This window comes from Periplaneta americana, chromosome 7 (genome assembly GCF_040183065.1).
Source record: "Periplaneta americana isolate PAMFEO1 chromosome 7, P.americana_PAMFEO1_priV1, whole genome shotgun sequence".
In the NCBI taxonomy this organism is placed as follows: domain Eukaryota; kingdom Metazoa; phylum Arthropoda; class Insecta; order Blattodea; family Blattidae; genus Periplaneta; species Periplaneta americana.
Window position 1 is genome coordinate 7,288,284 of NC_091123.1, and position 59,487 is coordinate 7,347,770.

Sequence of the window (59,487 nt, forward strand, 5' to 3'; positions counted from 1 at the left end):
GTATCAACATCTAGGTTATTTAGTATCTGAATGAAATGAAGGTGATAATGCCGTGAAATGAGTCCGGGGTCCAGCACCGAAAGTTACCCAGCATTTGCTTGTATTGGGTTGAGGGAAAACCCCGGAAAAACCTTAACCAAGTAACTTGCCCCGACCGGGATTCAAACCCGGGCCACCTGGTTTCACGGCCAGACGCGCTGACCGTTACTTCACAGGTGTGTACTCGTAGTTGATACAACGTCGTTAAATAACCAAGTAAAAAAAAACCTAATGCTAATGTTATTAATAGTTAAGATATGAACCAACGTAACTTGTGAGACCACCCAATGACGCCATCTCCCTCGCTGCGGGTATGAGGGCGCCGAAGTTGCGTATGAAATTAGCAATGCCGCGAGGTTTCTCTTAGTAATATCTCAGCATCGAGAGCAGCTACAGACTTGTACTACCACTTGTTTGATTTGTAATCGCGAGTTCTGTACTATTAAAGTGACTGTTACACTTTTACTACGCCACACTACTTTTGACCAATAAAACGGTACGAAAGAACGTCTTTCAACCAATCATGGCTGCTTATCGCACAATTTTATCGCGTCCCTAGCATTTGTTTAATTTTATCGCGTCCCTAGCATTTGTTTATTTTTATCACTACCCTAGCATTTGTTTCTTTGTTTGCCAACATTTCAAACTGCACTGGTCTGGACGTCAAAAAACAGAAAATTACAAACCACTCCAGTCGATGCACAGCAGTTTCAAATATGACTCGCATTGGCATTCAAGAACAAGAATTAATAAAGATCACTGGTCATATATGAAGAGCACCATTCGGAAATCCTGAATAAGTTGAGGGATACACCATGTACATCAACGAGTTCACTTCTTTTACGCACACGTCCAATATAACATCAACTGAACCACCAACCATTAAAACATTCAAATTTGAAAATTGTACTTTCAATAATTGTTTCTTTTAAAATTATTCATATTTATTTTTTATTTCATCATCGTTAATTAAAACGTTTCTTGCTTATTTCATCATCCCTAATTAAAACTTTTCTAACACTTGTTTATATTATTTAGGTTATGTTTGTTATAGCTTCTGCTGTATCATATTATGGATAGTCACGTATCAGAGATTATTTAATACTAAGATTTATTGAAAATCATCTGTCAAGTGACGTTGATTACTGGGATCCGGATGATTGAAGTGGAATGCAAATGTTTTAATAAAAATGAAACTGAATCAACAAAGACTTCTTGACTAGTAACCGTCCACAGAGTTCAATGAAGATTCCATAGTTGGCACAACTGATAACAAGAAAACATAATCATAAAACACTACTGCCATCTAGCGTAATGTTGAGATGGTACAATAATACATTTTAAGACAGTTGTATTTTCGTAAACCAATTAATATTTTATTGTATTGGAGTACTTTGTTACTTCTAATCTTTATATACTTTCTTCTAATCTTGTAATAGTCAATTAAATCCCACTCGAGTTTTGATTTTCTCTAGATAAAATCAAAACCTCTAGTGAGATTACTGTTGGTAATAGACACGTACAATATACTTTGAGTGAACCATAGTGAAAAATTTGATGTGGACTGGGACTAATTTCGAAATATTGCTTCTTACGAACAGAAAATTATTTTGTTCTCTTATCATCGACTTATGCTCTTCATTTGTAAATAGAAACAAAAAGCATTCAAACTAACACCGCTGTAAATTCATTCCCGAAACTGGGTGACGTATTTTACGTGCGGGTGTATCCCTGATAGAGCGCAGAGGTTTCCTTCACTTTTTATTTTAGTACGCTAATTACTTTTAATGAATTTACTCTCACTCTGAGAGAGGAACATAGGTTCAGGGTGTTTGAGAATAAGGTGCTAAGGAAAATATTTGGGGCTAAGCGGGATGAAGTTACAGGAGAATGGAGAAAGTTACACAACACAGAACTGCACGCATTGTATTCTTCACCTGACATAATTAGGAACATAAAATCGAGACGTTTGAGATGGGCAGGGCATGTAGCACGTATGGGCGAATCCAGAAATGCATATAGAGTGTTAGTTGGGAGACCGGAGGGAAAAAGACCTTTAGGGAGGCCGAGACGTAGATGGGAGGATAATATTAAAATGGATTTGAGGGAGGTGGGGTATGATGATAGAGACTGGATTAATCTTGCACAGGATAGGGACCGATGGCGGGCTTATGTGAGGGCGGCAATGAACCTTCGGGTTCCTTAAAAGCCATTTGTAAGTAAGTAAGTAAGTAATTACTTTTAATGAAGGATATGCGTACTCCAGTTTGAGAAACAATAGCTTTTGTGGCGTGCATTACACTAATCCAGCCCAAAACACCTTCGATGCAAATTTCCATAAAACTACTGTTTAGAAGTTACTTTGTACAATGCATAATGAGATAGTGTTTTCTCTTTGCACGACACTGTTTATTTCTTGCCACTAGTCGGAACTAGGGCAATCTTCCAACATTACAGCAACAGAACAAGGAAACGAGTCTTGTAGGATTTTCCCTCCCCATCTTGTTTCTTCCTGTTACAAATATAGCAGCAACAGACAGGTTTTCCTTTACTGTGTTAAATTTTTTTTCCCTAATAGAATCTTCAGAGCCCTCTTCGCACGCAGCTGCAGGTCTGAAACATAATCGACGCCTGTAGAATGTAGAATAGAGGAAAGTAGTCCCTCAGGGGAGGAAAGTTCGTAATCCTTCAATTACAACCCCTGCTCAGGGGAGTAGAGGAAAAGTAGAGATATAACACTGGGCTTACCTTCCAACGATGTAGCTCACCTCACGGTTACCATAGTTACGCAGCTTTGTGCTCTATAAACGACAAAGAAGATATTATTTCTCCACACTTATCCAGTAACATTCAGAGTTATTTTTTAATGATCCGTTCCTCACACTTCAACGTAACATTTGTTTGTTGTTAAACTTTTAAGAGAAGAAGGTTGTTAAGGTGTATGAAAAAATAGAAAAAAAAAATGGCTTGAAATCAGATTGCCATAGATTTGGTTCCGATGACAGTAGTTTTCTTTATTGTGCTAAACAAGGGAACATTTGAATTATAAATTAGAAATTAATTTTCAAATTAAATATAATATGTTTATGCTAACCTGGATACAGTGTGATGACATGGAAGAATTAGTTAATAGGCATAAGTGAACCTATAATTAAACATAAATATGTAAGTTATAGAATAAATTTAGATGTTTAAAGTAAAAAAAAAAAAGAAAAAAAAGAAGAAAACATTAATTTAAAAATGTTCATGGTAGAAACACAGTCTAGTATATACAGTCACGAAGCTCAATACGTAGTAAATATGCAAACATTAGGTAGTTGCTCACCACTAGGATCGCTAATATCGCCTCATTACAGACAATGCGAAATAGTACCGGGACAGTCTATTGTTTCTAACACCCTCAAAACTAAAGCTTCGTAATGTAGGCTTAAACATTTCATTAAAAGTAGTCCTGTGAAACAGTAACATTTTAAGTTAAACGTTTACAGAAAAGACTCTATATATTCTTTTGTAATGCACAACACAGTCCTACTTTTGAAATAATTATTTTATGTGTGTTTGTTGTCCTTGATGCGGTAATCGCCTGTTTTCATCGTACAGCAGCACTCGCCAGTACTCAAGTAGATTTTAGGTCATTTACACAAACTCCGTAATCATTTAATTTCAAAGAGTAGTGGCTAAGATCCAAAGGGTTGGGAGATACACTTTCATTGGCCTGTTTGTTGCTTCTTTCCCGACATCAATATTACACAAGATGAAATTTTCCCGCTGCTTATTCAAGAACGAATTATTCCTCAGTTTCATGTTCTTCATCAAATACTTGGACGTGGTATGAAAATCAGACTTTAGGTCATCATATTATGTAATCAGATTTGTCTGTTGAAAGCCATCGGAATCTTGTCCTTTGCCGCCAGCGTGAAGACCTTCGGGTCTAGAATAAGAGGAATGGGTGTATCCTTGCAGGGCGCCACCTCGTATTTGGATAAGATGTGGACCAATCCCGTCTTCACCTGCATAGAGCCAAACCGCTTCCCTGTGGAGATCATAAAAGATTGTGTTATGTGTATAATGTAATAATTGTGATGTAAATCTAGGATTGCCATCATGAGTTTAGAAACATTTTTATCAGCGGTTTCCAAAGCTTCAGTCACGACACAAGTCAAATGATATTAACCTACTGTGTTAAGTATGAAAACTTAGCTGGTTTACAAATAGTGCTTATTCTGTTTGAATATTAAATGAATTAATATCTGCCGATATATGAGTGCTTGTTCGTCGACATGATAGGAGATTTCAATTAAACAATCATTCAGTACATAATATAAAATGTGTTAGGAAATTCTTATGTAAAGTATATAAGAAACTATGTGTAACATGCTTTTATTTACCTATGCATATTCTGGGGCCTTCTCCAAATGGAATATGAAGCAAATTGGACCGGATCCTTTTGTTTTCTACTGAAAATCGTTCCGGGTCAAAGTTTTCTGGATTCGGGAAGTATTTTGGATTGTTCTGAATTCCAATGATTGGAATGTAGACAGCTGTTCCTGCAGGAAGGATGACAGTTCCACTGCCGTGTGGGTCAGGTATCTCATAGTCTCTCTCGCACCTCCGGTCCAGAAACGGCAGTATTGGGTACTTCCTTTGAGTCTCTGTGGACAAGATGGGTCCAGACTAAGAAGCAATTTCTGACTATATTAATCAGTTAATCTGGTATATATTATACAAATAGGTAGAACACAGTTGAATTATTATAAAAGTAATATTTAACTATGAGCGAGCGTTTTTAATATTATCATTAACGTGAGCCCTTACAGAAGAAGAGATTTTCTGATCAAATAGCGGCCAGTATATGAAAAAACAAAGAGAACAAAGGGAAGAGGAGTAGAAGACGAGGATAACAAGGAAATACAAGGAGAATTAGAGGAATACAAGAGCATGAGGAATACGAGGAATACAAGGAAAGCAAAGGGAATGAAGCTACAAGGGGAATATGAGGAGATCAAGGGAAATTCGAGGGTAACAACGGAATACAAGTGTAACAAAAAGAATGCGAGGATAACAAGGAAAAGACATGGAGAATTAGAGAATACAAGTACAAGAGGAATATAAGGTGAAAAACGGGAATACACGGAAAACAAACGTAATGGAAAGAGAACATTGTGAATACAAGAACAAAGGGAATACAAGGACAACAAGGGGAATACAAAGAAAACAAAGGCAATAGAAAGAGAAAACAGAATACAAGATAAACAAGGGAATACAAGGATAACAAGGGAATGCAAAGAAGACGAGGGGAATGCAAGGAGAACAAATAAATACAGGTGTAACAATAGAAATGGAAGGAGAACTGGAGAAATGCAAGAAGAACTAGAGGAATATAAGGAGAAGACCGGAATACAAGAATAACAAGGGAAATGTAAGCAGACAATGGGAATATATGGAGAACAAGGGACTACAAGCATAACAGAGAAAATAACGAGGATAACAAGGGGAATGCAAGAAGAGCATACGTTTAGTACAAGAAGAAAGTTAAATACAATGAAAACAAAGGAAATAGAAGGAGAACAAGAGGAATACAAGCAGAAGAAGGAGAATACAAGAGAATAAGGGGTATATATGGAAGGAAAGAAGATCATAAGAGGAACAAGGGGAAGGCAAGAAAGAAAGATGATTACAATGAGAATAAGAGAAAAACAAAGAAGGCAGAGAAGACAGGAGAACAAGCCAGAATGGAATAATATGTAGAGGAATACAAGGAGAACAAGGGAAAAACAAGGAGAAGAGGAGCGGTGACTTGCTGGCATGAACTGGGAACTATTGGGATTCCGAATATTTCGCCAATGACATAGTACTAATTGTGCAATTGAAAACTAATTTCTGCTAAACATAGTGGTCTGGAGACATATTGGACTGATCATTTCATTCATCTCTTTGTGTTATGCAAGAAACAATGAAAAGAAAAGAAAATCACTTTCGAAGTCATCGCCAATTTATGTCTTTGATTTCAAACTAAGATCTATTAAATATTTATTAAAATTGTTATATAATTCTTGGATAAAGTGACTTATAAATTGTGAATGCGAATAGAATTCGCCTGATTAGAGTAGAAAGAAATTATTATAGCTATTTCCTTGAAAATCTGCACATCATTGTTCGTACCTGCCACCACCATGTCCAGGTAATGCAGTTCCTGTAAGCTGTCATAGGTGAGTTTATTCTGGTGAGGGGCCAATACTCGGGCTATCTCCTCCCTCACTCTCTGCTGAATGTCGGGGTGCAAAGCCAGCTCGTATAGGGAGAAGCACAGAGTAGTGGAGGAAGTCTCGAACCCGGCAAGTAGGAAGAAGAAAACCTGTGCTACGTAGTCATCACTGTCCATGGCTGTCGGAGAAGTCATACGGTAGAGATAATTAGCAGAATAAACGAGTGATGAGCAAATAAAGATATTATATAGATTAGTATTTACCTTAATGTCTAGTGTTAGAGAATGTTATAGTACAGATCTGGAGGATAAATCAGTATGTGTAAGGAAATAACTTACTGGTTTTCGTGCCGTTACTAGCGTCCATCTTTTCCTGGTTCATGAGCTCAATCAAACGGTCCAAGAAGTCGTTGCGCTCTGAGCCGTGTTTTTGTCTGTAATTAATAGTAATTAGGCATGGTTTATTATTATTATTATTATTATTATTATTATTATTATTATTATTATTATTATTATTATTATTATTACTATTACTAAGTTGTACGTGTAAGGGAGAAAGAAGAATCTTATCAGGCTGAACCAAATCAACTTTACAGAGAGTTATACCTGAAATCTTGATTTGCATAATACACGTCACTGTTCGTTAACAGAAAACCACAATTTAAGTCAAACAGAGTTAGTGTGCACTCAATGTTGGTTGCTTGACGGTTGTCAGCCCACTTTGAGGTCTGTGGATATAGAGGGAAAAATGGATCGGTGTCGGTTAGAGTTCCCGAGTAGCTCAGTTGGGAGAGCGTTGGTACGTTTAACCAAAGATCCCGGGTTCGATGCCCGGCCCCGGAACAATTTTTCTCTTGAAATTATTCAAATCAATTTTACAGGGAGTTATACCTGAAAGCTTGATTTGCATAATACACGTCACTGTTCGTTAACAGAAAACCACAATTTAAGTCACACAGAGTCAGTGTGCACTCAGTGTTGGTTGCTTGACGGTTGTCAGCCCACTTTGAGGTCTGTGGATATAGAGGGAAAAATGGGATCGGTGTCTGGTAGAGTTCCCGGATAGCTCAGTTGGGAGAGCGTTGGTACGTTTAACCAAAGGTCCCAGGTTCGATGCCCGGCTCCGGAACAATTTTTCTCTTGAAATTATTCAAATCAACTTTACAGGGAGTTATACCTGAAAGCTTGATTTGCATAATACACGTCACTGTTCGTTAACAGAAAACCACAATTTAAGTCACACAGAGTTATTGTGCACTCAATGTTGGTTGTTTGACGGTTGTCAACCCACTTTGAGGTCTGTGGATATAGAGGGAAAAATTGGATCGGTGTCTGGTAGAGTTCCCGGGTAGCTCAGTTGGGAGAGCGTTGGTACGTTTAACCAAAGGTCCCAGGTTCGATGCCCGGCTCCGGAACAATTTTTCTCTTGAAATTATTCAAATCAACTTTACAGGGAGTTATACCTGAAAGCTTGATTTGCATAATACACGTCACTGTTCGTTAACAGAAAACCACAATTTAAGTCACACAGAGTTATTGTGCACTCAATGTTGGTTGTTTGACGGTTGTCAACCCACTTTGAGGTCTGTGGATATAGAGGGAAAAATTGGATCGGTGTCTGGTAGAGTTCCCGGGTAGCTCAGTTGGGAGAGCGTTGGTACGTTTAACCAAAGGTCCCAGGTTCGATGCCCGGCTCCGGAACAATTTTTCTCTTGAAATTATTCAAATCAACTTTACAGGGAGTTATACCTGAAAGCTTGATTTGCATAATACACGTCACTGTTCGTTAACAGAAAACCACAATTTAAGTCACACAGAGTTATTGTGCACTCAATGTTGGTTGTTTGACGGTTGTCAGCCCACTTTGAGGTCTGTTGATATAGAGGGAAAAATTGGATCGGTGTCTGGTAGAGTTGCCGGGTAGCTCAGTTGGGAGAGCGTTGGTACGTTTAACCAAAGGTCCCAGGTTCGATGCCCGGCTCCGGAACAATTTTTCTCTTGAAATTATTCAAATCAACTTTACAGGGAGTTATACCTGAAATCTTGATTTGAACCAATGATGTTTCTTTTACATTACTTTCCCCCCCCCCCGAACATTTTCCTGCTGCTTGTCCCACTGTTGCACTGTACCATATGATGTTTTTCTGTAGCACGGCTGTCCCACAAACACAAAAAACAACAATAATCCCCTTGCATACCAAGCTGCAAACCATTTACTTTTAAAGTCAGCACTTATCTTCCAAAAATGAGCTTCATATTTTAAAGCACGCAAATCTTAGCCATTCAATTGAATTGAATTTAATGGAGGGGGACACTATGGCCCAGCACTGCGACCTTGTTCGGATCTATTGCGCTAGCCCTCTGGTGACGCATTCCCAAAGCTACATCGTCCAGGTTTCAAGCAGGCAACCCTACTCGTCCCTAGGCCAACCCCCTTCATACGTCGCCGGCCGGCGTTATGGAAACGCTACGGAATGATAATGAAATGTAGAAATGGTGACGGAATGGTGTAAATGCCTAATTTGGGAAAAACGGCAGAACCCCGGGAAAAACCCCAACTGCGACCTTGTCCGCCACAAGTGTCACTATGGATTTTTTCAATCAAGACCTGACCGGGAATCGAACCCTGGCCACCTGCGTGACAGCCTGAAGGTCTGACCATTCAGCCACCGCAGAGGTTAATCTTAGCCATACTTTCATAACTTTCTTTAAGGGGAGAGAATGGTATTTTTGGTGAAAAATGAGTAAATTAAAAAAAAAAAATTCTTTAAAATACCCTGTGATATGTGTGGATCGCCATTTTTAAACTTCCTGCATTATGGATTTTTAAATCACTCGCCCACTTTTATTGTTGTTTCCGAAAAATTAAATTTTCAAAATTTTTTTCTTTAAAATAAGCTTTGATATGTGTGGAATGCATTGCATAAAATTTTGTATTTGTGCCCTTATCGGATGTTGAGACGTCATTTTTAAACTTCCTGCGCTATGGGTTTTTAAATCACACGCCAGGTTTTTCGGTTTCCAGTAACTTCGTTTTTTTTTTTTTTTTTGTTACATTGCCAGACAAAATGGATATAATTTCTGAACTATTAAAGATACATGCATGGAATTTAGAACACACATTCTTTAGACTATTAGGAAACTTTTGTCTTTAACAGAATTTTGTTAATTGATTTCATTTTAAAAATACGTCCGTTTGTTTGCGAGAAAGGAAATCAGAAAATTGTTACTAAATTTTAATTGTTTATTTTACAAACGCAAGGACTAATATCAAAATTCTGTTACAGACAGTTTGTAGGACATACTTTTGCGAATACATTGCAAAAACTGTTTGAATCTATCTTTAAAAACGGTTTAGATATATCGGTTTTAGTACAATCCTGCATTGGGTATATTTTTTTCAAATTTGGGCCCCCAAATAATTTTTTTTTTTTTCAAATTTTTTTTATTTGGTTGAGTTGCCACAGCTATGAGCTCTCTACATACAAAAAATTAATAATTTATACCAAATAGGATAAAAGTTAAAAAAAAATACCATCCTCTCCCCTTAAGACCTATAGAATGAAAAACCGGAACAGATGGAAATTAATTATAATTATGAAGTAACACTGCTTTTAAGCTACGCTTAGATGAATCTATGAACAATCGCCAAACATCTAGATTATGCTGAACCCTTAGTTCACTCATTAAACCATTAACGTCTGCACAGAAACATACATTCGCACATAAGTTACACCACGTTTTATGCAGGAAATTATATTACTTTACAACCCCATTAGAAGTGTCAGACCGGTCTCTACCTGGGTTTATCTCTTTGCAGTGTCTACTTCTAGAAGAAAAGACAGATTTATTACCGGTATCCTGATAACTGACAAAGGCTTGGTTAGATGGTATAACAAATAACACATTTTAATCTTTATATTTTGTAAGAACATATTTATGTAAATAATCATGTAGGACAGGGGTAGCCAACATATGACACGAATGTTACCAGATGGCACGCAAACTCGTTTTCTGTGTAAGATATCTAAAATATCTAAAAGTTGTGATGTGATGTGACATTTTAAGCATTGTTTTCAGAATCTACGCTTGAAAACAGACTTAAAAACATGTATTATATTCACGAAGGTAAATTTCATGTTGGGTAGTATTATTAGTGGAGCCTTTTTTCGAGATGATCATTGTAGTATAGGTGGTGCTCGAATATTTGAATTTCAACAAAGAAATGAAATTTGATTTATGTATTAGTTACATATTTTTATTTACTTATTTTTAGAACTTATTTTTTTTTCATTTTACTTTATTATAAACAAATTATTATTAGATACTCATGGTTGTATATATGGTATTCGAATATTTAAATTTCAAGAATTTACTGAAATGATTTCCACTTTATGTTACAGTATTGTGACTCTCACTGCTTGTAAATGTGTTTTCCACCATGTCAAAACTTATATCATTCAGTTTGTCTTGTGTTGAAAGGGAGGTACATTTAAATGTATACTTCGTATATATACATATCTGAAGTTAATTGATTTTGGTATACGTTTTCAACAAAATGAAACAGGCCTTTTGAATCACCTTGCATTTTTTATAAATAAGATGATTATTTCATATTATTTACATTTTTTGGAAGCCTGTAGTCAATAATACATAGATCGGTATATGATTTTTATTTGGTAATTGTATTACCCCTCTTGCTAGTAGTAAGTTGCTAAAAACCTTGGTAGCAGAAGGGTTAAATCGAAATAACGTAATTTCTGTCAATCCATTCAGAGAATATTTTACTGTAAATTCACACTCAGTTTGACAAAGAGACAACAACACTAGACGTACTTCCGAAATAGGTTGTAGGCCTACATCTGTTCGCATAGAGAAACGGGGATAAGTGACTGATTGAAAAGGCTGTAGAAGGGGTCCTTAAATTATTGCAATACAGTAGCTTGTCTGAAGACGAGTCTAACTGAAATTCCACTCTTTGCATTGTAGGACCAAGAACAAAGTCAGCTATAACGATTGGGGTGGGGGGGAACCATTGTGCTAAACACACGATATCTCCATTCTGGTTGGATGATCATCTACCTCTGCTTCGGCATGTGGACGTGAGGCCAGCAGCCGGCTGGTCGGCGTGAGCCCTTCAAGTGCTGTGGCACCACGGATTATTATTATTATTATTATTATTATTATTATTATTATTATTATTATTATTATTAAAACAGTTATATTACCGGTTGTTCTATATGGTTGTGAAACTTGGACTCTCACTCTGAGAGAGGAACATAGGTTAAGGGTGTTTGAGAATAAGGTGCTTAGGAAAATATTTGGGGCTAAGCGGGATGAAGTTACAGGAGAATGGAGAAAGTTACACAACACAGAACTGCACGCATTGTATTCTTCACCTGACATAATTAGGAACTTAAAATCCAGACGTTTGAGATGGGCAGGGCATGTAGCACGTATGGGCGAATCCAGAAATGCATATAGAGTGTTAGTTGGGAGACCGGAGGGGAAAAGACCTTTAGGGAGGCCGAGACGTAGATGGGAGGATAATATTAAAATGGATTTGAGGGAGGTGGGGTATGATGATAGAGACTGGATTAATCTTGCATAGGATAGGGACCGCAAGCGGGCTTATGTGAGGGCGGCAGTGAACCTTCGGGTTCCTTAAAAGCCATTTGTAAGTAAGTAAGTATTATTATTATTATTATTATTATTATTATTATTATTATTATTATTACCACGATTTAGAATATCGAATGATTTTTTAAAATGAGAATCACATTGAACAAATCTGTGATGTTGATGAACAAGTAATTAGATTTCGGAAGGTTTTACATGTTTAGACTTTGTTTCCTTGTTTGATTAATATTGCCTCCTCTCAAATTATTCAATGATTTTTTGACATCCTGTATTTAGTGAGACTATTCTGACTTCTGTCACGTTAACAAAGTAAACAGTGTGAGTTAACCTGTACTCCACGGTGGTCCACACAAGCCTCCTGAGGAACTCAGAGGTATCCTCTTCTACGAACCGCAGCTTGAAGAAGCTCTGCAAGGCGGGACACACGAACATGGTGAGACCTGCCAGCCCCTTCCTGATGGAGAAGTCCATGATGCCCTCTATGTACTTCTTGTATTCGGAGTCCGGGTTCTCCAGCGAGTTGCCGTCGATGCCCAAGGCGCAAGAGGCGATCACGTCCATGGTGTACCGCATGGTGGCGTCCCTCAAGAGCACGGGGCAACCTGGGGACCGCGTGTTGAATTGCATTTTATTTATTTACATTTGTGGTATGGTACATAGCTTCACAGCTGGAATATGGAACATGTCAAACGGGGGAAATGAATCTTAATAGCACTACAAAGATTTAATTATAGTCACAGTCTAATTGAAATATATACGGGCTATTCCATATGAAATCGATCAGTAAAAAACCTCCCATTTTTTATACTCTCATTTTTTCCCTACTTACACAAGGTCCTGAGGGGAGTGCATTTTAAAAAATATACTATCGAAAGTGAAATGGTTTTTGCATTATTGAGCGACAAATTCAGCGTATTTTATAAAAAAACAAACCTCTTTCAGCGCTCAGAACTCTGGAACCATTTACTGCGAACATTGAACGAGAGCTTATTTTGAAGCTGACATTTGGTAGGTTATGTTAAGAAGTAATCCTTATTTTTTTTATTGTACACAGAGAGACAGATAATCTGATTTTACTTGCTTTTAGGCTTTTTGGCCATTTGTAAAAATGTAAAAAAATATTGAGAAAAAACTTTGCATTATTAAGAGGGATTCGGCAATAAGTTTCGAGGGTATTAAATAAATTATTTTCACACGCCTAGACTTGAACGGCGCAGTACCGCACCAAGACCGCACGGGCTGCTGGCCGAGAGCTGAAGATAAGCGAGCGTTGGGAGGCATTTTACTCCTGTGTTTATGAAAACCTGTGATAAAGCTAGCACAGCCATGACTGCTAGACGACACATCACGCGTTTGTCTCCTGGCCTTGCTTGTCTCGACTAGCTCCCGTCTCACAGTCAGCTGGTTAGTTCACGCGCGTACTATTTATTTTCTTTATTTGATATTTTCAATACTTTCTTATCAACATACCATCAGTAAAAAAATATGTGTTTATTTGTATTTTCAATGCGGAATCTAACCATATATTTTAAAAATATTTTTTCGTGGCCAAAGGCGTCTTAATGAAGTAAAATCTAAATTTCTCCATTTCCATAAAAAGTAAGAAAATCTGTTTATATGTCAATATAAACTTTAACTTCTCAGCATCAAAATAAACCATGATTTTGATCATTGGGTGAAAGGGTTTCGGAGCCACAACAGTTTAAAGTTGCTAATTTTATGAAAATACGATAAATTTAAATATTATTAATTTAAACACTATTAAGTTCTGATGCCTCAAACTTTGCACAAAGCATTATATTACAGTTGTCTACGGACAGGAAAAGTTTCATTGTATTTAAAAATTGCAAGGTCAATTTTCTCTATATTTCGGTCGATTTGAGATGGAATAGCCCATACAGAAGAGTTGCACAATATAGTTTAATAGTATAATATAAAGTTTTAATGTCAATACTTAATACAACCCAGAAATATTTACGAAGCGTTGAATGCCATGAACGTGAGAAATTAGATACTTCTTTAATTTGGCCCTAAATAATCTTATGTTTTGAGTTTGATTTTTTATATCCATAGGGAGTTTATTAAGAATTTTTACTGACATATAACGCACTCATCAATAGCACGATAGACTTGCCGATGGAGTATGAAAGTCATTTTTGACGCGTATTTATGGTACCGACTTCCTGTTTCCTGTGAGATATGAGTGAAACCATTGGTGTGCAGTGCCTTTAATTCCATAATAATCTAATTTGTCTAGCAGGATTTTATGATTTATACAGTCAGATGCTTTAGCTAAATTACAGAAAATCCCTACAACTTGTAATTTGAATTAGTTCATCCTGCCCAGCCTTCTGGAAAACATGTGGCGCGTCTCTCTGCTGGGCAAAAGGGAGGAAGAAATAAAACAGCGAGAAAGGAAGGAAAAAATTACATTGGTTTTTGAATGGATAGATGGACAGATAGAAAAAGAGACAGGCGGACAGAAGGAGGGACGGATAGACAGATATGGAAGTTGATAAGTAGACAGATAGGTAGGTAGACACATGGATAGGTATTAGGTACGTACCGTGTGAACCGTAAGTACTGTCATTAGTTTCAGGAGGTTATTCTTTGAGATATTTCAAACAAAAGCTTAATGCAATTTTTCTCGTTTTTGCTTCCTTTTCGAGATAAAAATTGTTTTATATGAGACAGTTGATAACGTGTTTTGGGAAAGCCATTGATTTAATTCCCAATACTCTGTTAGTTTAAGAGAGTAGTGCATTATAATGATAAGTTGTTGAAATAATTTTATTTTTCTCCTTTAAATGTCCAGAAATTGATCCGAACAAATGTAACCTTGTAAATTTCCTTCGCAGAACGGAAAGTTACAATTTTTAGGATCAAATTTATGCACATTTAAGGGAAAAAGTAAAATTATTTCAATCACTTGTTATAATTACACTACTCTCTTATATTGTCTGAGCATATTAGGCATTAATATCTTTCACAAAATACACTATAAAATGTTTTTTTTTAGATAAAACAGTTTTTATTTCGAGAAGGATGCAAAAACGAGCAAATTTGTAGGAGAATTGTTTGAAACATCTCAAAGAATAACCCCTGAAATGAATGACATTGCTTACGTTTCATTCTGTGTAGTTAGATAGGTAGTTCGACAGATATTGTACCGGTAGATTGGTGGGTAGGAAATGTATAGTAGATAGGTAAGCAGAAGATAATTAAAAACGTAAGGAGATACACAAATAGGTAAGTAGGTAGGTAGCTGAAAAGGGGTAGGCACAATGGTAGATAAATAGATACATAAGCAGGTAGATAATTAGTAAATAAGCAGGTAGCTAAAAAGAGGTAGGTACGTGTGAAGATAAATAAGTAGGTAGGTAAATGATACGTAAGCAAGTAGATACATAAGTAGATGAGCAAATACGTAAGTAGATATGGAAGAAAACATAAATATCAAGTAGGAAAGTAGAAAGGCAAGGAAGCAAGTAGATAAATGACTAGTTAACTAGTAGATATATTGATAAGTGGGCAGTTGATTGGTTAGTTACGTTGGTGGATGAAATGCTACTTATCTAGGTAGAAATTAGTTAGTGTGGGTGGAAGGACATACGAAGGACTGGATACACAAACTCACAGATGCTCGCACTGCAGAACTGATTACTGACCTGATCTCATGTACTCACCGTCAGCCGTTGTTTCTTCCAGCATACGAGTCAGTTGTGTGGCGCAGGCTTCAACCTGTTCGAACATTTTCTTCGTCTTTCCAGCTGAGAAGGATGGTTCCAGTTTCGTCCTTACGTGCCTCCATCGCCGTCCTTTCAGGAGACCCAAAGATTTCCCCATAATAGGGTCAACTTTCTCATCAGCCCTTATAGCTCTGTCTATAAAATTGTGCGAATCCTTAATCAGAATATTCTTGACTAACTCCAAGTCCACCACCACCAAACACGGCTGGTCGAAACAGAAGATCCCCACGTACGGCTTGTCCTGGTTTTCATCGTACACTTTCTTCAAGAAGAGTCCTATGTTTGTCTTCTGGAAGACTGTGTCCTTCAAGTTACCCACGAAGGGAATCGGCTTTAAGTATGGAATACCGAGTTTTTTCCAGAAATTAAAATTCCTGACCATGTAACAACATAGAGCGACAAAAATTACAGTTAATAAGGCGATTGGATATAAAATTATCGATGCTAAGGTGACTTCCATTTTGGTATAAAAAGTTAATGTGATTCTTGTGACACAGAGTTCTTTCTTCTGCAGAATAAGCGAATGCGATAGGATTGGACGTAGAATATCAACTGCGCTTGGATTGGAGTAATGCAGTACGTGGACTCGAGATAAGTATTGCCACAAATATGAAGTGACAGTTGCGACATTGTAAATTCTGAATTATGACGTGGGCAGGCCGGTTTTAGTGATCTTGTCGGTCATATGCGACAGTAATTTCTTTTCTGTTGTCAGTGGCAGTGAACTTTAGTTACAGAATGTGTACAACAGAGGCGTTATTTGAGGGGAGGGAGAATGTAGGACGCTTTCCCGCTCCTGAATTTAAGATTAAAAAAATTTATAATTGAGTAGTAGTGCCAAAAAACATGTGAATTAAACTCTTAATATTAAAGTATTCTACTTTCATGAAAGCTAGGTTTGTTGGGATTAATTCAGAAAATTGAGGTCCCCTATAAAACAAAACTTCTACTTTAAAAAGTAAATTTTACAGAATGTTTTAATTGAATTATTTCTTCCTGGTTTATATTTTATTAAGTTTTAGGTTTGGTTTTACATAATCTGCATACATGTAGCATCAAACTTTAATTTTTCTGTTTGTTGGGTACAGAAAAAGCTTGACTTGGCACATTGTTTTATTTTAGCTCTTCTTTGCTGTAATGAATTAAATTTTGCTTCATTACTAATTAATTAATAATGTACTAGACCAAAGCTAACTCACATTTTTTTTTACACATTAAGGCTACATACTCGTAATCAGGGGGCATTCCACAAAATTTTAAAACATTTTATTAACAAAGCAACATTAGTAAAGGACACTGGAGAGGAAATCAGACTTTGAATAAATATGGGAAAATGCCCGTTTATTCGATTCAAAAGCTTTTGTTATCCAGTCTTCTTAAAAAAATTAAATGAATTTATAAAACAGTTGTATTATCGGTTTTTCTGTATAGTTGTGAAATTTGGACTAACAGAGGAACAGAGATTAAGGGTGTTCAAGAATAAGGTATTCAGGAGAATATTGGGGCTAAGAGGGATGAAGTTCCAGGAGAATTGAGAGTTACACAACGCAGAACTGCACGCATTGTATTCTTCACCTTATAATTAGGAACATTAAATCCAGACGTTTGAGATGAGCAGGGCATGTAGCACGTATGGGCGAATCCAGAACTGCATATAGTGTGTTAGTTTGAGGACCTGAAGGAGAAATACCTTTGGAAGCCGAGACGTACATGGGAGGATATTAAAATGTATTTGAGGGAGGTGGGATATGATGGTAAGGATTGGATTAATCTTGCTCAGGATAGGGACCGATGGCGGGTTACTTTGTGCAACTAACGAAGGAGTCATTACAGGTAAAATCGGACAATGTTTGGATCCCATTTTTTCAAAACTGATTGAAACTTTTTGTACGCCTTCCAATAGTTAATACAGGTAAAAGACACCTCTATACTTTTGCTACTACCGAACATCATTTTCTTGGGGTTTATGCAACATGAAAATTCTCGAAAAGCACGCGCACTAACACGTTTTTAATTAACATAACTAGACTCTTGCGGAAGTTTCTAAATAGTCTTAAATGACCAAATTGTTTTTTTTTCTCCTCTCTCTTCTTTTTTTTTCCTTTACTTTTTTATTATCTTGATATATTTCTTAATCATTTGTATTTGTATGCCATTTAGTACGACTTTGCTAATCAACATTTTATGTCTTGTAACCCACATGTATTCTCCTATTAGTATATTAACTGTATAATATATCTCAAGTGAATTAATCGTCGAATTTATCTCGAGCATTTTAGGTCTTATAAATTGTGTGTTTGTGTGTGTGTGTGTGTGTGTGTGTGTGTGTGTGTGAGTGTGAGTGTGTATATTCCCCTTATGTTATGTAACTGATTTTGATTATGTGTAATTTTCTACTTTATTTTATATATGATGTAACCGATCTTGACTATTTGTAATTTTATATTATGTAACTGATCTTGAATATTTGTATTTTTCTACTATATTTTATGTAATTTCTAAGGTATTTTCTTTTGTGTTGTTTTGTAATCTAATTTTGTATTTCATGTATATTATTGAAACCTGGTTGAGTGGAAGAGAAGGCCTCATGGCCTTAACTCTGCCAGGCAAAATAAACCTACTACTACTACTACTACTACTACTACTACTACTACTACTACTACTACTACCACTACCTCACAGTATTCAGGGTGTTAAAAAAAGTATCCAATATTTTAGGAGGTGCTAATATGAATCAAAACAAAAAAATAATGTCTAATAAACATAGATCCTACAACACACACTTTGAGGTCTGAGGTCATCGACATCATAGGAGATCCCCATTAAAAGAGCATTCAATACGTAATGTATAATGTGTTAACTGAACTTCAGAAAAATTATGGAAAACAGTAGTGGCAATGTTTTTCTGCTCTTGCAAGACAATACACTCGCTCAGAAGACTGATTGCGTTGCAGAAAATTAATGCAGTTGGTTTTGAATTCTTTCGTAAGGATTATAAAGTGTTTGAGAATTAATTTCTTCGTTATGGCATCCCCACTCCCGGCCCACAGTCTTCAGTTTCATGTTCTTCAAATGCAGTACGTGGTGTGAAAATCAAAACTTCAGGTCATCGTATTACGTAATCAGGTGTGTCTGATGAAAGTCATTGGAATCTTGTCCTTTGGCACCAGCAAGAAGGACTTTGGATCTAGAGTAAGGGGGATGGGTGTATCCTTGCAGGGCGCCACCTCGTATTTGGATAAGATGTGAACCAATCCCATCTTCACCTGCATCAAGCCAAACCGCTTCCCTGTGGAGATCATGAAAGATTGTGTTATGTGTGTAGTGAAATAATTGTGATATGAAACAAGGATGTCTGTGGTATGGGTCCAGAATATTCTAATATTATTTTATTTTAATTTCTTCCTATAACCTTTACAGGTTGCCATAGACAAGAGTACTATGATACAATAAATATGGAGTAAATGTGTCGAGGCTTAGCGAAACATACAATTTTGTGCATCACGAGTTTAGGAACATCTTTATCAACAATTTCCAAAGCTTGGGCCGCGACAAAAGTCAAATGATGTTAACCTACTGTGTTAAGTATGCAAACTTAGCTTGTTTACAAATAATGTTTATTACGTTTGAATACTAAATGAATTAGTACTTCTTCATCAACATGAGAGGAGATTTCAATTATATCATGTGTAAGAAAATCCTTATGTAAAGTATATAAGAAGCTATGTGTAACTTGCTTTTGTGCGAGATCGTGCATATTTGCTTGGTTTCCGCACAAAACCAATCCGCGGAAAGTCTAAAATTCCACATTCAGTATTCCCAACCTAACACACATAACAATTTACCTCTTCTTACCGCTTAAGTGATATATAGATTTTACTGCTTTAGGCTTTTAACATATTATTTTTAGAGACGTTCAATATAGTAATAATTATAAATTGGAAACTTACCACTGCAATTTCACCTAAATTGCACTGTTAATTATTGTTTTTAAATATTTGCAAAAATTAAGTAAACTCTACAACTCCGCTAAAGTTACTGCATTCGTGATGCAAGTAACATTAAAGGAAGCCGTGAAAAAATCAACAAGATTCCAGACTCATCATAGACTGGGGGGAAAAAAAGACAGACGTATATCACGGCCTGCTGGAGTATAGTAAACACAGAAAACATTTTAAAGCAACAATGTTGAAGATAGATATTTTTGTTTTGCAAATTTGCCGTCATTGAACAGAAACCAAGATGGAGATTTCATTGCAACTAATTAGAAATTCCTCTTTCAGGTATGTAATAAACGATCTTCGCACAAAATAATGTACGATACACGAGCTGTATGTTTTCTTTCAATTCTCGGAAATTAAAAAAGCTCAACTACGTTTCGCTTTTTCAAAATTTTCCTCGAACATGAAAACTTCAACATACCGCTCTTGTAACGCATATTACTATTATTTACCTATGCATATTCTGGGGCCTTCTCCAAATGGGATGTGAAGCAAATTGGACCGATTCCTTTTGTTTTCTTCTGTGAATCGTTCCGGGTCGAAGTTTTCCGGATTCGGGAAGTATTTTGGATTGTTCTGAATTCCAATGATTGGGATGTAGACAGCTGTTCCTGCAGGAAGGATGACAGTTCCACTGCCGTGTGGGTCAGGTATCTCATAGTCTCTCTCACACCTCCGGTCCAGGAATGGCAGTACTGGGTACTTCCTTTGAGTCTCTGTGGACCAGATGGATCCAGATTCAGAGACAGAAGCAATTTCAGGCCATATTAATTAGTGAATCTTGTATAAACAAATACGAAGAAGACAAGTGAATTAGAACAGTCACATATTTGATGAAGATTATTACGAGGATTTTTAATATTATTATCATTAACGCGAGTCCTTATAGATCAAATTGCGGCCAGTATATGGAAAAACAAGAACAAAGGGAAGAGGAGTAGAAGACAAGGACAACAAGAAAATAACAGCAGATTTAGAGGAAAAGAATAGGAATACATGGCGAACAAGAGGAATACAACGAAAAGAAAGGGAATAAAAGGAGAACAAAGGGAAAACAATGAGATCTAGGGAAATAAAGAAAAAGGATAATGCGGGGATTACAACGGACTGCAAGGATAAGAATAGGAATGCAAGGATAATAAGGAAAATACAAGGAGAAATAGAGAAATACATGTGCAAGAGGAATATAAGGAGAAAAATGGGAATACACGGAAAACAAAAGTAATGCAAAGAGAACAATAGGAGTACAAGGAGTACAAAATAAATAGAAGGACAACAAGAGAAATGGAAGAAAAACAAAGGCAATACAAAGAGAAAATGAGAATAAGAGATAAACAAGGAAATACACTATCTACCAAAAAGTAATTGGGCACCCAGGATTTCACGTGCTAGATGCCATGTTTCGGCGGCTACTATGAGTGGTATGCAGACAGTAATGTTCACCGCTTGGACTGGCCTGCACAGAGTCCTGATCTCAGTCACATTGAGCACCTTTGAGACGAATTGGACCGGCGATTGAGGTTTCGGGAAATGCGGCCAACTTCCATTGTCCAACTGAGTGCCATATTGCAAGAGGAATGGCGACGCATTCCAGTAGATATCCTACACAAACTAGTGGAGAACATGCCTGACAGGGTGGCTGCTGTTATAGCAACAAGAGGTGGTACCACGAGGTTCTAAAGGGACAAAAACAGTGCCCAATTACTTTTTGGTAGATAGTGTAGAAGGAGAACTAGAGGAATGCAAGGTGAACAAGAAGAATGTAAGGGTAAAAAGGGGAGTACAAGGGTGACAAGGGAATAGAAAGATAACAAGGGTTCAACAATAATGGGAGGAATACAAGAATAACAATGAAAATACAAGGAGGACAAGGGGAATACAAGACGAACAAGTGAATACTGGAGTAACAAGAAGAATGGAAGGTGAACTGAAGGAATGCAAGAAGAGCAAGAGGAATACAAAGAGAATAGCGGAATACAAAAATAACAAGGGAAATGCTAGCAGACAATGAGAATACATGGAGAACAAGGGACTACGAGGATAACAAGGGGAATACAAGGAAAACAAGGTGAAGACTACAAGAAATAAAATACAAAAAGAAAGATAAATATAATGAAAACAAAGGAAATACAAGGAGAACAAGCGAAATAAAAGGAGAAGAAGGAGAATACAAGTGAATAAGTGGTATATATGGAAGGAAAGAAGGTCATAAGAGGAAAAATTTGAAGGCAAGGAAGAAAAATGAATGCAATGTGAATAAGGTAAAAGCAAGGATGGCAAGAGAAGACAAGGAAAACAAAAGGTATACAAGGAGATGAAGCGAGAATAAAATAAGAAGTAGAGTAATACAAGAAAAACAAAGGGAACCCAGGCTGAACAAGGGAAAGGCAAGGAGAAAAAGAGCGGTGACTGTCTGGCATGAACTGGGAACTATTGGAATTCCGAAAATTTCGCCAATGACGTAGTACTAAATGTGCAATTGATAACTAATTCCTCCTAAACATAGTGGTCTGGAGACAACTTGGACTGATCATTTTCATTCATGTCTTTGTGTTGTGCAAGAAACAAAATTAAAAGAAAATAAAATCAATTTCGATGTCATCGCCAATTTATGTTTTTGATTTCAAAATAAGATCTATAAAATATTTATTAATATTTTTGTATAATTGTTGGATAAAGTGACTTACAAATTCTGAATACGAACACAATTCGTCTGATTAGATTAGGGAGAAATCATTGTGCACAGTCGATGAGACAAAGAGGCCGTATGCAAAAAAAAAAACACTTTTCCGGGATCAGAGATGCAGAAAACTGGTATTTCCTTAAACATTTGCACATCATTGTTCGTACCTGCCACCACCATGTCCAGGTAATGCAGTTCCTGTAAGTTGTCATAGGTGAGTTTATTCTGGTGAGGGGCCAATACTCGGGCTATCTCCTCCCTCACTCTGTGCTGAATGTCAGGGTGCAAAGCCAGCTCGTACAGGGAGAAACATAGAGTACTGGAGGTAGGCTCGGACCCGGCAAACAGGAAGAAGAAAACCTGTGCTACGTAGTCATCACTGTCCATGGCTGTCGGAGAAGTCATATGGTAGAGATCATTAGCAGAATTCGAAGAAATGCAGGAATAAATGAGTGAATGGACGAATAAAGATATTAGCCTATATAGATACTATCTACCTTAATTTCTGCACAAAATGTTAGAGAATGTTATAGTACAGATCTGAAGAAGAAATCAGTATGTGTAAGGAAATTACTTACTGGTTTTCGTGCCATTACTAGTGTCCATCTTTTCCTGGTTCATGAGCTCAATCAAACGGTCCAAGAAGTCGTTGCGCCCTGAGCCGTGTTTTTGTCTGTAATTAATAGTGATTGAACATGGTTTATTATTATTACTAATGGCTTTGTTTGATTCGTTAACACAACTGTAACATAGTTAAGGGTCCTGTTCTTTTTATAAAGGCGATGATGATAGTAAATCAGTCTTAACGTGACATGTAAGGGATCAAGATTGAAATACAAAGCATCTTCTCTTTACATAGAAACCTCTACAATCTCAATTGAAACGTGTGATTCAAAAACGCGTTAAGTCTACTTTAAGAAAGAACTGGTCTAGATTTTTAACCATCGATTTACAAACTGAGCGAGTTTTCAAGTTACACGCACAATCACAAAAACTTGTATTGAAGGAAAGAAAGCTTAAAATATGACAGAAATCTGAAACATAATCATATAATATACTGTATGTATAAATCATAAAAATAACCAAATGGAAATAGCGAGTTTTGGGATTACAGTATTAAGTTGACTTATTTCTTTTTGTTGTATTTTTTTTTCGTTTAATTTTATTATTGGGTCTTAGAAGCCAATGCCCGTAGGGTACGGATAATTCTGTGGATCACACATGAGACATGGACAATGGAGGCAATCTCTGGCGCGAGATCTCGACGTAAGGACTCCAGATCTCGGAATATATGTGTCGGTCAGTGGCCGTTAAATTTCAAATGGCTTATCTTACAACGTGGGGTCAGCGTATTGAAAAGCATATATTTATTTATTTATTTATTTTTATTTTTATCTATTTATTTATTTATGTCTATTACAAGGCAAAGCCCGAATTACAATAGACAGTACAGATTTGTTTAAAAAACATAGAATTGCATATAACATGAAAAAAAAGATAAAACAAACAAATGCAAGATACAAGTGTAATTACAAATTAAAAATTAAAAATGAAAAAAAAGGAAATAGATACTACCAAAATATAAGACACAGATATAGATATAAATGATAAATACCAAATAAAAATAAATTAAAAAGAGTTGAGTATAGATATCACAGCCAAAAATGTAAAATGTAGCTATAATTGGCAAATTACAGAGTAAATATAACACTATGTTAATAAATTCAGTATACAGTAATATATAGTAGCATTAAAACTCTCCTCCCATCCCCTCACTTCCCCACCGTAACTGTGACGTTGCACAGAGGCAGAGATATACTCCGAGATCTGTACCTCCTAAAGACAACACGAACACATATTTGTTATTGACAACGGACGGAACATTCGGGGTAGATGGTAACTAGATTACAATTCGGCATTCGCCTTTGCGAGTGGGGAGAACCTTTACACTAACAGATTGACCGTCCTCGGAATTTGAAGCCGGGTCTCCCGAATGAGAGTCCGAGACGATACCGCCTCGATCAGCCTCTCGTTATTGTATGTTATTCACTTAACTTTAAAGCAAGTGTAATGAGGTTTTAGGAAGAAGCTGTCCTTTTTTATAAATAATATAATGGAATCTGTAAGTCAAGAAAAACGAGATAATTAGAAAGTTATACAAATCTTGCATATATACAAACTGACTTCAGTTTCTGCATAAATTATGTTTCATAACTGATGGTAAACTAACTATAACAAAAAGAAGTAGTCGATGACCAATAGTCGTTAACATAAAAATAAAGTTTTTTTTGTTAATCCATTCGGAGAAAATTTTACTTAAACAAATTTCCCATATTATATAAGTATCTTTTGTACAGTGTATTAGAAAAACATTCAATATTTTGAGAAATCGTTATATTCTGTGATGTTGATGAACGAGTAATCGCATTTCGGAAGGTTTTATATGTCTAGAATTTGTTTCCTGGTTTGATTAATACTGCCACGTCTCAAATTATTCAATGTTTTTTTTTTGACATTCTGTATTTAGTGAGACTATTCTGACTTCTGTCACGTTAGCAAAGTAAACAGTGTGAATTAACCTGTACTCCACGGTGGTCCACACAAGCCTCCTGAGGAACTCCGTTGTGTCCTCGTCCACGAACCGCAGCTTGAAGAAGCTCTGCAAGGCGGGACACACGAACATAGTGAGACAGGCCAGCCCCTTGCTGATGGAGAAGTCCATGATGCCTTCTATATGCTTCTTGTATTCGGAGTTAGGGTTCTCCAGCGAGTTGCCGTCGATGCCCAAGACGCAAGAGGCGATCACGTCCATGGTGTACCGCATGGTGGCGTCCTTCACGAGCACGGCGGAACCTGGGGACCGCGTGTTGAATTATTCATCCTGCCCAGCGCGTCTCTCTGTTGGGTAAAAGCGAGGAGGGAAGAAAGAAATAAAGAAAAATTTACGTTAGTTTATGAATGGATAGTTGGGTAGGTAGATAGTGAGACAAAGAGGCAGGCGTACGGACGGACGGATAGACAGATATGTAGGTTGATAAGTAGACAAGTAGATACGTAGGTAGATATGTACATAAGTAGGTAGATACATACCTTGTGAACAGTAAGTAATGTCAGGAGGTTATTCTTTGAGATATTTCAAACAATTTTGCTTCCTTTTCGAGATAAATATTCTTTTGGGAAAGCCATTGATGTACTTGCCGATATGCTCAGTCAATTAAAGAGAGCATATTATTATTGTTTAATTTTGTCCTTTGAATGCAGAAATTGGTCCTAACAAATCATGTAACCTTGTAAATTTCCTTCGCAGAACGAAAAGTTATATTTGTTCGGATCAAATTTCTGTAAATTTAAGGGGAAAAAGTAATAAAATTCTTTTCATCACTTGTTCTCACAGTACACTATTGTCTTAAATTGACTGAGCATGTTAGGCATTAGTCAACGGCTTTCACAAAACACGCTATGAAATGAATAATTTCGAGGGAAAAATTGTTCCGGGGCCGGGTATCGATCCCGGGACTTCTGGTTGAACGTACCAGCGCTCTGCCAACTGAGCTACCCGGAAACTCCACCCGACACCGTCTCAACTTTTCTCTTTATATCCACACAACTCGCGTGGGCTGACGAAACGCCAGAGACCCACATCGAGTGCACACAAACTCTGTGTGACTTGGAATTGTGGTTTTCTGTTAACGTACACAGTGACGTATGTATTATGCAAATCTAGTCTTTCAGGCAAAGCTTCCTGTAAAGCAGATTTGAATAATTTCGAGGGAAAAATTGTTCCGGGGCCGGGTATCGATCCCGGGACCTCGGGTTGAACGTACCAGCGCTCTGCCAACTGAGCTACCCGGGAACTCCACCCGACACCGTCTCAACTTTTCCCTTTATATCCACACAACTCGCGTGGGCTGACGAAACGCCAGAGACCCACATCGAGTGCACACAAACACTGTGTGACTTGGAATTGTGGTTTTCTGTTAACGTACACAGTGACGTATGTATTATGCAAATCTAGTCTTTCAGGTAAAGCTTCCTGTAAAGCAGATTTGAATAATTTCGAGGGAAAAATTGTTCCGGGGCCGGGTATCGATCCCGGGACCTCGGGTTGAACGTACCAGCGCTCTGCCAACTGAGCTACCCGGGAACTCCACCCGACACCGTCTCAACTTTTCCCTTTATATCCACACAACTCGCGTGGGCTGACGAAACGCCAGAGACCCACATCGAGTGCACACAAACTCTATGTGACTTGGAATTGTGGTTTTCTGTTAACGTACACAGTGACGTATGTATTATGCAAATCTAGTCTTTCAGGTAAAGCTTCCTGTAAAGCAGATTTGAATAATTTCGACGGAAAAATTGTTCCGGGGCCGGGTATCGATCCCGGGACCTCTGGTTGAACGTACCAGCGCTCTGCCAACTGAGCTACCCGGGAACTCCACCCGACACCGTCTCAACTTTTCCCTTTATATCCACACAACTCGCGTGGGCTGACGAAACGCCAGAGACCCACATCGAGTGCACACAAACTCTGTGTGACTTGGAATTGTGGTTTTCTGTTAACGTACACAGTGACGTATGTATTATGCAAATCTAGTCTTTCAGGTAAAGCTTCCTGTAAAGCAGATTTGAATAATTTCGAGGGAAAATTGTTCCGGGGCCGGGTATCGATCCCGGGACTTCTGGTTGAACGTACCAGCGCTCTGCCAACTGAGCTACCCGGGAACTCCACCCGACACCGTCTCATTATCTGCAGAAACTAATCAAACAATTAAGAGGGCTTTCAGGGATGATTCAATGAGCGAAACCAAGATAAAACTGTGGTAGTGATGCTTCTATGATGACTGGGAATACACAACATGCAATACACATTCTGGAAGACCTACAACAAGGAGAACACCCTCTGCTTTACAGGAAGCCTTACCTGAAAGACTAGATTTGCACGCTATGAAATGTTTTTATATAAAACAATTTTTATCTCGAAAAGATGCAAAAACTTGCAAAATTGTGGGAGAATTTTGTTTGAAATATCTCAAAGAATAGCCCTCTGAAATTAATTACTTTGCTTATGTTTCATTCTGTATAGTTAGATAGGTATATTGTTCAATGGATAATGTAGATATCTAAGCAGGTAGATGAAAAGAGGTCAGCAAACCGGTAGATAAATAGATACATATGCAGGTAGATAATTAGTAAGTGAGGAGGTAGCTGAAAAGAGGTAGATACAAAACTAGGAAGATAGATACATAAATAGATGAGCAAGTACGTATGTAAGTGAGGAAGAAAACACAAATATCGAGGAAGAAAGTAGAAACGCAAGGAAGAAAGGAGATAAATCACTAGTTAACTAGTAGATATATTGCTATGTGGTCAGTTGATTGGTTAGTTACGTTGATGGATGAAATGCTGCTTATCTAGATAGAAATTAGTTAGTGTGGGTGGAAGGACATACGAAGGCCTGGATACACAAACTCATAGATGCACGCACTGCAGAACTGATTACTGACATGATCTCATGTACTCACCATCAGCCGTTGTTTCTTCCAGCATACGAGTCAGTTGTGTGGCGCAGGCTTCAACCTGTTCGAACATTTTCTTCGTCTTTCCAGCTGAGAAGGATGGCTCCAATTTCGTCCTTACGTACCTCCATCGCTGTCCTTTCAGAAGACCTATAGATTTCCCCATAAAGGGGTCAACTTTCTCATCAGCTCTTACAACTCTGTCTATAAAATTGTGCGAATCCTTAATCAGAATATTCTTGACTAACTCCAAGTCCACCACCACCAAACACGGCTGGTCGAAACAGAAGATCCCCACGTACGGCTTGTCCTGGTTTTCATCGTACACTTTCTTCAAGAAGAGTCCTATGTTTGTCTTCTGGAGGACTGTGTCCTTCAAGTTACCCACGAAGGGAATCGGACTTAAGTATGGAATACCGAGTTTTTTCCAGAAATTAAAATTCCTGACCATGTAACAACACAGAGCAACAAAAATTACAGTTAAGAAGGCGATTGGATATAAAATTATCGATGCTAAGGTCACTTCCATTGTGATATAAAAATGTTAACGTGATTTTTGTGACAGAATCAGAGTTCTTTCTTCTGCAGAATAAACAAATGTGAAATGATTATAAGTAGAATAGCAACTGAGCTTGCATTGCAGTAATGCAGTACGTTGACTCGAGATAACTGAGTATAGCCAGACGTATGAACTAGATATACTCGAATGATGACGCGCTTAGGCCGGTTTTAGTGACCTCGTCTGGTATATGCCGTAGTAATTTGTTTTCTGTTGTCGGTGGCAGTGAACTTTACTTATAGAATGGCTCTGTTAAGAATGTGTCAAACAGAGGCGTTATTTGGCAGGGGGGCAATGTTGGACGGTTGCCCCTCCTGAATTTAAGATTAAAAATTAATAATTGAGCAGTACTACCAAAAAACGTGAGAATTGAACGTTTAATGTTAAAATATTGGTTCAACTTTCATAAAAGCTGAAGAAATAAACGACGAGGTTTGTTGGGATTAATTCAGGAAATAGGACTTCCCTTATAAGACAACAGCTCAACTTTAAAAAGTAAATTTTAGAGGATAAAGTTTTATTTGAATTATTCATTTCTAGATTACATTTAATTAAAAAGGTTTAGGTTATAGATGTACGTTGTAATTTTTGAGAGTAAATGGAAAGATATAATATTTTTTTCTGAAGTTTTAAAAGACTTTCCTTATTTTTTGTTTACAAGACCAATATTGTTTTATTAAATTATTAAAACTAATTATAATTATTTTTCTTCTGTTGTATTCTGCATATATAGCATCATATTTTAAGTTTTGTGTATGTTGGGTACAGAAAAATTAACGCATATTTAAGCTTGACTTGGCATGTTGTTTTTATTTTAGCTCTTCTTTGCTGTACTGAATTAAACTTTGCTTCAATACTAAATAATAATAATAATAATAATAATAATAATAATAATAATAATAATTTATTTCTAGAACAAAGGTAAGTTACATATTTTTTTACATATAAAAACCACTCTAGCGCTCCCAGAAAAATCAGGCTGCATACTTGTGATCATGTGGGATTCCACAAAATTTTAAGAGTTTTTATTAAGTAACATAGTAAAATCTAAAACGATAAAAAGAAAAACTCATAATTATTACAGTAATTGAAACTATTTTATACTTTCTCTCTAAACAATAATCTTTAATTGATTTTTTAAAATAAGGAGCTCTAGCAAATTGAATGTTTGATAATTTAACTTTATCTTATTGTAGAGCCTTGGACCGAAGTTGCTACTGTGATTATAAACTGCTACTGCGATACACTTAGGTTCTGTCAAGCATATGTTGTCAGATCTTTTAATTTTATGTTTAAGGGGTTAGGTACAGCTTACAACAGTAAAATGTTGGAAATATTCAACATTTTTTCCTCCATTATTTTACTTTGTTATAAGAAAAAAATATGTTTACAATTAAAAAATTATTTACATTTTTGTTTTAAAAATTCAATTCACTGTGCATTGATGAAGCGTTTCCCACATAACTAATAAACTATCCAACATTCTGTGATGAAATATTTTGTGTGTATTTATACATTCTTTCCATTTTACCCATAATGTTATAATAAATAATGATAAAGTCATGGCATAATACATTCATGAACTTGATGTTAATTACTAAAACAGTCACAAAGAGACAGAAAAAGTTATATTTTCTCTCTTTCTCTCTTAAAAAACATAAAAAGCACTTGGTTGTATTTGAACGCACGACTTCACGAAACGCTATCATTACGCTATAATAGTTATATGGCGAACACTTTAATTATAACTATAGATATCAGGCAACGTAGGCCACCAACATTTACCATCGCCTGTCTCGAATTATAGCGGAGATACCCGAAGGGAGCTTACTTTCTAGAGAGCGGCCGTTTTTTCTTTTGACATCAGTACACAAACTGTCGGAGTTCCCAGCCTCGTGAGACCACGTATTCAGTGTTGCCAACTGGACGGAAATTCCTTCGAAATTGACGGAATTTCAACGTAGCGGACGGGAAAAAAATGGCTTTGACGGGTGACGGATTTTCTGACGGGAATTACGATTTACATCGTCTTTTGACATTTTTAGCTGCTGTCATTTTTAATTGTTTAATTTTTGGGAGATTTTAGTTTTTATTTGAACAGCCCTGCCTGTTCCGTACTATGTTTAAGAATGTCCTGTTTCAAATTTGCTCGTAATCAAGTCAATGTTGACGAATAATTATTTTAATCAGAATTAGTAAGTAAGTTGTGTTAAAATTGCTTGTATATATATTGGGTATTATTATTTTTTTTTTAATTTTGACGGATTCTGACGGATTTCCAGGTGTTATACTGACGGGGGTACAATTTATGTGTTGGCAACACTGCACGTATTCAACTGTTATTACACTGCCTTTGTAAACTCAGTGTTGAGTCGTCTATGTCTTAGCGTTAGCACGCTGGTCTTCTATGCAGGCGTCCAGGTCGTAGTGGAATATATGGTGGACATAGCCAACGTTTCAAAGGGGTTTTCTCTGGACACTCCCATTTCCCTGTGTAATTCTGCCAACACTCCACCTTCTCATTTCATCTATTACCTACAGTAGTTAAAAATAGACTGAAGTGAAGTCTTCGAGGTTGTTGGGGTTTACGATTCTGATATGGGAAGGGCTTGGGGCTGGGAGCTGATCTATGAGAGTTGAGGAGGGGTGACCCACCTGTCAGCGTCAGATTTACGAATGCCACCCGGATAGGGTTGTAGGCCTATATTCGTTGGATTTCACGGACTATCAGTGATTTTAAGTTTAAGGAGAAACACGGGGCCGAAAAGACAGAAGTCCGCGATTTTGAATGCAGTGGGGCAGAAATCTGGTAAAATTGAAATAATTTGTGGGATAGTATGGAAATGACTTTCAAATGGATGCAAGCCTTGAGAACTGAATGTGTGCTGATGAAATTGAAATCTTTCTTATCGAACAACAAAGAGGAAAGTTCTAAATACATGCTCTCACTTGAATTCTGATATCACAGCTGTGTTTCTGTGTCGCTTCTTTCCCAACATCAATGTTACACAGGATAAAGTTACTTATTCAAGAACCACTTTGTCTTCAGCGTCATGTTCTTCATAGAATGAAGGATGGTTGAAAAAATCAGAACTTCAGGTCATCATATTAGCCTACGTAATCAAGTGTGTCTGATGAAAGTCATGGGAATCTTGTCCTTTGCCAACAATGTGAAGGCCTTGGGGTCTGGAATAAGAGGAATGGGTGTTCCTTGCAGGGCGCCACCTCGCATTTGGATGCATAACATCATAAAAATGGTCTAATGATCCTAGTCGTTGGTGAATGTTTCTCCTTTTAAAGATGTCAAGAACTCTGCTCTTTTGAACCAGATTTTGTTATCCGACTTTTCACATTCTCCACAGCCAAAATATTTTGTACGGCCAAAAGTATTATTCAAATAGTTGTTTGGTGGGCAGTATTGAAATCCTGCTGCTTTTACTCAAAATTTTGTTATGCATGCTTCTTGGTGGAAGTTGTTGGATATAGTTTCGCTCCTGGCCACAGTGTTTCATCATCTTGCGCTTATTTTGTCTTCAGTCTGTAGGCTTAGCCATTTTTTTTCAGACGAATTTCAAATCAGATTTACTCCCTTACCATATTGAAGTATCACCATGGCAAGATTACAGAGAATTTTAATTAGTGGTACGGTTTAGGTAACTGACAGGGCGAGGTCTGTGACACATAGGGTTGGCAGAGTTTCATAATGTGAGTGACAGCTCGAATAAACTGGAATACAACATGAGCAATTTAATAACAAATCACAGAGAAATATGTGAGCGCCGTCTCAGAGCACCCTAGTCATTCATTCATTCATTCATTCATTCATTCATTCATTCATTCATTCATTCATTCATTCATTCATTCGTTCATTCATTCATTCATATTTCGTTGCTTTCCACTGTTCCTTCTTTCTATATTTTCCTGTTTGATGCGTGAAACGTCTATATTCGATCTACAAGAAGAAAAAGTTCGTAACTTTTGCCATCAAAGGTTCACTCTGACGTCACTCGTGGCACCATGGAAATAGAAATGTAAGGACTACATTGTGCCTCGTGGTTTTCTGTACGGTTCTGTCCCTAATGTGTCCCCTATTCGGTTGCGTAATGCCTTGATTTATTTTGTTTATTTTTGTTTTAGTTCTTATTTCTATTGTTATAAATAAAGATCGTTTTCTTAGTCCCACAACATTGAAATGATTATAGGTGAGCATGGGTACACAATACGGCACGTGCCTTCAGTAGCCGCCGTGCTCAAAATCACAACAAATAACGCGCACTACAAGGTCACCCCTAGTTGAGATAAAGGTGCATAAAACAAGTGTACGAAAGTACAGAAGTGGGTACGGAATTCGGAAGACAATATGTCCGTTAAGTGGCTACATAATTCTGTGTAATTTATGCAAGTCTGACGTAATATGTTCTAAAAGATGATATTTAGAGCAGCAATGAAATTAAAGAAAAATAAATCATTTGAAATTTATAGGAAGAAGTAAGTCTGACGATCTACATTCATCTAGTAATTCAGTGCCAGTGGACGAATTTAGCAGAGATCTGTGTGAAATGATGGTGTATACCAACATTCCTTTCAACAAAGTTGAGGACAAGCACTTTAAACATTTTGTTGGAAAGAATACTTGTACACAAGTGTAGTACCTGTGTTATAATAGTACCGGTATTTTAAGTTAAATTTTACATTAAATATTATTGTAATATAAGCTTAAACATTTCATGCAGGGCATTACCTGTGATACAGTTGTATCGGTGTTTTAAGTTAAAGTTTTTCAACAAAGATTACCGTAATATGGGCTTAAATATTGATTTAAGAGGTACCTGTGAAATAGTGGACTAATATTTGAGGTTACAATTTTACATAAAAATTATTGTAATATAGGCTTAACCATATTATTAAAAGTAGTGCCTCTCATATAGTAACTTTTTAAATTAAATTCTTACATCAAAGATTGTTGTAATATAGGCTTAAAACATTTCAATAAGAATAGCGCCTGTGAGGCAGTAACATTTTAATTCCAAAGTTTACAGAAAAAGACTCTGTTTATTCTTTTGTAATACACAACACAGCTCTATTGTTGTTATCATCCTTTAATGTGTATGTTTGTTAACCTTGATGTAGGAGTTGTTTATTTTCTTCGTACATCAGCACGCTCTACTACTCGTTAAGTAATTTGGCTCATTGCACAAACTCCGTACTCACTTAACTTCAAAGAATAGTGGCTAAAGTTCCCATATCTACTTATAAATAGGGTTCAGAGATACACATTTCATTGGTACAAGGGGTGACCTTGTAGTCGCTTCTTTCCCATCATCTCTGTTACACAAGATGAAATTTTTCCGCTGCTTATTCAAGAACAGATTTGTCTTCAGTTTCATGTCGTTCATCGCATGCAGCACGTGGTATGATCATCAGAACTTCGGGTCATCGTATAGCGTAATCAGGTGTGTCTGATGAAAGTCATCGGAATCTTCTCCTTTGCCGCCAGGCTGAAAGCCCTGGAGTCTAGAATAAGGGGGATGGGTGTATCCTTGCAGGGAGCCACTTCGTATTTGGATAAGATGTGGACCAATCCCGTCTTCACCTGCATCAAGCCAAACTGCTTCCCTGTAGAGATCATAAAAGATTGTGTTAGGCCTATGTGTATAGTGTAATAATTGTGATGTAAAACAAGTACTGCCATCATGAGTTTAGAAACATTTTTATCAGCGGTTTCCAAAGCTTCAGTCACGACACAAATCAAATGATATTAACCTACTGTATTAAGTATGAAAACTTAGCTGGTTTACAAATAGTGCTTATTCCGTTTGAACACTAAATGAATTAATACCTGCCGAGATACGAGTACTTGTTCATCGACATGATAGGAGATTTCAATTAAACAATCATTTAGTACATAATATATAATGTGTTAGGAAATTCTTATGTAAAGTATATAAGAAGCTATGTGTAACATGCTTTTGTTTACCTATGCGCAGTCTGAAAATGACACTCGGGAGGAAATTAAACGCAGAATAAATATGGGGAATGCGTGTTATTATTTGGTTGAGAAGCTCTTATCATCCAGTCTGCTGTCCAAAAATCTGAAAGTTAGAATTTATAAAACAGTTATATTACCGGTTGTTCTGTATGGCTGTGAAACTTGGACTCTCACTCTGAGAGAGGAACATAGGTTAAGGGTGTTTGAGAATAAGGTGCTTAGGAAAATATTTGGGGCTAAGCGGGATGAAGTTACAGGAGAATGGAGAAAGTTACACAACACAGAACTGCACGCATTGTATTCTTCACCTGACATAATTAGGAACTTAAAATCCAGACGTTTGAGATGGGCAGGGCATGTAGCACGTATGGGCGAATCCAGAAATGCATATAGAGTGTTAGTTGGGAGACCGGAGGGAAAAAGACCTTTAGGGAGGCCGAGACGTAGATGGGAGGATAATATTAAAATGGATTTGAGGGAGGTGGGGTATGATGATAGAGACTGACTTAATCTTGCACAGGATAGGGACCGATGGCGGGCTTATGTGAGGGCGGCAATGAACCTTCGGGTTCCTTAAAAGCCATTTGTAAGTATAAGTAAGTAAGTAAGTAAGTATGCGCAGTCTGAAACGTGTTCTACTACATAATGGCATAGTAACAAATGTGTTATATAGCAATCAGTTTGTGACTGTGTGTTTACGTTTGTGTTACTGAATAAATTTACACTATATTGCAGTTCAATGTTTATTAATCAACTAATTTTAAGAGAGTTTACGACTTTGTGTTTCATTTTCTATTACTGAAGAAATTTAGAATATATTGCAATGTAATCTTTATTGTCCAGCTAATTTTAGGACAGTTTAATCAAATATCTCTCCACATATGCTGTGAGGTGAATGAGTAAAAATGAAAATTGAAATTTTGACAAATGTCGATTGCAAAAAAAACACCTTTCAGAAAAAAGTAAGCTCGTATGTGAAATCAGCACCCACAAATTAGTTAATAACAGCTGTTGATAAAACTGCAACAAAAAATTTGTTGGCCAGTGTAATATATAATGTTTTAGTAAATTCTTATGTAAAGTATATAAGAAGCTATGTGTAACATGCTTTTATTTACCTATGCATATTCTGGGGCCTTCTCCAAATGGGATGTGAAGCAGATTGGACCGGATCCTTTTGTTTTCTTCTGAAAATCGTTCCGGGTCAAAGTTTTCTGGATTCGGGAAGTATTTTGGATTGTTCTGAATTCCAATGATTGGGATGTAGACAGCTGTTCCTGCAGGAAGGATGATAGTTCCACTGCCGTGTGGGTCAGGTATCTCATAGTCTCTCTCGCACCTCCGGTCCAGGAACGGCAGTATTGGGTACTTCCTTTGAGTCTCTGTGGACAAGATGGATCCAGACTCAGAAGCAATTTCTGACCATATTAATCAGTGAATATGGAATATATTATACAAATACGAAGAACACAATGAAGTAGAACAGTTAAATATTTGATGGAAATCACTATGAGCGAGCGATTTTTAATATTATTATCATTAACGTGAGTCCTTACAGAGGAAGGGTATATGAAAAAACAAAGAGAAGATGAGTAGAAGACAAGGATAACAAGGAAATATACAAGGAGAATTAGAGGAATACAAGAGCATGAGGAATACAAGGCGAACAAGAGGAATACAAAAACAAGGGGAACAAAAGGAGAACAAGGCAAATACGAGGAGAAGAGGAGTAATTCGAGGATAACAATGGAATACAAGTGTTACAAAAGAAATGCAAGGATAACAAGGAAAATACAAGAAGATTTGGAGAATACAAGTGCAAGAGAAATATAAGATGAAAAAATGGGAATACACGGAAAACAAAAGTAATGCAAAGAGAACAATGGGAGTACAAGTACGAAGGGAATAGAAGAACAATAAGGAAAACAAAGGCAATACATAGAGAAAAATGAATACAAGATAAACAAGGGAATACGAGGATGACATGGGAATGGAAAGATAACACGGGAATGCAAGAATAACAGAGGGAATAGAAGGATAACAATGAAAATACAATGAGAACAAGTGAATACTGGGGGTAACAAGAAAAGTGGAAGGAGAACTGGAGGAATACAAGATGAAGAACGGAATGCAAGAATAACAAGGGGAATGCGAGCAGAGAATTGGAATAGGCCTACATGGAGAACAAGGGACTACAAGCATACTAGAGAAGATAACGAGGATAGCAAGGGGAATGCAAGAAGAGCAAGGTTAAGACGACAAGAATAAATTTAATACAAGAAGAAAAAGTTAAATAAAATGAAAACAAAGGATATAGAAGGTGAACAAGAGAAATACAAGGAGACGAAGGAGAATACAAGAGAATAAGGGATATATATATATATAAGAAGTAGAGGAATACAAGCGAAACAAGGGGAACACAGGCAGAACAAGGGAAAAACAAGGAGAAGTGAAGCGGTGACTGGCTGGCATGAACTGGGAACTATTGGGATTCCGAATATTTCACTAATCACGTAGTACTAATTCTGCTAAACATAGCGGTCTGGAGATACATTGGACTGATCATATCATCCATCTCTTTGTGTTATGCAAGAAACAAAATTAAAAGAAAAAACAAATTTGAGCTCATCGCCAATTAATGTTTTTTATTTGAAACTAAAATCCATGAAATATTTACTAAAATGTTTGTATAATTGTTGGATAAAGTGACATAAATTCTGAACACGAACACAATTCGTCTGATTAGAGTAGGAAGAAATCATTGTATTTCCTTGCAAATCTGCACATCATTGTTCGTACCTGCCACCACCATGTCCAGGTAATGCAGTTCCTGTAAGTTGTCATAGGTGAGTTTATTCTGGTGAGGGGCCAATACTCGGGCTATCTCCTCCCTCACTCTCCGCTGAATGTCAGGGTGCAAAGCCAGCTCGTACAGGGAGAAGCACATAATACTGGAAGAAGTCTCGAATCCGGCAAACAGAAATGCGAAAACCTGTGCTACGTAGTCATCACTGTCCATGGCTGTCGGAGAAGTCATACGGTAGAGCTCATTAGCAGAATTAGGAAAAATGCAGGAATAAACGAGTGAATGGACGAATAAAGTTATTATATAGATTAGTATCTACCTTAATGTCTACACGCAATGTTAGAGAATGCTATACTGAAGAAGAAATCAGTATGTTTAAGGAAATAACTTACTGGTTTTCGTGCCGTTACTAGCGTCCATCTTTTCCTGGTTCATGAGCTCAATCAAACGGTCCAAGAAGTCGTTGCGCTCTGAGCCATGTTTTTGTCTGTAATTAATAATAATTGCACATGGTTTATTATTATTACTAATGGCTTTATTTGATTCGTTAACACAACTGTAACATAGTTAAAGACCCCGTTCTTTCTATGATGATGATGATAATAATAATAATAATAATAATAATAATAATAATAATAATAATAATAATAATAATAATAACAGTAATAATAATAATAATAATAATAATAATAATAATAATAATAATAATAAATGACACTCGGGAGGAAATTAAACGCAGAATAAATGTGGGAAATGCCTGCTATTATTCGGTTGAGAAGCTTTTGTCATCCAGTCTGCTGTCAAAAAATCTGAAAGTTAGAATTTATAAAACAGTTATATTACTGGTTGTTCAATATGGCTGTGAAACTTGGACTCTCACTTTGAGAGAGGAACAAAGATTGAGGGTTTTTGAGAATAAGGTTCTTAGGAAAATATTTGGGGCTAAGAGGGATGAAGTTACAGGAGAATGGAGAAAGTTACACAACGCAGAGCTGCACGCATTGTATCCTTCACCTGACATAATTAGGAACATTAAATCCAGACGTTTGAGATGGGCAGGGCATGTAGCACGTATGGCGAATCCAGAAATGCATATAGAGTGTTAGTTGGGAGGGAGACGTAGATGGGAAGATAATATTAAAATGGATTTGAGGGAGGTGGGATATGATGGTAGGGACTGGATTAATCTAGCTCAGGATAGGGACCAATGGCGGGCTTATGTGAGGGCGGCAATGAACCTCCGGGTTCCTTAAAAGCCAGTAAGTAAGTAGGTAATAATAATAATAATAATAATAATAATAATAATAATAATAATAAATAAAAAAATCAATGTTAACGTGATATACAAGGGATCAAGAGTGAAATGGAAAACCTCTTCTTTTTCCATAGAAACCTATATAATCTCAATTAAGAAGTGGGATACTAAAACGCACTAATTCCATTTTATGAAAGGGCTGGTCTAGATTTTTAACCACCGGTCTGCGGACTGAGAGAGTTTTCTACGTGCACAAACACACAAATTTTTAAGACAAGCACTGGCGTTGTTTTGGAAGGAAGAAAGCTTAAGATATGATAGAAATCTGAAACATAGTCATATAATATGTATAAATCATAAAAATGTCCAAATCAACATCGCAAGTGTTGGGATCACATTCTTCAGTTGACTTATTCCTTTTTGTTGCCTTTTTTTTTCGTTTAATTTCATTACTGGGCCTTTGAAACCAGTGCCCGTAGCATACGGATAATTCTGTGGATGACACGCGAGACATGCGCAATGGAGACAATCTCTGGCGCGAGCACTCGACGTAAGGACTACCTCCTAAAGACAACACGAACAGATACTTTATATAGACAACGGACACAATCTTCGGGGTGGATGGAAAGTAGATTCCAATTTGGCATTCGCTTTTGCAAGTGGAGAGTACCTCACACTCGGACTGGGCTATCTCGGGTTGTGAACGCGGGCTTCTCGAATGAGAGTCCGACACGATACCTCCTCGTCCAGCCCTCTCATTATTCATTTAACTTTAAAGCAAGTGTAACGAGTTGTTTACGAAGAAGCTGCCCTTGTTTATAAATAATGTAATGAAATCTGTAGGTCAAGAAAAACGAGATAATTAGAAGGTTATAAAAATCTTGCATACATACAAGCTGACGTCAGTTCCCGCATAAATTATCTGTTTCATAACTGATGGTAAACAATCTACAACAAAAGAAGTAGCCAATGACCAGTAGTCGTTAACATAAAAATAAAGTGCTTTTTTAATCCATTCAGAGATTATTTTACTTAAACATATTTCCCATATTATATAACTATCTTTTCGACAGTGTGTTACAAAAAGCATTCAATATTTTTAGAAATCGTAATATTCTGTGATGTTGATGAGCAAGTCATCAGATTTCGTAAGATTTTACACGTTTAGACTTTGTTTCCTGGTGTCATTAATACTGCCCCTTCTCAAATTATGCAATGTTTTTTTTTCTGACATCCTGTATTTAGTGAGACTATTCTGACTTCTGTCACGTTAGCAAAGTAAGCAGCGTGAGTTAACCTGTACTCCACGGTGGTCCACACAAGCCTCCTGAGGAACTCCGTTGTGTCCTCGTCCACGAACCGCAGCTTGAAGAAGCTCTGCAAGGCGGGACACACGAACATGGTGAGACTGGCCAGCCCCTTCCTGATGGAGAAGTCCATGATGCCCGCTAAGTACTTCTTGTATTCGGAGTCCGGGTTCTCCAGAGAGTTGCCGTCGATGCCCAAGGCGCAAGAGGCGATCACGTCCATGGTGTACCGCATGGTGGCGTCCCTCAGGAGCACGGGGGAACCTAGGGACCACGTGTTGAATTAGGTCATCCTGCCCACCCTTGTGGAAAACATGTGGCACTTTTCTCTGTGGCCAAAAAAAAAAAAGAGAAGGAAGAAAGAAAGAAAGAAAGAAAGAAAAAAAAAGAAAGGAAGAAACAAGCGAGAAAGAACAAAAGAAAAAAAAAACGTTAGTTTATGAATAGATAATCTGCAAGCTGAATTACTTAAACAAGGAGGACAAGAATGTACAAAACAAAATATGAATTAATAAATAATATATGGAAGACCAAGAGCTACTGTCTTCCTCCGACGAGTTTAGCGCTGGGACCTGTGGTATTCTTGCCATCGGTGAGGGGGGGGGTTGCAGGTAGATTCTTTGTTGCTACAACCAAGCCGAGCCGAGCGGAGTGGGAAGTATTAATCGTCCAAAAATATGCAGTATTCAGTTTGTAGTAGTGTGTGAATATGTCATATACATATTGTTTACCTAGGCCTATATGGTTTTGTTATTAATATATTAAATATATTGTTGCAATTTTTGCTCAAACTCCCTGATGTCAGCTATGTTAATATTATATGAATTACTCATATTAAATATTTCACCGTTACAAGTCATTTTTAAGGAAACATGCTGTAAAAAAGTTTTTGGTTTTATTCTATTGGAATTTTAGGACATGTGTGATTGGTATCGTGAAAAACATATTCCTATAATGTCATGCGAAAATCATTTGTTGGTGATATCTTAAAATACAAATCAAGTAGTTTTACTTCTCAAGTGAGTTCAGCAGTAGCCTACAGTATATTTAAATTAATTAGTTTACAAATTTAATTCAATTCTACTAATCACTAAATTTTATAGTATGATTCTTTTTTCATTAATATTGTTGTAGTTCTATTATGAGTTTTCTTTTTATTTATTTTATTGCATTTGTATTTCTGGTGGTGTGATGGCCTTAACTTCACCAGAATAAATAAATAAATAAATAAATAAATAAACAAACAAAACAAAACAAACTTTTCTACAATACTTTCCTTCTCTGAACACGTAAGTACGAATGGTTGTATCTCTATCTCGCCAAAAATACGTTAGAAAACTAATAGACATACTGCTCTCGTGAATTGGGCGAATGTTTTCAGTATGATTGTACTTCCTTCCAGACTGCCGCTGTCACTGTTCCCTCCCACTCCAGTACCGCAAGTATTGGAGTTCGTAACTGGATTGGTAGAGCAAAAAACAGAGAGGAGTGGCGAAGATTTCTTGGGACAGCCAGGACCCTTGATGGGTTGTAGCGCTGATGATTATGATGATTATGAATGAATAGTTGTGTAGGTAGATAGAGAGACAAAGAGGCATACGTACAGACGAACGAAAAGACATATGTGTAGGTTGACAAGTAGACAGATAGATAGGTAGGTAGATTATAGATAAGTAGGTAGATATATACCGTGCAAACCGTAAGTAATGTCATTAGTTTCAGGAGATTATTCTTCGAGATATTTCAAACAAAACTTAATACGATTTTGCTCCTTTTCCCTTCCTTTTCGAGATAAAAATTGTTTTATATGAAACATTCCATAGCATGTTTTAGAAAAGCCATTGATGTAACTCCCAATATGCTCAGTCAATTTAAGAGAGCATATTATCATAATAGTAAATTGTTCAAAGAATTTTAAATTTGTCCTTTAAAAGCAGAAATTGGTCTGAACATAGTAACCTTGTAAATTTCCTTCGTAGGATGAAAAGTTACTTTTGTTCGGATCAAATTTCTGTACATTTAAGGAAAAAAAAATTCTTTCAATCACTTGTTATCATAATACAGTACTCTCTTAAATTGACTGAGCATATTAGGCATTAATCAATGGTTTTCACAAAGCACGCTATAAAATGTTTTTATATAAAACAATTTTTTTTTTTTCGAAAAGATTCAAAGACTTGCAAAATTGTGGACAACATTTGTTTGAAATATCTCAAATAATAACTCCCTGAAATTAATGACATTACTTACATTTTATTCTGTATATTTAGAAAGGTATATTGTTCGATAGATAATGTAGATACGTAGGTAGGTAATGTAGATATGTAAGCAAATAGATGAAAACAGATAGGTAAGCAAGTAGATAATTAAGTACGTAAGCAGATAGATAAATACATAAATAAGCAGGTAGCTGAAAAGGGGTGAGCAAACCGGTAGGTAAATAGATACATAAGCAGGTAGATAATTAGCAAGTGAACAGGTAGCTGAAAAGTGGTAGGTAAGTGTGTAGATAAATAAGTAGGTAAATAGGTGTGTAAGAAGATAGATACATGAGTAGATGAGCAAGTAGTTATATACCTGGGTAAGTGAGGAAGAAAAAACACACATATGAAGTAAGGAAGTAGAAAGGCTAGGAAAAATGGAGATAAATAACTAGTTAACTAGTAGATATATTGGTAAGTGAACAATTGATTGGGTAGTTAACTGTGTAGATGAAGATGCACGCACTGCAGAACTGATTACTGACATGATCTCATGTACTCACCGTCAGCCGTTGTTTCTTCCAGCATACGAGTCAGTTGTGTGGCGCAGGCTTCAACCTGTTCGAACATTTTCTTCGTCTTTCCAGCTGAGAAGGATGGCTCCAATTTCGTCCTTACGTGCCTCCATCGCTGTCCTTTCAAGAGAACAATAGATTTCGCTATAAGGGGGTCAACTTTCTCATCAGCCGTTATAGCTCTGTCTATAAAATTGTGCGAATCCTTAATAAGAATATTCTTGACCAACTCCAAGTCCACCGCCACCAAACACGGCTGGTCGAAACAGAAGATCCCCACGTACGGCTTGTCCTGGTTTTCATCGTAGACTTTCTTCAAGAAGAGTCCTATGTTTGTCTTCTGGAGGACTGTGTCCTTCAAGTTACCCACGAAAGGAATCGGTTTTAAGTATGGAATACCGAGTTTTTTCCAGAAATTAAAATTTCTGATCATGTAACAATATAGAGCGACAAGAATTACAGTTAATAAGGCGATTGGATATAAAATTATCGATACTAAGGTTACTTCCATTGTGGTATAAAAATGTTAATGTGAATTTAGTGACGCAATCAGAGTTCTTTCTTCTGCAGAATAAGCAAATGTGAAAGGATTGTAAGTAGAATACCAACTGCGCTTGCATAGGAGTAATGCAGTGTGCACTCGAGATAACTGGGTATTGCCACTGGTATAAACTGGATGTGTGCATGTAGGCGTACGTAATACTCGAGTGATGTTCTTAGGCCGGTTTTAGTGACCTTGTCTGGCATATGCGGTAGTAGTAGTTTGTTTTCTATTGTCGATGATAGTGAAGTTTAGTTATAGAATAACTGTGTTAAGAATGTGCCGAACAGAGGCATTTTTGGGGGGGGGACAATGTTGGGCGGTTGGCCCCTCCAGAATTTAAGATAAAAAATTAATAATTGTGTAGTACTACCAAAAAACTTGTGAGAATTGAACGTTTAATGTTAAAATATTGGTTCCACTTTCATAAAAGCTGAAGAAATGAACAACAAGGTTTGTTGGGATTAATTCAGGAAATAGGAGTTTACTTATAAGACAACAGCTCAACTTTAAAAAGTAAATGTTACAGGAGAAGGTTTTATTTGAATTATTCATTTCTGGATTATACTTTATTTACAAGTTTTAGGTTATAGTTTTACATACTAATCTTTGGGAATGAATGATAAGATATAATCTTTTTTTTTTTTAAGTTTTAAAAGGCGTTCCTTATTTCTAGTTTACAAGAGCAATATTTTTATTAAACTATTAAAACTACTGATAATTATTTTTCTATATTATATATTATGCCTATATCCGATCGAGAAGCATGCGGCAGAACGACCCCGGCCCGGTGGAAAGGTGAAGATAGAGGAATGACCGTGAGGAGTCGAGAGGGGAAAAGTTGCACGAACGTATGGAAGAAATCTGTAGTGACGTCACCACAAGGTCACATCAAGAGTGTAATGTGTCAAACGAATAGGAGCGGTAATGTAGACGTGTGTGGTGTCAGCGAAAGAAATGTAGGCAACGTGAGACAACAGCTGGGAAAGGTTAATGTGCAAAAGAAAGTCGATAAGGATAAGGCGGAGAGCAGCAAGGATAAACCAGCATACAATCTAAGGAAATGGTGTGTCAGTGGAATGAAGGATTAATTAAGGGTGCAGTGAATATGGGTGAATAGTGTTTTAGTATGAGAAGGGTCATGATGAGTAATTTAATTAGTAGGAATGAGTAGGACGTATTGTAAATATAGCAAGAGTAGAGGAGCTAAAAGTAGGACTAGACTAGATAGGAATCAGTAGGACAAAGAAGTAATATAGATAGATGTAAAGCAAATAATAGAGGGTAGGCTTAGTTATAGTACAGTAAATGATTGTAGTGATATGTTAAATAAGTTGGTCTGTGAAAATGATGAATAGAAAAAGTAATTGTTACGTTGTTATTAGGAATAGGAAATAGTAGAAGGTAGGAGTAGAGGGAAAGAAGGAATATTTAATAAACGCAGAAATATAGGAAGTGTGGTGAACGAACATGAAAGACTTAGTGGGTGAACATTAAATGATGAAGAGATGTCGGTCATTAACATCGAGTATTGTACAAGTTGTAAATAGTAGATGGAAGGGACTGCTGGCCCGAATACTATATAAGTGAAGGGCCAGCAGGACCAAAAGTTTGAGTGAGAATAAACCATTCCATACCATACCATATATAGCATCATGTTTTAATTCTTTTGTTTGGCGGGTGCAGAAAAATTAACGCTTATTTAAGTTTGACTTGGCAGGTTGATTTTATTTTAGCTCTTCTTCCCTGTACTGAATTAAATTTTGCTTCAATATTAAATAATAATAATAATAATAATAATAATAATAATAATAATAATAATAATAATAGTTTATTTCTAGAACAAAGATAAGTCACATATTTTTTACATATAAAAATCACAGCGCTCCCAGAAAAAGCAGAATTGAATGTTTTTAGAATTGACCAAATTTATAAATACTCTTTAATGAAATTCTATCATAAAAATAGAATGAAATTTGTAGCTCAGCCACATGCTCATAATACAAGACGAAATGAAATTCTTAAATTAGTTGAACCTAAATATTTCACATCTGCTGCTTTACTACACAGTACAAATTATGGTCCACGTCTATATAATTCGATAATAAAATTTCATCCAGAATTGACTACTTCAAGCAATGAAATTTTCAGATCCAGAATTAAAAAAATTATATGACAGACTTCCCTGTATATATATATATATATATATATATATATATATATATATATATATATATAATGCACCATGTATTGTAAAACAAGTTTATTTCTATCCTAAGTGTATTTTTCTATTTTATCTTGGTTGCTATATCAACATGACCTGCACTAATTATACTACTAATAATAATCTAATATTAATCCATCAACCTCAACATCGTCTCTTTTTTTTCACTCAGTTATTACTAGTATTATTATTTACTAATTTTATTATCATCTTTATGTGAGCTTTTTTCTTCAGTATTTTGTCTACAAAGTATGTATATCTTTCGGGGTATTTTAATGTAAGGTTTTTATGTATATGTTATTATTAAATAAAATCTAAATCTTAATCTAAACATGCTCGTGATTTCGATCATGTTCAGGAATTCCATGTGGATTTCCATGAGTCCTTATTCTCACATTGTGTCAATAAACATGTCAGGAAACATCACAAGTGTTGCCAACTGTGAACACTGCAAGAAACAAAACCTGCTCGTCACTTTAATAATAATAGTCGTTTAGTAGGTAGCCATGGCAACGATGACGGAACAAGAGGTTAGTGAGTTCGCTGTTGTACATGTCTGTCGCATATCTACCTCAACTAGATAACTTGTCCCGACCGGGAATCGCGCCCGGACCACTTGGTTTCGCGGCCGACGCGCTAGCCGTTACTGCACAGGTATGGATTTATTCATTTATTTATTCATTGACGTCCACACCTGTGGAGTAACGGTCAGCGCGTCTGGCTACGAAACCAGGTTGCCCGGGTTCGAATCCCGGTCGGGGCAAGTTATCTGGTTGAGGTTTTTTTCGGAGTTTTCCCTCAACCCAATACGAGCAAATGCAGGGTAACTTTCGGTGCTGGACCCCGGACTCATTTCACCGGCATTATCACCTTCTTATCATTCAGACGCTATATAAGCTAGATGTTGATACAGCGTCGTAAAATGACCCAATAAAAAAATATATTCATTGATTCATTCATTCTTATTTCGTTGCTTTCCACACTTCGTTCTTTCTATATTTTTCTTTTTGAAAAGTGAAATGTCTATAGTCGACCTACAAGGTGAAACAATTTATAGGGGAGAGTCGGGTAGTATCGGACATCGGGTAATATCGGACAGTGAGTGTCTTTCATCTACCACACGATGATAGTACCTGATTGACATGGTTACGTTTCTGTGATGTCGCATAGAGAAACGTAACCATGTCATTCCGGTACTACCATATGGTGGTAGATGAAAGAAACGCACTGTCCGATACTACCCGATGTCCGATACTACCCGACTCTCCCCTAACGTTTTTCCATCAAAGGATCACTCTGATGTCACTCGTGTCGCAATGGAAATGGATATGTAAGAAATATATTGTGTCTCGTGGTTTTCCATATGCTCCTCTCCCTAATGTGACGTCTATAAGGTTGGGTATTACCTTGATTTATTTTGTTTATTTTCGTTTTAGTTCTTATTCCTCTTCTTACTTGTAAACACGGTTGAGAGATAGACTTTTCATTGGTCTGCTTTCCCAACATCAATGCTACACAAGATAAACTTTTCCCGCTGCTTATTCAAGAACCAGTTTGTCTTCAGTGTCATGTTCTTCATCGAATGAAGGATGGTTGGAAAAATCAGAACTTCAGGTCGTCACATTAGCCTACGTAGTCAGGTGTGCCTGTTGAAAGACAGCGGGATCTTGTCCTTCGGCATCAGCGTGAAGACCTTGGGGTCTAGTGTAAGAGGAATGGGTGTTTCCTTGCAGGGTGCCACTTCGTATTTCGATAAGACGTGGACCAATCCCGTCTTCACCTCCATCAAGCCAAACTGCTTCCCTGTGGAGATCATACAAAATTGTATTTTGTGTACCTTTAGTTTAATTGATTTGAAACAAGGATTTCTGTGATATGAATCCAGGATAGTCTAATATTATGAGCATACAATCTTGTGCATCATGAGTTTAGAAATATCTTTATCAGCGGTTTCCAAAACTTGAGGTGCGAGACAAGTCAAATGATGTTACCCTACTGTGTTAAGTATAGAAACTTAGCTGGTTTACAAATAATGTTTATTCCGTTTGAATACTAAATGAATTAATACCTGCCCAGATATGAGATTTTGTCCATCGATATGATAGGAGATTTCCATTAAAATAGCATTTAGTAATTACATAATATATCATGTATTAGGAAATTTTTATGTAAAGTATATAAGAAGCTATGTGTAACATGCTTTTATTTACCTATACATTTTCTGGGGCCATCTCCAAATGGCATATGAAGCAAATTGGACCGATTCCTTTTGTTTTCTAATGAAAATCGTTCCGGGTCGAAATTTTCCGGATTCGGGAAGTATTTTGGATTGTTCTGAATTCCAAAGTTTGAGATGTAGACAGCTGTTCCTGCAGGAAGGATGGTGGTTCCACTGCCGTGTGGATCAGGTATCTTATAGTCTCTCTTGCACCTCCGGTCCAGGAACGGCACTGGTGGGTACTTCCTTTGAGTCTCTGTAGACAAGATGAGAAACAGATTCTGGCCATTTTAATTGATGGACCTTGTATATAGGAATACGAACAAAAGTGAATTAGAACAGTTAAAATTTTGATGGAGATTATTACGAGGTTTTTAATATCATTATCATTAACGTGAGTCCTTAGAGGAGAACGATTTTCTCATAAAATTGCGGCCAGTCTGTAGAAAAACAAAGAGAACAAAGGGAAGAGGAGTAGAAGGAAAGGATAACAAGGATAATACATGGAGATTTAGAGAAATAAAAGAGAAAGATGATTACAAGAACAAAAGAATACATAGAAAAGAATTGGAATACAAGGAGAAGAAGGGGTATACAAGGATATCAAGGGAATACAAGGACGAAAAGAGTAATATAGCGTTAACAAGGAAATGCAAGAATTACAAGAGAAATGTAAGAAGTAAAAGGGAAATATAAATTTAACAAGAAAAATAAGGGAGAACTTGAGAAAGACAAGAGCAAGAGGAATATATGGAGAAAAAAGGGGGATACGCGGAAAACAGAGGTAGTGCAAAGAGACAATTGGAGTACAATGTGAACAAGAGAGATACTGCTAACAAGGGGAATAAAAGGAAAACAAAGGGAATACAAAGAGAACAAGTGAATACAGGAGCAACAAGAGGAATAGAAGGAGAACTAGAGAAATGCAAGGAGAACAAGAGGAATGAAAGAGTAACAAGGAGAATAAGGGAGTACAAGAACACAAGGAAAATCCAAGCAGAACAATGGGAATAGTGGAGAACAAGGGACTATAATGATAATAGGGGAAATACGAGGATAACAAGGGAAAGACCACAGGAACATGTGGAATACTAGAAGAAAAGAGAAATACAATGATAACAAAAAATACAAGGAGAACAAGGAAAATAGAAGGAAAAGAAAATGAAAACATGTAGATGAAAAAGAATACTAGAGAATAAGGGTTATATGAAAAAAGAAAGGAGATGATAATAATAACAAGGGGAAAGAAGAAAAATGAATACAGTGAGAATAAGGGAAAAGCAAGGAGGACAAGGGAAGAGAAGGAAAACTAAAGTTCACAAAGAGAACAAGCCCGAATGAATGAGAAGTAGAGGAATACAAGGGAAACAAATGGCACACAGGGAGAACAAGTGAAAGACAAGGAGCAAAAGGACGGTAACTACCTTTTTATGAACTGGGAACTATTGGGATTCCAAAAATCTCGGAAAAAATGTAGAACTAATTGTGCATATGGTAACTAATTTCTCCTAAACATAGTGGTCTGGAGACATATTAGATTGTTCATTTTGATTAATCTCTTCGTGTTGTGCAAGAAACAAAATTAAAAGAAAATAAAATCAATTTCGAGGTCATCGCCAATTTATGTTTTTTATTTGAAACAAAAATCTATTAAATATTTACTAAAATGTTTGTATAATTCTTGGATAAAATGACACATAAATTCTGAATAGAAACACAATTGATCTGATAGAGTACGAAGAAATCGTTACGCAAAGCCAATGAGACAAAGAGGCGGCATGCTAGAAAGGCGCTTTCCTGGATTAGGGATGCTGAAAATTGGTATTTCCTTGAACATCTGCACATCATTGTTCGTACCTGCCACCACCATGTCCAGGTAATGCAGTTCCTGTAAGTTGTCATAGGTGAGTTTATTCTGGTGTGGAGCCAATACTCGGGCTATCTCCTCCCTCACTCTCTGCTGAATGTCGGGGTGCAAAGCCAGCTCGTATAGGGAGAAGCACAGAGTAGTGGAGGAAGTCTCGAACCCGGCAAACAGGAATACGAAAGCCTGTGCTACGTAGTCATCACTGTCCATGGCTGTCGGAGAAGTCATACGGTAGAGATCAGTAGCAGAATTCGAAGAAATGCAGAATAAACAAGTGAATTGGCGAATAAAGATATTATATAGATTAGTATCTACTTTAATCTCTACACAGAGTGTTAGAGAATATTACACTGAAAAAGTCAGTATGTGTAAGGAAATAACTTACTGGTTTTCGTGCCATTACTAGCGTCCATCTTTTCCTGGTTCATGAGCTCGATCAAACGGTCCAAGAAGTCGTTGCGCCCTGAGCCATGTTTCTGTCTGTAATAATGATTGCACATGGTTTATTATTATTACTAATGGTTTTGTTTGATCAGTTACCACAAGTGTGACATAGTTGAGAGTCCCTGTTCTTTGTATGATGATACTGATGATGATGATGATAATAATAATAATATTTATTACTATAATTTTTTTCTTTCTTTCTCTCTTTCTTTCTTTGTTATTTATATTAATATTCTAGCCAACAACGGTTATAGAATAATAGGCTAAGACATAAATACAGAAATAATAAACATCAAAATGGAGACAATAGCAATTACATTGAATATTAAAAAAAACACACAAATGGGCCTATACAAAAATATTGTATAGGTTAAATTGCTTATATTAAAATGTAATGTTAAAAATAACAGAATATTCATTAATAATGTTCTGCTCAAGAGCACATCTTTTAGTGCAAACTCAGCATGTGCCAATCTTTCTTTTCCCGTCTTCTCTGGGTGTCTCTTAGCAGAACAATAACAATGAAAAATTAAGGATTAACTTTGATATTGGTAATAATTTTTTACTAATCAAAGAATTGTCGTTACCATAAAAAATCAAGTCTGTACAATGAGTAGATTGAATTCACAGCCATGCATGTTGGCATTGTAATGCATCTGGAGACCGAGGATTAGAAATGTTGAATTTCTGTTATAGAAGAGTTTGTAAGCTCTCACACATTTCATCGGAACACGAACATTACTAATGAAAGACTCACATTTTATATCACCTTTGAGGACCTTACATAATAGACCATTGAGTTCCTGGCGTCTGGAATATAAGCTTCGACAATCAAAGTAATCAGACTATCTCATGACTATACCCGGAGTCAACAGTTCAGAACTCTGTGTGAACATAACGGAGTGAGCGACTTTTCAGGTGACATGCAAAACAACACAAACTTTTAGACAAGGATAGGCGTTGCTTTCGAAGACAGCAAGGATAAAATATAATGATAGAGATCTCAAACGTAATCATATAATGTACAAATCATAAAAATGGCCAAATGCACGTAACTAGTTTTCAGTGGCGTAGCATGAAATTTTGAGCAGGGGAAGCTAATTCAAGTTGTCTTTCATGCAATATGAGAAAACGTATTACAAAAATATAGTCTTAAAGTAAATAGGCCTAGTAGTCAATGTCAAGTCAGCAGTCGAAGATTGGTTTTAACCTCGTAAGTAACACCAATAAGGCATGGCCTCAAATGGTACGTAGTAAAATATGATTTCACGGTTTACACATATCTCTAACAAATAGACACGTATACGTATAACATTAGCTCACTCCCTGTCATAGTTAGAGGAATCACAATATTAACGGTCAATAGATACAGTATTAGTATCATTACGTAAGTATGTGTCTGTCTTTTGGTTGTGTCCTTCATTGACAGTCATTTGTTTTTTTAGATCACACTTTTGTTCGTAAGTCAGTCTTGATAATAGAATTGTCCTAAAAATTCAAGTAAACTGGTGTCAGGAACTGTTATTTCACTCATTATTTATTATATCAGCCACAATGGACACTAACACTTCAACTGAACACATCTGACGAAAAGGGATAACTCGGAAACTACTTATTTTCAATGTAAAAGCTACCTTAATGCGAGCCTTGTGACCAGGGTAGTTTAGTTAGAAAGGGTGGAAAATCTGCGGGGTGGGTTACACAGAAGAATGAGTGTAAGAAACCAGTCTGCTTGGAAGCTGGTGTGTGCAGGCTTCTAGTTTACTGATGCATCACAAATCATTCTGAGCTGCCGCATCACAATATTTAACGCGTAATTATAAATTCTATTAAAATTAATAAATAATTTTGTCCATAGACTCCAGGTTTATTATGAAATTATTATTAACTGGGGAAGCTGAGCTTTTTAGCTTTCATTGACGCTACGCCACTGCTAGTTTTAGGATCACACTGTTGAATTGACTTACTCCTTTCTGGGTCTTACAAGGCAGTGCCCGTAGGGAACGGATAATTTTGTGGATCACACGCGAGACATGGACAATTGAGGGACTCACTTGGCGAGGGAACTCGACGTGGGGACTTCGCCTCAAGACAACACGATCACATACTGTATATAAGCAACGGGCAGAACGTTCAGTGTAGTTGGAAAGTAGATTCCAATTTGGTATTCCCCTTTACAAGTGGAGAAAATCTCACACTCGGACTGGCCGATCTCGGGATTGGAACCCGAGCCACCCAAGTGAGAGTCCGAGACGATACCGCCTCGATCAGCCCTCTCGTTGGAATTATTCACTTAACTTTCAAGGAAGTGCAACGAGTTTTTTTGCTAAGAAGGTGTCGTCGTTTATAAACAATGTAATGAAATCAGTAAGTCAAGAAAAACGAGGTAATTAGAAAGTTATACAAATCTTGCATACATACAAAGTGACTTCAGTTTCCTCATAAATTATCTGTTTCATAACTGATGGTAAAGTAACCGTTACAAAATGAAGTAGCCGGTGACCTACATTCGATATTCGTTAACATCAAAACAACGTAATTTCAGAGACAACGCTGGACGTAGTCTACTTCCGACACAGACTGTACAACTGATTGCATAGAGAAGCGGGGATGAGTGACTGATTGAAAAGGCTGGAGAATGCGTCCTTAAATTGCAATATAGTAACTTCCTGCCCTGAAGACGAGTCCAACTCAAATTCCACTCTTGGCTTTGTAGGACCAAATCGACAGTACTGCGAACTTGTCGGTGTCACACTGTGAGGTCGATATGTTAACTCGCAATTTACTTAAACATGTTTCCCGTGTTATAGACATGTCGTTTATACCGGGTGTTGAAGAAGCATTCAGTGTTTTGCGAGGTGTTAATATTCATCAAAACAACAAACAATAGTTTAAGAAGTATGGGCTGAAATGAATATCTTTCGAGATATCAGTGCTTGTTCATTAACATCGTAAGAAATGCACAAAGTGATTTCTATTCATTGTAACCATCCTTCTTCCCTATGTCTTATGGAATCACACCTTGTTACCCCTTTTGTTTACTGAATTTCTGATATGGTACTAATTACCCAATTAGAAACAAGCAAAAACATAGTATTAGAAAATAGGTATGCTGTTCTTACAATATTAATTAGAAGTACTCGTTTCGTACAAAATTTAATTTTAGGACCCATGGAAATCACGACCTTCTCCTATGATAATGATGATGAAGAACATGTACCTATATCTGAAAATATATTAATTTTAGATCCCATTTTTACCAGACTTTTTTCTTGTCTTGATGAATACTCCCATCTCTCAGAATGTTGAATTTTTTTTAATTGGAAAACACAATGAACATATTATATGATGTTTACGAATAAGTATTCATATATGTGAAAATATTAATTTATAACCCATGTTTATTGACTGTTTTTTGTTGTTTTGTTGAATACTACCAGTTTTTAGTATATCGAATGCTGTTTTTAAAACTGAAATCACATTCAATATATCTGTGATGAACAGGTGGTCACATTTCCGAAGTTATTAGTTTTAGAACTCATGTTTAGACTTTGTTTCTTTGCTGGATGAATACAAGCCAGCTCTCAAATTATACAATGCTTTTCTGACATTCTGTGTTTATTGAGACTATTCTGTGACGTTAGCAAAGTAAGCAGCGTGAGTTAACCTGTACTCCACGGTGGTCCACACCAGCCTCCTGAGGAACTCCGTTGTGTCCTCGTCCAGGAACCGCAGCTTGAAGAAGCTCTGCAAGGTGGGACACACGAACATGGTGAGACCTGCCAACCCCTTCCTGATGGAGAAGTCCATGATGCCCTCTATGTACTTCTTGTATTCGGAGTCCGGGTTCTCCAGCGAGTTACCATCGATTCCCAAGGCGCAAGAGGCGATCACGTCTATGGTGTACCGAGTGGTGGCGTCCTTCACGAGCACGGAGGAACCTGGGGACCGCGTGTTGAATTAGTTCATCCTGCGCAGCCTTCTGGAAAACATGTGGCGCTTTTCTCTTCTGGGCAATAGGAAAGAACAAGAAAAGAAAGAAAGAAGCGAGATAGAAAAAAAGGAAAATTTACGTTAGTTTATGAATGGATAGTTGGGTAATTAGATACAGAGACAAGGGCAGGCGTACGGAGGACGGATGACAGATATGTAGGTTGATAATTAGACAAGTACATAAGTAGGTAGATATATAGATAAGTAGGTAGAATCATACCGTGTGAACAGTAAGTAAAGGCATTAGTTTCAGGAGGTTATTCTTTGAGATATTTCAAACAGAAGTTTAATACAATTTTACTCGTTTTTCTTCCTTTCCGAGATAAAAATGGTTTTATATAAGAATTTCCATGCCATGTTTTGGAAAAAGCATTTACGTATTTCCCAATATGCTCAGTGAATTTAAGAGAGCAGTTTATTATGATAATGAATCATTTAAAGAATTTTAATTTTATCCTCTAATAAGCAGAAATTGATCCGAACAAATGTAACGTTGTAAATTTCCTTCGCAGAACGAAAAGTTACATTCGTTCGGATAAAATTTCTGCACATTTCTGAGCGTATTAGGCATTATTCAACGGCTTTCACAAAACAAGCTATAAAATATGTTTAGATAAAGCAAGTTTTATCTCAAAAAGGATGCGAAAACGAGCAAAAGTGTAAGGAAATTATGTTTGTAATATCTCGGAGATTAACCTCCTGAAATTAATGGTGTTACTTACGTTTCATTCTGTATAGTTAGAGAGGTATATTGTTCAATAGGTAATGTAGATATGTAAGCAGGTAATTGAAAAGAGGTGGGTAAGCAGAGGATAATTAAATACGTAACGTGAAAGACAAATAGGTAAGTAAGCAGGTACCTGAAAAGGGGTTAGTTAGCACACACGGGGATAGATACATAAGCTGGTAGCTAATTACGTGTAGTAAGTAAGCAGATAAGTGTGTAGATAAATGAGTAGTTAAAAAGAGCAAGTACGTAAATAGGTAAGGAAGAAAACACATAAATATCAGGTAATAAAAAGGCAATGAAGCAAGTAAATAAATGACTGGTTAACTACTAGATATATTGGTAGGCCTAAGTGGGCAGTTGATTGAATATTTAAGTATGTAGTTCAGGTGTTACTCAATAAAATAGAAATTAGTTAGTGTGCGTGGAAGCACAGACGAAGGCCTGGATGCACAAACTCACAGATGCACGCACTGCAGAACTGATTACTGACATGATCTCATGTACTCACCGTCAGCCGTTGTTTCTTCCAGCATACGAGTCAGTTGTGTGGCGCAGGCTTCAACCTGTTCGAACATTTTCTTCGTCTTTCCAGCTGAGAAGGATGGTTCCAATTTCGTCCTTACGTGCCTCCATCGCTGTCCTTTCAAGAGAGGAATACCTTTCCCCATAAGGGGGTCGACTTTCTCATCAGCCGTCAAAGCTCTGTCAATAAAATTGTGCGAATCCTTAATAAGAATATTCTTGACCACCTCCAAGTCCACCGCCACCAAACACGGCTGGTCGAAAGAGAAGATCCCCACGTACGGCTTGTCCTGGTTTTCATCGTACACTTTCTTCAAGAAGAGTCCTATGTTTGTCTTCTGGAGGACTGCGTCCTTCAAGTTACCCACGAAGGGAATCGGTTTTAAGTATGGAATACCGAGTTTTTTCCAGAAATTAAAATTCCTGACCATGTAACAATATAGAGCGACAAGAATTACAGTTAAGAAGGCGATTGGATATAAAATTATCGATACTAAGGTCACTTCCATTTTGGTATGAAAATGTTAATGTGATGTTTGTGACAGGATCAGAGTTCCCTCTTCTGTAGAATAATGAAATGTGAAAGGATTACACGTAGAATTTCAGCTGCACTTGCATAGGAGTAATGCAGTACGTGGACTCGAGATAACCAGGGTTATCTGTATGTGTGAACTGTATGAACTGTATGACAGTTATTATTCCCTGTCAAATCGAACAGCAACAAAACACGACCTTCTCGTAAAAGGTCGATTTTTTCATGAATTCCAGACATCAAATAAGGAGACACGTATTGTTTTATTTCCACAATTATTAAGTATTTGTGTGGTTATAACTATTTTAAATTACGCTAATTATGCGCGCACTGTTACATAACATCACTTGGATCTCTATGTTTATTTATATAGATCTATAGTTTAGATTTCTGGCTTGGCGCATTTTAAAGACTAAATACAATAATTTTTATTACTGTAGGCCTACCACAAATAAATTTAAAATGTAGCTTAATTTTTTATCATTTCTTTTTCAAAGCAAAATTACTACATTAAATAGCCAAGTTTGAAAAACCTTAAATAAATAAATAAGTAAATAAATAAGTAAATGGACTTGTTCCCTGATGTATTATCTGTAAACTACTGCATTTAAAAATGTGGGATCTGCATACATACATTTGCAAAAATTTATTTTCCGAAGGCATGCACGCGCTCGCGATCCTCAGCTAATGAACCATTTGCGCCCTTAGGCCTACACGATACACGTGTGCTAGAAGGCTGTGCACGGAAAGTTTTGCGAAATCCCCCGTTGCATATAATAACTGATGTGGCCACACTACACAACAAATACATGCATGCATCAAATGAGTAATACCTTAAGGAACAGTAAACATCTTATCACAACATATTTTATTATTGTCAGCAGACGTAAGAGCGAGAGCCCTCCACGATGCTGTATGTTTATACTGTAGTGTATAGTCAATTTTTTACCGATTGCAAGGCTGGGTAAGGCAATAAACTTCGTGACAGTAAAACAGATGGCCGAAGACAAAATATAGAAGAGAAAAATAATCGGTCAGGGTTTGAATTTCATGGAGTGAAGTTCTGTGTGTCGAATATTAACGCTTGTGGCGTGACTTCTACAACACGAGTGACGGTAAAGATCGTATAATACGAGGCGCATCCAGAAAGTAAGTTTCGCTATTTTTTTAAAAAAGAACACACACTTTCAGGAAAAAATTTATTGGCAACAGGTACAGCAATGTTTCAGCTATTTTTCAACATAGCCACCATCAGAATTGAGACACTTGTCGTATCGTGGGATCAACTTTTGTAATCTCTGTCGAGAACTCTGCCGCCTGTGAATGGAACCAGCGTGTGACAGACTCTTCAGCTCTTTGTCGTTGCCAAAATGCCCACCGGAGGATAGGAATTTCTTGAGGTGCAAGAAAACGTGAAAATCGCTGGGAGCAAGATCAGGACTGTAGGGTGGATGATCAAACAACTCCCAGCCAAATTCCGTCAAAACAGCTGCTGTGCGCCGAGCCGTATGTAGACGAGAATTGTCATGGAGGAGCACAACACCTGCAGTAAGCATTCCACGCCTCTTGTTTTGAATGGCACGTCGCAATTTTCGCAGTGTTTCACAGTAACGGTCAGCGTTCACTGTTTCACCTCTTGGAAGGAAGTCAATGAGCAGAATGCCCTTCCTGTCCCAGAACACCGTGCACATCACTCCGTACCGACAGCGTCTGTTTGAATTTCGTCCTGACCGGAGACCCACTATGCCGCCAATGCATTGACTGCTGCTTGGTTTCCGGGGTGAAGTGCGAAATCCAAGTCTCATCGCCCGTGACGATCCTGTAGAGGAACTCGTCGCCGTCATCGTGATACCGTTGCAGAAATGTCAGTGCTGCTCCTAAACGTTGCTTTTTGTCAGGTTTTTCGACACCCACCTGGCACACACTTTTTTGAACAGCAGGTGCTTAGTGACAATCTCATGCAACAAGGATCGCGATATCTGCGGAAAATGGCTGCTCAGCCCCGTAATCGTGAAGCGACGGTTCTCCATGATGCACTGCCGCACCAGCTCAACACGATCATCATTGATGAGGGACGGTCGCCCACTGCGCTCTTCATCATGGACACTTTGACGACCTTCGGAAAACTGCCTACACCAGCGACGCACCATCTGCTTACTCATGATGTTCGGCCCATAGACCTGACAGAGCTGCCGATGAATTTCAATTGGCGCAATGCTTTGTGCATTAAAGAACTTTATCACCGACCGAACCTCGCAGGCGGCGGGAGAAGGAATAAGAGCTTCCATTTCGGACCACTGCTGCCACGCTACTGGCACCAGGCGGGACCTGTTCGGCTGGCATATGATTGATACGTCATAGATCTGTTACGCATGCGCAATTGACACGGCTAATTACGTTTACTTTCAAGGGGAAAAAATCGGGAAACTTACTTTCTGGATGCACCTCGTATATAAGCAGTTTTTAAATCCATTTGATCTTCCTAATCACGCTTTTAAAAAGAAAAGTACACTAAGACGTGTAATTCGCGATTTATTGATACAGCTCAATTTAGTGGAGTCTTTGAATGTGCGAATATATGATTCGTGCCGTAAAAAAGTCTATCTTCCGGATAGGTAAGGTATTGTATTGTATTGTATTGTATTGTATTTATTAACATTCCATGGTATTCATACGTGCTTACAGCTAGAATATGGAACAAGTCAAAAAACTTAATACTATTATAAAATCTTAATTTATAGTCACAGTCTAGATGAAATATATACAGACGAGATTTACAATATAGTCTACTAGTACAACACATAGTTTTAGTATCAATTTCATGAAGTGTTATTGAATGTCATGAATTCACCTACAGAATAGAAGGCGTGAGAAATTAGGTACTTCTTTAATTTGGCCCTAAATAATTTTATGTTTTGAGTTTCATTTTTTATATCGATAGGGAGGCTATTAAAAATTTTTACTGCCATATAACGCACTCCTTTTTGATAGCACGATAGACTTGCAAATGGAGTATGAAAGTCATTTTTTTTACGTATATTTATGCTATGAACTGTTGAATTAGTTACAAAGTTTTCACGATTACATACGAGGAAGACTATTAATGAAAAGATATACTGACAAGCCATGGGCATTATTTGTAGTTTTTTGAAAATAGTCCTACACGATTCCCTAGATTTGGCGCCTACTATTATTCTAATTACTCTTTTTTGTAATAGAAATATATTGTTACTATCTGTGGAATTTCCCCAGAATATTATTCCAAAACTCATTACCGAGTGGAAGTATGCAAAGTATATTGTTTTTAAGGTATTGATATTTACTATCTTTTGCATAGATCTAATAGCAAAACAAGCTGAATTTAGTTTGGGGGTAATTTCTTTAATATGATTTTTCCAATTTAACACATTATCGATTTTTAAGCCAAGAAATTTGGTTGTTGTTTCTACTAGGGATCTATTGTTAATTATTGCGCTAGAAATCTGCGACGTTGAATTTGGACAGGATTTAAATTGAATCATGTTAGTTTTGTTACAATTTAATACTAATTTATTGACTGAGAACCAGTCACATATTTTGAAGAGAATTTCCTCTGTTGAAGATTGGAATGTGTTGGAGTTATTGGCTGTAATTACTATACTTGTGTCATCTGCAAATAATATGGGATGACCTACATCTTTTATAAGGGGGGCAAGATCATTTATAAAGAGTAGAAAAAGTAGGGGACCTAATATTGATCCTTGAGGAATTCCATTATTAATAGTTCCCCATGTCGATGTAGAAGTTCCCCATGTCGATGTAGACGTGTGAAATTATATGTAGTAGTTGTTGTGATATTAATACACATGAACGTAATGAAAGTAGTGCGGATAAAGAAAGTGAGCAACC

At 36.9% G+C, this 59,487-nt stretch overlaps 4 protein-coding genes across 4 annotated transcripts; all 4 read right to left on the minus strand.

The window, feature by feature from the left end:
* Positions 1-3,017: 3,017 nt before the first annotated feature.
* Positions 3,018-16,261, minus strand: LOC138702852 (cytochrome P450 6j1-like). The gene is made up of 6 exons (XM_069830201.1): positions 15,571-16,261; positions 12,213-12,486; positions 6,584-6,678; positions 6,202-6,423; positions 4,428-4,691; positions 3,018-4,072 (listed from the first exon to the last, which is right to left on the minus strand). The coding sequence occupies exons 1-6, from the start codon at positions 16,091-16,093 to the stop codon at positions 3,906-3,908; spliced, it is 1,545 nt and encodes a 514-aa protein (XP_069686302.1). The 5' UTR covers positions 16,094-16,261; the 3' UTR covers positions 3,018-3,905.
* A 2,235-nt stretch (positions 16,262-18,496) lies between these two features.
* LOC138702853 (cytochrome P450 6j1-like) lies at positions 18,497-28,413 on the minus strand. Its single transcript, XM_069830202.1, has 6 exons — positions 27,843-28,413; positions 24,897-25,170; positions 22,896-22,990; positions 22,485-22,706; positions 20,087-20,350; positions 18,497-18,922 (listed from the first exon to the last, which is right to left on the minus strand). The coding sequence occupies exons 1-6, from the start codon at positions 28,363-28,365 to the stop codon at positions 18,756-18,758; spliced, it is 1,545 nt and encodes a 514-aa protein (XP_069686303.1). The 5' UTR covers positions 28,366-28,413; the 3' UTR covers positions 18,497-18,755.
* A 5,286-nt stretch (positions 28,414-33,699) lies between these two features.
* LOC138702848 (cytochrome P450 6j1-like) lies at positions 33,700-43,159 on the minus strand. The gene is made up of 6 exons (XM_069830196.1): positions 42,517-43,159; positions 39,743-40,016; positions 37,583-37,677; positions 37,184-37,405; positions 35,503-35,766; positions 33,700-34,011 (listed from the first exon to the last, which is right to left on the minus strand). The coding sequence occupies exons 1-6, from the start codon at positions 43,037-43,039 to the stop codon at positions 33,845-33,847; spliced, it is 1,545 nt and encodes a 514-aa protein (XP_069686297.1). The 5' UTR covers positions 43,040-43,159; the 3' UTR covers positions 33,700-33,844.
* A 1,719-nt stretch (positions 43,160-44,878) lies between these two features.
* On the minus strand, positions 44,879-55,725 carry LOC138702850 (cytochrome P450 6j1-like). The gene is made up of 6 exons (XM_069830199.1): positions 55,054-55,725; positions 53,490-53,763; positions 49,764-49,858; positions 49,369-49,590; positions 47,504-47,767; positions 44,879-47,096 (listed from the first exon to the last, which is right to left on the minus strand). The coding sequence occupies exons 1-6, from the start codon at positions 55,574-55,576 to the stop codon at positions 46,930-46,932; spliced, it is 1,545 nt and encodes a 514-aa protein (XP_069686300.1). The 5' UTR covers positions 55,577-55,725; the 3' UTR covers positions 44,879-46,929.
* Positions 55,726-59,487: the final 3,762 nt, after the last annotated feature.

Bases quoted from the DNA above. Each gene is read 5' to 3' on its own strand.
- LOC138702853 (XM_069830202.1), bottom strand. From the start codon at position 28,365: ATGGAAGTGACCTTAGCATCGATAATTTTATATCCAATCGCCTTCTTA. The intron at 25,171-27,842 runs GTGAGTACATGA...CGCGGTCCCCAG, and splicing joins GGAAGAAACAACGGCTGATG to GTTCCGCCGTGCTCGTGAAG. The intron at 20,351-22,484 runs GTACGAACAATG...TCTGGTCCACAG, and splicing joins CCTGGACATGGTGGTGGCAG to AGACTCAAAGGAAGTACCCA.
- LOC138702848 (XM_069830196.1), bottom strand. From the start codon at position 43,039: ATGGAAGTAACCTTAGTATCGATAATTTTATATCCAATCGCCTTATTA. The intron at 37,406-37,582 runs GTAAGTTATTTC...CTTCTCCGACAG, and splicing joins TAGTAACGGCACGAAAACCA to CCATGGACAGTGATGACTAC. The intron at 35,767-37,183 runs GTACGAACAATG...TCTTGTCCACAG, and splicing joins CCTGGACATGGTGGTGGCAG to AGACTCAAAGGAAGTACCCA.
- LOC138702850 (XM_069830199.1), bottom strand. From the start codon at position 55,576: ATGGAAGTGACCTTAGTATCGATAATTTTATATCCAATCGCCTTCTTA. The intron at 53,764-55,053 runs GTGAGTACATGA...CGCGGTCCCCAG, and splicing joins GGAAGAAACAACGGCTGACG to GTTCCTCCGTGCTCGTGAAG. The intron at 49,591-49,763 runs GTAAGTTATTTC...CTTCTCCGACAG, and splicing joins TAGTAATGGCACGAAAACCA to CCATGGACAGTGATGACTAC.
- LOC138702852 (XM_069830201.1), bottom strand. From the start codon at position 16,093: ATGGAAGTCACCTTAGCATCGATAATTTTATATCCAATCGCCTTATTA. The intron at 6,424-6,583 runs GTAAGTTATTTC...CTTCTCCGACAG, and splicing joins TAGTAACGGCACGAAAACCA to CCATGGACAGTGATGACTAC. The intron at 4,692-6,201 runs GTACGAACAATG...TCTTGTCCACAG, and splicing joins CCTGGACATGGTGGTGGCAG to AGACTCAAAGGAAGTACCCA.